General features: G+C 38.5%; 5 protein-coding genes across 5 annotated transcripts; 3 read left to right on the top strand and 2 right to left on the bottom strand.

Annotated features, from left to right (window-relative positions):
- Window positions 1-20,563: 20,563 nt before the first annotated feature.
- LOC121952530 (microfibrillar-associated protein 3-like) lies at window positions 20,564-25,968 on the bottom strand. Its single transcript, XM_042499275.2, has 3 exons — window positions 25,774-25,968; window positions 24,874-25,168; window positions 20,564-23,692 (listed from the first exon to the last, which is right to left on the bottom strand). Exons 2-3 carry the CDS (start codon window positions 25,121-25,123, stop codon window positions 22,953-22,955), a joined length of 990 nt encoding a protein of 329 aa, XP_042355209.1. The 5' UTR covers window positions 25,124-25,168; window positions 25,774-25,968; the 3' UTR covers window positions 20,564-22,952.
- Window positions 25,969-26,940: 972 nt separating this feature from the next.
- Window positions 26,941-36,155, top strand: fam114a2 (family with sequence similarity 114 member A2). The gene is made up of 14 exons (XM_042498967.2): window positions 26,941-27,203; window positions 27,949-28,187; window positions 28,737-28,836; window positions 29,127-29,225; window positions 29,419-29,522; window positions 29,933-30,067; window positions 30,341-30,505; window positions 30,648-30,771; window positions 30,888-30,973; window positions 31,939-32,064; window positions 32,346-32,470; window positions 32,598-32,670; window positions 33,363-33,416; window positions 34,545-36,155. Exons 2-14 carry the CDS (start codon window positions 27,969-27,971, stop codon window positions 34,644-34,646), a joined length of 1,512 nt encoding a protein of 503 aa, XP_042354901.2. The 5' UTR covers window positions 26,941-27,203; window positions 27,949-27,968; the 3' UTR covers window positions 34,647-36,155.
- Window positions 36,156-37,017: 862 nt separating this feature from the next.
- On the top strand, window positions 37,018-43,603 carry cnot8 (CCR4-NOT transcription complex, subunit 8). Its single transcript, XM_042498895.2, has 7 exons — window positions 37,018-37,158; window positions 38,866-39,077; window positions 39,720-39,913; window positions 40,031-40,192; window positions 40,516-40,660; window positions 40,865-40,975; window positions 42,787-43,603. The coding sequence occupies exons 2-7, from the start codon at window positions 38,961-38,963 to the stop codon at window positions 42,913-42,915; spliced, it is 858 nt and encodes a 285-aa protein (XP_042354829.1). The 5' UTR covers window positions 37,018-37,158; window positions 38,866-38,960; the 3' UTR covers window positions 42,916-43,603.
- A 5,762-nt stretch (window positions 43,604-49,365) lies between these two features.
- Window positions 49,366-65,656, bottom strand: gemin5 (gem (nuclear organelle) associated protein 5). Its single transcript, XM_042498894.2, has 28 exons — window positions 65,385-65,656; window positions 64,146-64,300; window positions 63,121-63,302; window positions 62,768-62,919; window positions 62,509-62,607; window positions 61,993-62,125; window positions 61,154-61,319; window positions 60,232-60,444; window positions 59,489-59,574; window positions 59,103-59,185; window positions 57,861-57,997; window positions 57,132-57,205; window positions 56,283-56,464; window positions 55,984-56,123; window positions 55,649-55,820; window positions 55,351-55,563; window positions 55,212-55,268; window positions 54,990-55,115; window positions 54,791-54,886; window positions 54,365-54,502; window positions 53,752-53,899; window positions 53,317-53,436; window positions 52,964-53,174; window positions 52,293-52,559; window positions 51,959-52,121; window positions 50,952-51,435; window positions 49,934-50,021; window positions 49,366-49,609 (listed from the first exon to the last, which is right to left on the bottom strand). The coding sequence occupies exons 1-28, from the start codon at window positions 65,524-65,526 to the stop codon at window positions 49,445-49,447; spliced, it is 4,392 nt and encodes a 1,463-aa protein (XP_042354828.2). The 5' UTR covers window positions 65,527-65,656; the 3' UTR covers window positions 49,366-49,444.
- A 109-nt stretch (window positions 65,657-65,765) lies between these two features.
- mrpl22 (mitochondrial ribosomal protein L22) lies at window positions 65,766-69,365 on the top strand. Its single transcript, XM_042499669.2, has 7 exons — window positions 65,766-65,928; window positions 66,024-66,066; window positions 67,031-67,166; window positions 67,424-67,489; window positions 67,754-67,831; window positions 68,100-68,169; window positions 69,064-69,365. The coding sequence occupies exons 1-7, from the start codon at window positions 65,904-65,906 to the stop codon at window positions 69,270-69,272; spliced, it is 627 nt and encodes a 208-aa protein (XP_042355603.1). The 5' UTR covers window positions 65,766-65,903; the 3' UTR covers window positions 69,273-69,365.
- Window positions 69,366-70,378: the final 1,013 nt, after the last annotated feature.

The raw sequence follows: 70,378 nt of genomic DNA, 5'->3' as shown, positions 1-70,378 counted from the left end.
TTTCAGGACAGAAAGGACAATAATACATACAGAGTAAACTGAAAGTATAAGGTACAACTTTTTTTTTCTACAGCACCAATCCATCAATCAAGTGTATTTGTGCATGTATGTATATGCGTGTTTATTCTACCTTACCAATTACCATTTATTTCTTTCATTTCATTCATTTTCATGAGGCTTGCATTTACAAATGTATCCACACGGTCAGGACTCGTGGGTAAGCTAAATTAAAAATTTTAATGGAAACTGTGACATGCTTAGACAAAGAATGCATATGCACACTTCAGTTTACACCACAGCAGCACAAAAACAATTAGAGAAAGTAGATTATAGACAGAGTCGGGCTCGCTGTTCGCTCCACTAACTGTTTTTGTTAATTTTCTCCTGGCACTGGTTTCATATTTAACAATCAGACATGGGAAGAATTTCAATCCTCTCATCTAACTTACGGCAAAAAAGCAAATAAGTGTATTTCTCAACATGTTCAACCAAACCTTTGAGGAAATGAGTCAACTAAGCTGAAACTTGTAGTCACCAAGTTAAAATTTAGTAATATTTGCCACTAATGGCAGTTTAAGGCTAAAGATTATGCTTTGTTAAAAGGTGTTGTATGTAACCGTAACTGTAACTAAAGACAGATAGCTGATTGTTGAGTTGCAGGTTGTCAAATAACAGTGGTAGCAGGCCTCCAGCGAGGGGGGCAGGCTTTGAAGCCAATTTCTGCAGTGGCCAGAGAGTGGAATGACAACTTTAAATGGCATCATGTGATGCCATGGGGCACAGTTATTATTATTATTTTTTTTTTCATAGACTTTTGAAAGTCTAGAAGAGATTAACCTTTTGAAACTTGAGCAAATTGGCTTCTTTTCTTTTGAAAACAAGAGAAGACAGCAATAAGCAGCGAAAGAAGAAATTACTCAAAAATTAGCAAGAAAAAAAGAACAAATTATCTGAACATTTGAAAAATAAATAAATAGATAAATAAAAGAGTTATGACCTGGGAAAATATAAAAATATATGCTTAAAAATATAATTCTGTAACATTCTGGGATAATTTTGGAGGAATCTGCATCTGTGGTTCATTGATGGTCATGCCTCTAACTGGCTTCTCCTCCATAACATTTGCAGCAGAGGTTCATGGGTGCAGTAGTGTGTGTCCCAGACACAGAACTAGTGAAAAAGTATACATTCTTGGACAAAGTGGGTAAGATTATTGAAAAGATGACTATTCCATAAACCTAAAATATGCATAACCATAAGTTATGCAGGGGATGTGGTTAATGCTGAAAATTCCTTTTAAGAAAACTTCCAAAAGGGAATTTACATCTTACTTCACAACACAGTGTGAAGTTCTCTTGTCATAAACCCAAGTTTTATACGAAATGCTTCACTGCAGCTGGTAATTTACTTTCACTCCTTTCCCCTGCTCTATAGAGGCAGATACTGGCGGTGGCGTGGTGGGAGGTGTCTCTGAGTCTCTCACTGTATTCATGGGTCAGTGAGCATTTATGAGTGAAGGGTATTGGGACTATGTGTGTGTGTGTGTGTGTGTGTGTGTGTGTGTGTGTGTGTGTGTGTGTGTGGTTGGAGATCAATCACAAGCAGTCAAGTAAAACAAAGTGTCCCCCTGTTGCAGTTCGGCTGAGGTGATTGAATCTGACATGTTTTATTATCAAGTCACAGCACTTTGCTCTGCGCTTCACTGCCAATTAGGAGCATTCACCTTTTCAGTCTTGACCTCTACAGGACAAATTTTCTCTCTGTGTGCACACTGATGAGATCTGAATCTGACCCAAACTGACCTGAATCCCCTCACTGGAGCCTCAGGTCTGACACATCAGATTTCTGATACCAACCTGTTAGCCCACATTGACCTTGGCCTCCAGTTTGTTGGCTGTCAGCCTCCAGACCTTCTTTTCTCCAAACTAACAGTCTTCCAGCAGCCTCTACTGTAACCAGGAGCTGGAACACCAGACAGATCCTACTTCACTTAATTCTTATTTTCCCAGTGGAAGGATATAGGTTTGCAAGTAGATTACAAAAGCAATTGGCACTCCAACAAAGGTACATGAAAACAAGATGTAAAATATTCCTAATCATTGGTCAGAAAAAAATGAAAACCCTTGAACAGTGTAAACTTGGTTTGAACAATGAAAAAGTTATTATACTCACACATTTCTGAGACCAAACTACAGGTCATTAAGAGGATTATTTATTTATTCAGAACCTTTTCTTGATTAAGTAATTTATAACATCAAATAACCTTACCTTAAATTACTAATTAGTGTGCAATAATTTTGTTTCCTCAAGTAGTATGTATCCTTGAATAATAATCTTGTCTCTAGGAGTAGGGAGGCCTTAGTTCTCATAGTAATTGATAAATAAACAATATAATAATAATTATTATTATTATGAGGTCTTTTCGGAGGGGGGGGGGGGGGGTTGAAAAAAGGAAAAAACAAAAACAAACTGCCCTCCTGCCTTCTTGAACTAAGGGTTGACAAATCCTCAGAGTACAGTCATCTATGCCAGGGTTTCCCAGACCTCTCCTTAAGTACCACTTGTCCTGCATGTTTTAGACCTCTTCCTGCTTTAACACAGCTGAATCAAATTATGAACTCGTTATGAACTCGTGAAGCTGCTTGATAACCAGCTGATCATTTAAGTCAGCTGTGTTGCAGTGGGGAGAGATCTACAATATGCAGGACTCGTAATACTCAGGGATGTGATCTATGCTATCTCACCTCCTTGCCACCTCTTTCTTTTCAGATGCACTTCTGCTTTACATCTGAATTTCTCCTAGGCCCTTTCATTTGCCAGACCCTGCTATTTCTCATTTGTCCACTAGTCACCCATTTTGAGTGCCCAGCTCTCTGCACACCTGTCCCTTATTGCTTCATTTAGCCCCAGCACATAAATACCGGCCACTCTCCCACTCCCAGTCGCTCATCTGCCATTACTGTTCAAGTTAGTTATTTGTTGCCTGTAAGTAGCTTTAATTTGTCTGGTTCCTTTACCTCATTTGTAACTGTACCTTAACAGTGACATGAACAATTCTGATAACTGTTCAGGGTTTTTATGATGCAAAAATGTCAACTTTTTCACTGAAGTTGTCAACTTTGGTTCTGGATATTTGTCATGGACAGTTGTTCCTTCATTTGGCATTTCATATTCAAAACTATCAAAATATTGAATAATCAATAAAAACAATCATTAGTTATAACCATACATAAAAGTTTCTAGCCTGACTTCTTATAGCTGTCAGTTTTGTGCGGTAGTTACTCCTGCTTCACCACCTCCAGTGTTAATCAATAGCCAGCCTTCAGAGTGCGATACAGCTCTGGGTCCAAATTAACAAGCTCATCGGGTCCAGGTCAAATCCATCTGGCTCTTCAGATGAGGATCGGTTCCAAGGATAATTGTCTTTAGTTGCCAGAAGTTATAGTGGTTATTTTTAACCACCACCAGTGTCTCTGTCCCATGAGGGGTGGAATTCATATCCTGCCTACTGCCTCATTAAGAGAAATTCACAAAGGGATCTAATTGCCAAAGAGTATTGCTGTATTTCTTTAACAATGTCTACCATCCAATCAGTAAAGATGATAGAATGACAGTGGTAGAGATGAACTAATATGTAGTCATCCTGAGATTGTGCATATAATGTGAATAAAGATATTATTCAGTTATTCCATGAAACCAAATCTGTTATTGATGATAAAAACTATTTCCATTGGACACTGATTAACAAGCACATCCCACTTATACACTGAGTTATAAGAGAAACTGAGGCAACAACCAACAAGTGGCCCTTCTAATAACAAGTAAATTCATACTTCAGCCAGTGCAATCTGGATTCAGCATATTTTTCCACCCTACTGATCAGATTGATCATGGCATCGCAGAGAACATTTCTCAAATTAATTTCTACCTCATTTTGCAAAGAAAAAATTGGATAAATGTCATGCTTGTTAGATTATGAATTGGACAAAAAACAGATGACAAACTTTGTGACCCTATAATTGTCGAATACGTTTCCCTAGTTTGTCAGCTCTGTAGGAAATGTATGGATTTATGTCATGCTCCATCCTCAGCCTCTATCCGTAACTTCATCTGAAATATTTCACAGAAATTTGACTTATTTTTGGATGCTTTACAGCTGTACCTGGTTCACTTCCCCGCTTGAGTGACATTATGGCTCTGTGGCTCATCATGAACAATGGCATCTGTCATAAGAAACTTCCAAGATCTCCTGTTGATGTTCAAGAGCTGAGGTGCTTAATGTTTAATTAATGACAAAGGGCCTTTCTGTAAAAGACAGGGGCTGTCTGCCATGCAGCATCGAGAGAAAACAAAGAGTGAAGCAAAAACCTGCAGCCTTATCATCTTCATCTCTGGAGTCTCTTTGCCTCCATCTCATGTGCCACCCTCTGCCATCCATCACCGCTCTGAGCACCATGTGTTCATCTGGCTTTGTTTTCCTCTCCTGTTGATTTGGGCTTTGATGATGAAAACATAACTGTCCTCCTTTTCAAATGTCATAAAATGTGTGAGTTGATGCATATGATTGTGTTTAGGAGTGGGTGTATTTATTTGTGTTTGTGCATTGAGGAAAGGTGACTGTGTGCATCCACGCTGAAGCATATGCGTGTAAATATGAATTCTTCGAGCAGCGTGCACATATGGCGCTGAAGTAAACAAAAGCTAGCAGGCCATATGTCTTCCTGCAGGTGCCGCTCAGTGCTGGAGTGCCTAAAATCCTCCAGATGTCAGTTCAGTTTTCATGATATTTATTCTCAACTTTGCACATCTCGCTTTGATTGGTTTTGAGTTTAACTCTGGGAGATAAAGCAGCAGCACCTAGTGTGGGGTACTTAGATTTAAGGCCAAAACACACACCTGTACTTTAGAGAGTTCATGAGAAATTTCTGCCATAATGCTGCCCTCTGTTTTTCACCTGTCTAGACACATGGCTTTGTCTCTCCTCAAGCACTCCCACACAAAAGCAATTCCTCAGAACACCAAATGTACACACAGATTTTCTTGCAAATACTCACAAGCTGCAAATGAATAAGCCCATATCAAGCAAAGGACTGAAGGTTGGTCTCCCTGCTACCTTTTCTATTTAATGTTCTATTTTTTACCCAAGTCTTGCATAAATTCTACTTTACTGGACATAGCTACAATGACATCATCCATTAGTTTGTGAACCATTTTCTTTAAAGCATCGAGCTAGGCATTTTGGCCATTGCCATCTTGGTTTGTTGAAGCCAGAATAAACCATATTGGTTGAGAGAATGAAGCTGCAAGGGAGTGACTTTCATTTAGCATGTTGCATCTGTCACTCTGTCAACAACATTAAGATGAGATCTTTTCTGACCAGTATGTCAATGTCCTGCTATCATCTTGACTACTGTAATACCCTTTGGCAGAACTGCCAACACGCACAGTAATACCTCTGCACATCTTCTGAAACAAACAATGTGTCTCATCTTAGATTAGCCTTGGTCTTAGTCCTACACCCAATATCAGTCAACTTATCTAGTGTGTGTGCCCTCAGTGGTGGGCAAATTAACTAACCTGATTTCGTCAACAGAATCCCCTTCTGTCCTCAGAAATTACCTGAATTTCCAAAATAAATAAATAAATAAATAAATCAAAATAAATGAATAATTTGTGCAAGTCTGGTTGTGTTTTCTACAGGTCAGTTTTAGTTCATCTGGGTGCATTGTAAGAATCATGTTTCAAGATTGTTCCATAAATGTCCCATTATGCAACCAGCTTTATGACGGTTTTAACAAAATTTCACAAACACTAAATCTTAACAAAAACACACAATACAACAAAAAATCAAATGCTTATTGGACTTTTTTTCCATTGGGTTCCCATTGGACTTCATGGTACAGTAGATGCTGTGAACGTAAGATGACTACAGCTGCCATCCTCCACTTTTCAGGCCTTTAAGAAAGACAGGTAGTTTAAGAAAAGGTAGACTTGTCAGACCGTCGTCAAAAGGAGTTTTGCTCGTTCAAATGTTTGTCATGTCCATGACTGTGGGGAAAAAAAGCAATTGTTACATCAAAAGATTCTGTCCTTGTTCAGAATGCGTCTTTGTTCATTACTGTCCAAATGCTGTTTAAATTATAACATCTGGTACAAATCTAAAAAAAAGAAAAGCCACATGCTCTGATCAAAGGAGAATTCACACCCTTTGATTAAGTTAGAACAAAACAATAAGGTAGACCGACAGTCCTTTCACCAGTGGCTTAATGGCAGCCTTTTGAAACACTCACTTTGTAGGGGACCTTGATTTATTAAGAGCTTCAGTTTACATATCTTGCAATTATGCAAAATCTATGTAGGTCACAGAACTTAATTAGTGCCATTTTTATTAGTGCTGACATCCGAGTGTAAAGGTAAAGGCTCCCGAGGAGCAATGTTATTCTGACGTAACAGTGAATAAATACACTTTCATGAAGAGGGAGGTAATTCAACACAAACCTGGATATGATCTACTAAATAATAAAGAAAACTGCTCTCCACAGTGCTTTCATTGGTAGATTCAGTTTCTGGCTTGTGTACAAATCAAGCTCTCTTTTTAGAGGACCAATCCAAACTGAGGGAGATTCCATATATTTTGCATTGTATGACAGATAAACAGTATGTTTGGTTTTGAAGTTCCTCAGGTCATAAAAACACTGTTGCCCGGTGATTATTATTATACTTATTAATTATAATAACAAGACGTCTTGTTATCAAAATTTATACCAGGAAGCAAACAGAATAATTTTACAAGACAAAGTAAAACTTTCATGGAATGTGACATAAAACAAAGCAATATCAGCATAATGAACATCATTTGTGGAGTTAGGATTTATAAATAAAAAAATAAAAAAAACATCTAAGCCCTTATTTTGTGATCATCATTTGTTATTTATTATTTAACAAACACTCCCTGCTGTATGACTCATGCCGCTGCTGTATCATCTCTATCAGTTGAAATCCCCTGTTCCTTTTGTATGGCAACTCATGGAGATTTCAATGGATTTGTTATGCAAATCATTAAGTTGAAGCTAAGCTACTGATGCCTTTAAGTTGTGTGTTTTTGAGTCTGTTGGAACAATCCACTGATGTGGTATTAACAAACACACTAGTTATTTCAGTTACATTTTGCACCACAAAAGGACAAGATGACTGTGAGGATCTTATACCGTCTAGGCATGCAGGCCTTGCATTTGAGAAGTGCCGGGCTGATATCAGTTGGGTCTGGTATTGGAGGTAGACAAGCCTGGCTTAGCCTGGTGAATCCAGACTACAATCACAAAATCCACAGAGACCAAGGCAAACAAACAGCTTCTGAGTAAATAATCTTGTAAATAAAAATACCTCACCACCACTGTCACCACCTATAGTTGCAAGTGCTCATGCACCTTTGTGGACTCAGTATGCATTTTTAAACCATTTTTTCACTCTTGACCATTTTTTGGTCAAGAGTGCCACTGTTTAAAGAAGGAGAAATACACCATGTCACCTTGTAGCTGTTGCCATGAGTTCTTTGTTGTGATTTGATGGTCCTTTCTCATTGCAGGTGAAAACAGTAAAAAAAAAAAAAATTAACTTTTGAGTATATTAGATAAATGCTGTATTTCAGCAGAGCAAAATGTTACTTTGTATGTGTATACACTCAGTTTTTAAATGATTTGAACAGGGAGGCCCTGGAAATGGCATTCTTTTTAAAGGGCCTCAGCTGTGATGACTATATACTGTACTTGAGTGTTAACAGTCCCTAATCCCTCCGCAGCTTCACCATATCCCTCAAAATTCAACACCTGTACTACTTTTGTAATGTTCCTCCAAGCCTTACTCATCTGCATCCTGCTGGGCTGATTTACAACACAGCATTTTCCATTTTTCGGCTTAGACAGAGGCTTTCACTGAGGGATCATGACTTAGAGAGACATTTATATTTACAATCCGATTTACATTTACATTGCACACATTTAGCTGACGCTCTGACACAGAGTGACTCATGATGAGTGAGAGATGGCATACAGATGTGTTTCTCATGGACATGTGAGAATGGTTGAACATCCTGGGAGATACAGGTCTCAAACCTGTGTATTTTCTGCTTTACTCTTTAATCAAAGGCCAACCTGCCAAACAATAAAGACATGCACATGTTTATATGTAATATTCCCATTAGCCTGGGGTGACCTGTCACATACTGTATATAGCATGGATTAAGTCATATATTAAAATCATATTGCTTGTAAACTTTTTGGAACATACAAACAATCACAAACATGGAAAAAATTATTTCCCAAAAAAATCATGTCATACAGTATATTCCATATTTAATTTTAATTTCCAATTTAATTTTACCATGTAAAATGCAAACCTCTTACATACTTTGGATTTTTAGGCACCTTATAAACAAAAAAAAACTTTAGAAAATCAGTACTTTTAATCATTCTTTTCTTTTAAATTCTGACAACAGAACGTTGTTAAAAATACTTTGAGTAACACTAGTGAGTTGAGTGCTGAATAGAATTTAACATGCCCAAGCCCAGCATCATATTCAACTCCAGACCCCTGTTGCTGTGAGACAACAGTGCTAACCACTGCTCCAAGATGCCACTCTAGCTAGTAACTTGTTTAAAAAAAATCCTGGTAATTCAGTTTCAGGATGGTGCATCCGTGCGACTGACATTTCAACCCAGCAATATCACTGTTGTGGCTAAAAAAGCAGAGGAGGAAAAAGTGATAAAGTGATAAAACTGTGACGCCTGAATTTCACATCAGCATTCAGAGCGCGAGCCTCCCTCAGGCCGCATTCATAAATATGTTATGAGCACGGCCTGCCGTTACTATACAGTCCGGCAGTAATGGATATTCAGGGTGAAGGGGCTCTTGTGAGTGCAGCATGTAAAGGATGACTGGGCTGGAGTTAGTAACGCACCATTAACTGACTCCTCAGGATGCTCGCAGACTGGGAAGGGAAGGAAGCCCGGCCGGTCAAGAAATCAATATAGAGCACATCAGTATGTGAGTCAGTGAGAGAGGGGGAGGATGATGTTTGCCATATCAGGATCACTTTAACACAGAGTGCAATAAACACACAGGAATGATCTTGTAGATGCTTGTACTAAACAAGTTTGACTGTGCATGCTGACACAGGGTGCAAAGAGAACAGGACCTTCCATACTGCAGTCGAACAGACTGGCTGTATTCTTTATGCCTGCAGTTCTATCAGTGCAGATTATACCATCTCAGTCAGTTTTTCTATGATTTAGAGGCTCTGCACTTACATTTTGGATATTGCAAGAACATTTAAATCGATAAATAACAGTAAAATAAAATGACAAATACCTGAAAAGCAAGTATTTGTTAATGTTTGGTTAACAATGTTATAGGCTAGCTATGGGCTTTTTTACAAATTTAGCCTATAGCAATCAAGGAAGCTACAACAATAGATGCGTGTATCATACATGATCAGGTGTGGTTGTGCTTTAAATATATTCTCATTTGCAGTAACGTGCTTCCATTCTTTTACTGACTTTATGAGAGTGACAGCATCACGGGATGCTACAGAGTAGCATCCAAGTAACTTCTATGTCAATGTATTACTGAAACTGCACCTGTGCTATTGCCGTGTTGAAGTTCTTTTATTTACTTTATGGTGGAGAGCGATGATCATGGTGACGGGAGCATTGAAGATGGTTTTGCTCTAACTTTGTCACTGAAAAGGAGACACTTCGCAAATCTTAAACTTCCATAATATTGTTTTCACCAATTTTCACTAACAATCTCCATCAGCATCAGAACCTTGATTGGTTACCACTGGCCGGTTGTCATCTTCATGTGGTATTTCTGTAGCCATTGTAGCCCAGACTTGTGGTTACATTTTTGAGGTGTGCATCAGCTATGGTATAGACTCTTAAGCTAAGCCACAACCCCTTGACACTATAGACTATACACTCCTAACAATGCAAGGAAGACATTTATAGCAGTATCACGATATGCTGATGATACTTTTATATTGATTGCTGTCAGTTTCAGACTACCTTATTCATGTGGAGTCAGACCATATACTTTACATAAATATGGACAATATGTCTCCATGTACTGCCACTGCACAAATAGGAAGCCAAAATATCCCTGATATGGGCACAATAAACCCATCTGACCAATTGCAAGCCGGAGAGAGAAATCAACACTTAATTAAAATGCAGCATCATAAGAAATATCTTAAATGACAGAAACCATATATTGAATCTGCCAAAAAATCTAGATGTAATTTAATTTTTGCATTTAATGATGGCAGATTTCTTTTAAAAAAAATAATTTTAAAAAAAAGCCTTAAGAAATCATGATCTGGATACATGTTTTTGTTGAATTAGCTGAACTCCTCAATCACCAGTCGACAGGCCTCCACAGCTTGAGCCTCCATGTCCCGTCTCTCCATTAGAGAAGCATACTCAGACTCCTAATTGGTTTTACTATCTCAGCAGCTCAGTAGTCTGTTAATGACACCCCAAACCTGCAGTGTGAAGACATCAGAGAGCTCCTGGCATATGAGTGTCTTTATGAAGAGAAGTGCTGTTCTTATAATGCACTGTAGGTGGTGGAGGGCAAAGTAAATGTGTTTGTGTTTTGAGTACATGTGTGTGAGTGCGAGGCTGACTGCTGTTTATGGATGGGTTGTTTTGCTTAAGATTTTGTTTACACAAGCTGTTGCTCCCATGTGGCGTTTCTCCTTGTGTGAGAGCTTTCTGAAAAAACTCAATGTGTTAAAAGTGCTGCCAAATGAGCAAACACACACCGACAGCGTTTGTCTTTAGTGCCATTCAGCTGCAGGACTCAAAACGATAAAACAAAGCTGTTACGGCAGATGAGATGGTCGCCTCATCCTCGTCTAGATCCATTTGAGTTTTGAGGGCGTGATTTTTCTCATTCAGGGAGTCACTGGAGCTCTGAGGCAGATGAAAACCTAGAGTAAAAATAATGAATAAGAAATCCAACATGTAATCTGGGAGAAAAATGGACCGGTGTTTGAGCGAATGGTGTTGTTCTTTTTCATTCAGGCTATTGGCATGTAAATTAATTGACACTAACAGAGAGAGGCCTCCCAGGTTTGCAGTACAGTTTGACATGAATAAGACGTTATATAGATTGTCAATGTCATACAAGAGCAGACACTCAAGGGAGCTTAATGAGAACATCAGAGAAATGAACCCAAGGCTGTAGACGGTGGAGAAATGATGCATTAAAATGTTAGGATGTCTCATGGGTGAGGAGGGGAAAAGACAAGTTTCTTTCAGCTCTCTGAGTAAAACAAGGACACTCTCCTTTAATCTTAAAACCCAGGCTTCGTATCCTTCTTATCTGCAGCCATCATCCCTGCATGAGTCCCCTCGTATAGGCCTGCCATGTTGGAGAGAGCATCCAGCTCCTTTTTTTAATTTATTTATTTATTTATTTTTTTTCTTTAGATCAAACTTTAATAGAATTTGAAGTTGGACTCATGTGTTTCACAGGAGATGAGGGAGTGTTTTAGTCTATTAATTATAAATCACCTAATGGTATAATACACAGCCAATCATTTTCCAAAGCAGAACAGTTTGAATTCAGTTTTCGATGGTGTTTGATGGGTGATTAAACAAAAAAAAACATAGTGTGTTAGTAAGTTGTTGGCCCACCCCAGGCCCTCATACAGCTTTACCGCCTCTTGGCAGAGATATAACAAGAACTCTTCCAAAAAATATATTCCACTATTTGGTATTTTGATCATGGAGAGTGCTGTTCAGTTGTGGTAAAAAAAAATGTATTCAAGTAGAAGTATTGTTACTTTTTAATGATTTAAGTAGGAGTAACTGTGCACATAGAGACAACTTCTTGAGTAACAGTAAAAAGTGGTAGTGACAACTTGCCCTAGAAGTAGTTTACTACATCAATGTATTACGTTAAAACAGGATTTCAAGCTCTGGGGCCAAAAAATGAAGCCAAAGCAAAGTGCCAGAAACTGCAGTTCCTCTAATTGCCATTTGAGGCTGGATTCAAAAGCAAGTCAATCCCCATCGACCTCTGTTATAAAATGTTTTACAGCAGAAAAAAAAACATGTCTACAGAGTGGTAGAAAATATTTTTTTGGTCTCTGATTTCCCCATTCATGACAAGTGTATGGAGGGAAATTTTAATAGAACTCCCCTTTTATAAAAAAAAATGGTCACTTCAAGTCACTCTGGCTCCAAAAATCCAAGATGATGATGTTAAAAATGTCAACTTCAGGCTTTTAAACAGAAGTCCACAAAGCAAAGGGAAACTTCAGGGTGGCCAAAATGTATTGGACAAATTAAAATAAACTTAAATAAAGTTGTCATTTTAAATATATGTTTCAGATCCTTTACAGTCTCACAGACATAAACAGACAATTCCTTGATGTATCTTCCTTGCTTTTGCTCAGTCACGTATATTCTGCAGCCATTCTCACCTCCCATTTGTTTCTGGGTTTTTTGTCTTCAGTCTTGTCGTCAGCAGTGAAACACAATCACTGTTCACTGTTTGCCTTGTCTGTGTGTTTAGGATCATTATCCTGCTGCAATGCCCTACAATCAAGGCACTGTGCATAAAAACAGCCATAAGTTATACACCTTGTATCCAATAAAGATGTGAATAACCTCAACTTAAAGGCAGCACTTTCACCCCGCAGCAATTGTTTAATCTTTAACCTGACTTGCTGCAAAACAGAGACAAAACGATAAAAAAACTATCACAGTCATAAAACTTTACTGACTTCGCTGCACTACAGCTTCCCTAAATCTTGGAACAACGACATAAAAGCAAACAATGATTTGTATATTTCTACAATGCCAACACACACATTCACACATATCAAACTTGTTTGCAGTGTGAAATTGAGCACTGTCTTTATAATTGACTTGCCAGTTGCCATGACCTACATAAGACAGAATGTTATTGCCATGAAGCTTGTATGAAGCCCGTATCGGATGTTGGCAAGTCCTAAAATAATGCTGTGCAGCCTGGGACTACCCGTGACAGCTTGTCTTAGACTAATTCATGTTAATATAACCAGAGCTAAAACCATCTATTTGAATAGTGGCTTGAATAGTAACTTGCAGTCATTACAGTAATGTTATCCAGTAACTTGCAGTCTTATTTCACAGAGGAGCACATCCCACCTGTCTCTGAAAAGATAGAGGAAGAGGCTGGACAATAAATATTTCATGAGTTTCATTACTGCATATTTATAGTGTGTCTGCCACTCAGTAAATCTGTCTGAGTCCGTGCCGTGAAACAATCTTTAACCCAACAGCCACAAAGTCGAGCCGTGCAGTACAGCCGAGACCGAGTCATCTAATTTAACCATCCTGCCAAGTGAAGCCAGCAGAGCTGTTACCGCCGGCGAAATGAAAACAAGGGCAGAATCTTGTTAGCTGATCTAGTGCAGTGTGAAGTTTGTCTTTGAAAGCATTGGGACACATGTGTCCAACCCAAAAATAAAGAGCAGATGAGTGGAATGAACTTGTAAATCCCAATGAGTTTGGGCTTTATCTGTGTAGCTGCTTTAAGTGTCTAAATCATATGGAAATATGAAAGTGTTGATTAAATATTAGTGCAAAGGGCTATTGTGATCTGTTACGATGTACCTGTTAATGGTGGCAGTGTTGTAGACTGCGGTGGTAGTGAGGCCATTAACCCTTTGTAACCTGAGTAAATTGGCTTGATTTTTTTTTAAAAAAACATGGAAAGAAGACAATAAGTAACTTAACAAGATGACCCGAAAGTTAAGAAAGAAAGAGTAAAAAGTTTGCAAGAAAATTAGCTGAAAATTTACAAGCAAAGAAAAGTAAAAAGCAACAATAAACAAGGAAATGACCTGGAAAAAATGCTTAAAAATTTGTTATAGTTTTCTTTTCCTAATTTTATTCAATAATTTTTTTTTCAATTTTGTAATATATATATATTTTCTCTTTTTAAAAACGTATTTTCAAGTTGCTCATGTCACCTTTAACCAATCTGTTGCTCATTTTCATTTTTTTTTCATTTTCAAAAGGTATCAGACAAATTTGCTCAGGTTTCAAGGGTTTAAATGCTAGTAAAAGGCACCTGAACGCAGTGCAAAAACTGATGCTGATCCAGGTTTCAAATTGTTAGATACATCGTGACATATGGATGGGGAATGCTTTTCATCACACTTTTGAATCTTTCCAGTCAGCCATTTTTTAAATGTGTTCATCTTCGCCCACGGTCGTATCTCGCTTGAACTAAACCACACTGCCCCCGTGATCTCCAGTGGTACTGCTGCATTCCATCTATAACCATGAGCTTTCAGAAAACATGCACAAATACGAACAAAATGACCACAGAGTACTGGCAGAGGGCTCTGTCTGTGTCTAACATTGAGCATAAATGAGCCCTTACTCTGAAGATTACAGCAGTGTCTCCATTGGTGGTCTGAGGGTAGAAGCTCATCCTGAGCTTCTCACTGCCGCTCTGGTGTATTTATTAGCCTCTTCCCGACCTCAGCAGGGAGAAAAGGCCATTAGCCAGGTGGAGGGGTCCTCAGTGATTCACCAGGCTTTATCCTTGCAACGCCTGATGTTAATATCCTTTACACAGGGTAAAACAGCAGATATGTTAAGTCTAACAAACCACTTTCATCAGGTCCTGCAATCCTTTCCGGTGCTATTTCTGTGTCATGCAGTAATGTTCCCCGTCAGGACAATCTTGATGGTACAGGAGTAGGAATTTCTCTGTACCTCAGGGGATACCCAGAATTTCCTCAGGCGTGGTGCTACAGTCTTGATTCTCTCCACAGATTCAGTCTGCAGCACCCAGGTTAGGCCCTTGGTGATATGGACACCATGGTACTAGAGAGAAAGGAGAAGAAGAAGATACAAGAAAAAAAAACAAGAAAAAGAAACTAGAAACAATATCCTGGTAACTCTGTTTTGCACATGTGATTCTATTAAATTTTCAGTGGAACAATTTTCTACCAAAGAAATGGCCCCAGTAATAACTTCAGTTTTCTTGAATATCATTCTGTTTTTTTTTTAAATCCCAAATAAGCGTAAAACATGTGGATGAAAAAGTTGACAGAGACTGCTGAAGTCAAATGAAGATAAAATCTGAATAATTTTAACAATAGAATGACTTATAATGTAGGGAGGCTGGAGGTAAGCAGATGTGAAGCCTGTAGCTTTAAAGAAAGAAAATAAAAATAAGGACACTGAACTCTTAATAATCAGAGCTGTTTTAATATGAAAAGAGCCACACAATAAAGGGTGTTGACTAGATGAATGGAAAATAAGAAAATAGCCACATGGCATTACTAACTCAGTTTGAACATTTTAAATTGCGAGCTGGAGCAGAGGACTGACTTCATAGGAACCATTATTGCCTTTGTTGGTTTGAAGAGTGATAATGGAAATGAAGGCACCTCTGTGGCAAATTTCTGCTGAACCCACACCCTTAATCATGGTCTGAATCAGATTCACAGTATGCAACAAATTCTAACTTATAACAGGTTCATTTTGTTCTTTTGTGACGGAAATTGCTGTCAGTGCAAAGAACAAACCTGGACTCTAGAATAGAGGCAATTTCGTACTCCAGATTTGACATTTCTTACCCTTTCTAAAGATGAAGGCAGGGTTATAAATAACATCTGAAAAGTTTTGATTGTGACTTCAAACAAACAAACAAACAAACAAACACCTGCTCAGGAAATAAAGCTATCAGTTTTTCGGGGGGCGGGGTTTCCAAAATGTGATTCTCTAATGTTTCATAAATGTGATTCTCTGATGTTTCAAACTGAATGAAAATTGACCTGAAAGTTTCTTTAGCAGCCATAATAACAACTTCTGCCTCTCTAACCTTGGACTACACAGCACCATCCTTCATAGCAATGCCTTCCCCAAATTCATTGTTTCCACAATAGATCCACAATGTGAGTGTTCCTAACAGGGTTATATGCATGTCATGAAGAGGGCTCATTAGTTTTGTTTTTGTTTAATATTTAAAACACTTCATTTTTTTTTTCTCAGGGAAAAATAAAATCCTATTATAACATATGCAAAATCACTTTGAGAAACTCTGCTGCTTAGTCAGTAGCTCATTTGTATTTTCTCCATATTTTTTTCTTCACTTTCCATTAAATGCAGCATATTCTAAACTCTGTTTTCTACTAACTTCACATGGAGACATAAAAACCTCTTGCTCTTAATAATATATTATTCAGTGAAAAATTGGAAAAATCTGCTGGTTGGATGTTATTGCGGAGCTACTGATGCAAGAATTATGTTTGCGATATCATTAGAAATGTATTTATCTCTCTGGATCAATCAATTCGCTATTATGTTATTATAGCTATTTAACAACAACTATAATTGAATTATTTTCACCGGATGTTGATGACTTAAACATTTCCACATGTCACACTTTATTCTACGTTAGTAGAATACTAACCAGTTACCAGGTAGAAGGTATATTTATTTGTCATTTTTCTTAAACATGGTTTAAGGAGAAATGAAATGAAATGAAATGAAATACAAATATATAATGATATAATTTAAAAAGAACATTTTGTAGTGAGAAGTCAGACAAATGTTCATGACCAATGTCTAGTGTGTGGAAATTCAGCACTTTCTTTAGTGTGATTTCATTTTGCTATGACCCACCAGATATTGTTTTGTACTAATGATAGAGCGAATATAGACCAAGTAATTGGTACACCTTCAGTTCACTGATTCCTATAAAAAGCTAGTATCTTTTTACAGTCAGCTAATGCAAAATGTGTTGACAGGCTAGTGCACAATTCAGAATATATGGAGCATAATGTATGAATAATTACTTGAGTTGAATTGAAGCTTTAATTAAAAAAAAGTCCTTTCATCATATCAGACCTGGAAAATAAAGCATTACAATGTTTCCCTTCACATAAATCAAGAAAGGAAAAATGGTTGGCAAATAAGCACCCAGACCTCCCCAGAAGCTATATGTGCACAATGATGATGATATTTCCCAGTTAAACAATCCCATGGTGCAGTGGTCCAAAGCCCCCCTGGAGACTGACCTACAATGTCTTTTGATGCTTCACACAATCAGCCCCACTGACTTCCTCATAGTCACAGATTTTCCATACAACCTCATTTGGCCGACGTCATTACTAGCCACCTTCCCCCAGATGTTTTCCCTCCATGCAGCATGTAGCAATCTGTCCGAGGATGCAAGGCGCCGTTGGAAGATGTGACCCCAATACCTTCACCCCGGTCCCCAGCGAGCCCAGCCCGCCGCTGCGATGCTGCTGCAACCATTATTTCCCATTAGTGCTTGACAGCGGACCGTTTGTAGCAGCGAGACCCTGCAAAGAATCAGGTCAGCCACAGTGGCCCTGTCCCGTTGTTGGCACATGTGCTGTTCGACCTCGCATGGACCATTCGCAGGTACAGACCTTTGTTGGAGGTTATCTGAAAATAAGGATGAACAAGCTTGATGTAAATAAGTTGCTTTGACTGAATGCCAACTACAGAGTACAGTTGAATCTTAATGTAAAACCAAACATTAAGTAAGAATGTAAACTTCATTTATTTAACACTAAGTGCTATTCATTGGCCTACATTTATCAGTAGGCTACTGTCTGCGCTGAGGGCAGACAGGTCTAGTGTGCTACATGCTCATATGGCTTATGTACCAGCTCTAAAGGTACTATACAAAATCTGGTTGATGGAAAAGGACTTTGAGGTTGATGGCAAGTAATTGATCAAAAATCAAAGTATTGGACAAATTAAAAGTTTATGTTATGATGGAATTGGATGGAAGATCAGGGGGTCACCAAAGTCACTGGGATTCATTATTTGGGTTGAATTTCTGTAATAAATTTTGTATAAGTTCATCTGGTAGTGACATATTTCATTGGATTAGTATAAAAAAAAAAAAAAAAAAAGAAAAAAAAAAAGTTCCACTTCCAGCTACCACAGAATGGAAGACAATACATGACTAAAACTATATGGACTCCCCTGCCCACACAGTTTGGGCCCCTTAGCTCCAGCAATGGGAAATCCTAATGCTACAACATGCAATGATTTTTTTAGACAATAGTGTTCCTCCAACATTGTGTGAGCAGTTTGGCCTTTTCCTGTTTTAACCTGTCAATACCACTGTGTGCAATGCGAGGACCCATAGGCACATTATATGCCACCACCTCACCTACAGAGTAGCAAGACACACAGACTTTGTGGTTTTGCTGTTGTTTGCATCTCAGTCACCATTGATTTCTCTTTGTTTGTTTGTTATTTGTAGGTCATTTTGTGTGTTTTTGGTTGTTATGTGGCTCTGTGAAGTTCCTTTTGCATCTCTTTGGGGTCATTTTGAGAATTTTCCTGGTGTGTGCATGTTAAAGTAAGTTGTCCATTCATCCATACATTTTCTTCCGCTTATCTGGAGTCGGGTCACAGGGACAGCAGCCTAAGCAGGGAAGCCCAGACTTCCCTCTCCCAAGCCACTTCATCCAGCTCTTCCCGGGGGATCCCGAGGCCTTCCCAGGCCAGCTGAGAGACATAGTCTCTCCAGCGTGTCCTGGATCTTGCCCGGGGCCTCCTACCAGTGGGACGTGCCCTGAACACCTCACCAGGGAGGCGTCCAGGAGGCATCCTAATTAGATGCCCAAGCCACCTCATCTGGCTCTTCTCAACGCGGAGGAGCAGTGGCTCTACTCTGAGCTGCTCCTGGATGACCGAGCTTCTCACCCTACCTCTAAGGGAGAGCCCAGCCACCCTCCAGAGGAAGCTCATTTCGGCCGCTTGTACCTGCGATCTTGTTCTTTTGGTCACTACCCAAAGCTTGTGACCATAGGTGAGGGTAGGAACAAAGATCAACCGGTAAATCGAGAGCTTTGCCTTTCAGCTCAGCTCCCTCTTAACCACGATAGATCGGTGCAGAGTCCACATTACTGCAGACGCTGCACCGATCCGCCTGTCAATCTCCTGCTTGCTGCGCCTAGAAATTCTGTCCATAAAAGTTATGAACAGAATTGGTGACAAAGGGCAGCCCTGGCGGAGTCCAACCCTCACTGGAAACGAGTCCGACTTACTGCCAGGATCATTTTTTCTTTTTTTGTTGTCCCAGTTTGATGTGAAAGGACTGGCCTACACAGAGCCCTGACCTCAACCTCTGCCAGCACCTTTGGATGAACTGGAATGCTGATTGGTGTCTGCACACTTTTAGCCTTGTTTGGTATCTATCTGTTAGTGTGAAGTTGGACTTTTTGCAGGATTGCAAAAAGTAGGATTTGGAAGGACAAACTTCATTCAACCTGCTGTAATAACAGTAAAGCAATTCATCTGTTGTCTTTACAGAGAAGAAAAAAAAACCCAAGTGTTTGTTTGTCCTTCAGTGCACAAGGCAATTGAGCTCAAAGCTGAGATGACAGCACTGTGTTTGGGATCATGCCAGTGATTCACGAAAGTAAACATGCACACATTCACACTCACACTCACACACACACACACATACACACAGCCGAAACAGCAGAGCTAATCATGGTTGTTGCATCTGCACCGAGATATCTAATGAACAGATATGACGAGCACTTCTCTCATCTAATTCATCATCTACTGTCCTTTGCTTTTTTTCCTGTCTTGTTGCTTCAGGCTGATTGGAAATAAAATGCAATTAGCAACAGTTTTCTCTGACCTGATTTTATGAGCAATTTAAATTCAAGAGGCCCAAATTTACTGCGCGCACAGGCTTCATTCATTTATAGAAGTATGGATAATCACATCCACACATACACTCCAGCCTGCAGAAGGCTCTGTCTTGCATGTAAAGACACTGCACATACACACATGTACGTATAAATGTGTCCTTTAAGGTCATCAATCTCTGCTTATATTGTATATATTTTCCCTCACACACACATACACACACGCAGTGTTCGTCCTATTTAGCCTGATCAATTTGTTTGGTTTACCTTGATGACACAGAAAACCCACTAGAAATATCCTATCCTTAAAATCTTCCTTCCCCCTCTCCTTAAACGTCTGCTTTGGCTCAGCATGATGAATGATCACTCAGACCAATCAATTCTATTTAGATAAGCTTGCCTCTAGAGAGGACAGGAACGGAAAGAAGGATGGATTTTTTGAGTTATTCAACGCAGAAGCCCAAGGTTATTGTTATTTGGGCTGCTCTCCAACCTGATATTTCTCAGGTAGGGAAGACTGTAACACTTTGGTAGCTGCATTCGAGGAGGTTAACCTCTAGGAAAGCACTGTGAGTTACACAGCAGCTATGTACAGGATGAGTCAGTCGGTGCATTTACTTACAAAGGTGGAAAATGCAATAACTTTTTTACAAAAACAAATATGGTATAAATGGGGGAGTTGGATGTTTGGATGGTGGAAGAGAAGTGTAGGAAGAAAAATAGCCCAAAAGATATGTAATAACATGATGCAATTTATATGTAATTCTCTAATGCATCGCAGTTCTTGTGACGTTGACTCTGCTGGTGGTCAACATCACATACTTATCATGGTGGACACACACACTGTTAAAATCCACAAATGTTTATTGTAAATTCTGTAACATCCCAAAGTCTCCATGTATATTATATTCATCAAGTTGAGCTAAGTGCAATGACATATATTATGTGTTGGAACAAGCTTAAAGAAAATCAATATGGGGTTTTCTTGCTGGATGTTTCTTTTTCATTTTGTATCTATAAACTTGTAATTCCCTTTATATTTTTAATTTCCATTACATTTTGATTTTTTGTGTTTTTCTCTCTGAAAAAAAAACCTGTTGTGTTTAAAATGCAGATAGTGACTAATATGCAACTACAGACAACTTACTGTGCATATTAAGACTTTTGCAGTTCATTTTCTTGATTCACCCACATTATGACGTTCACCTAAAGTTAATGAAAAATGGCACACAAGTACATTATTAAGTACTTAATTAAGTACTTTAACAAAGCAGGACACTAAAATCTGGGCCTTACAGTGAAACTTCAGCTCTTGGTTGTTTCTTTACCAATCACATCAAGAGTTCATGGAAAGCAGTTAATGTGCAAAACAACTCTTCAGGAGTCTTTTAAATGGTGACTGCATCGATACAGAAGTGATGTTTTACCCAACAGCTCCACTTAGTGGTTCATTTACAGTGTTACCTGAGGAGCAGAATTAACCACCTGTAAGTTTTCATTGTATTTATATTATTATTGTCAATAACATGATGTATACTGATTTAGGTACCTGAAAGTGACCCCTTCAGCATCACATTTAAATATCTAAACACCAGATGATGGTGTTGTTCAGCCATAGTAATCATTTTCCATGACTGATTCAGTTTACATGATGCATTTTTTACTACCCCTCTGAAACATAGTAAAGGAGCTGCATATGCAGGTCCCTTAACATTTTTGCCCTTTATGTTGTGAAACACCTTAAAACTGATACAAGTTTTAATGTTATTTTGAGAATGACCCTTTGTCTTTTATGCCAGCAGCTCCAACAAGCTCCGAAAAAAGCAAGATTTTTAAACATCCTTATATTTCATCTAATTTTATTAATTTAAAATGAAATATTGGAATACAACAACAACAAAAAACTCCCTTTTTAAGCTGCGTCACCCCATATAGAGGAACTGTTGTTAGGGAGGACCCACTCCTATTATTGGACACCTTACCCCAGATATGGAAAATCTGTGTGTACATATAAATCTTGACAACAAAAATATTACAGCTTTGCCACAAATGAATTACTATTTACCTTCCACATTCAAATGTCACAGTAAATACAGAAAGAAAACTTTCATTATTAAAGATGAAAGCCTCTGACTTTTCTAAGCATGAACACATAAAAATATGATAGATTACACCTGCATATTTATGAGCACAATTTCAGACTTTTTCCATCACAGCAGACATGTTTCAGAGCTCAAATGTAAAAATAATCATGTTTGTGCCTCAGTGCTGCCTCTGAAAGGTATTTTTTTGAAAAATCCTTCAAACATCATGTATCGCTTTTTTATGTTTACTTCTTTCTTTGAAACAGTCACTCTGAAGCCAACCCTACCCCGTAATTAGCTGCTCGTCTGACTAGCAAAGACCCAAATAAAGAGAAATGGAGATGGCAATCAAGTCTGTGAAGTGACATGCTTTTGAGGCATTATTTCAAAGTCTTTCACTTCTTGCTGTGAATGTAAGATGATTGACAGGAAGCAGTGACATGCAAACAATTGACACAATAAAATAAGGATATTTCATTACAACATTTTGTTCGCTGGAAGCTGACTGTCTGTCAGTGTGAACGGCAGCAAACGGTGCTTTCTGAAGGAGGAAAATGAGCCTCCATATCTGCTGCTACACTAGCTGTGTGCAGAGATGCATGGAGAAGAATGTTAAGGGGATCCCACCTCAAAAATATGAAAAATTAAATAATAATTTAGAGCTCTGCTGACGTAGTTTGGCTCAAAATGTGCAGTACTGTTGCAATTTTATAGACATAAAACAATGCCTTATAGGCAACAATGGGAATTTGTTCCTCCTGAGAGCAAAATATATCCAATTGGACTTCATTCAATATCACCAGTTACGCATATGGCAGTGCACGTGTACAATGCTAATGATGTGGAAAAAAATGCTAACAAATAAGACTGCTGTAAACATAAACAGACAAACAACAACAACAAAAAGCAACATCTAATCACTGCATTGTGATATTTTCAAACAGGAAGGAGGAAGAACATGACTCAGCACGTACGAGAATGCAGTATTATAAGTCAAAATGTCCAAGATCAGCTGAAGCTATGGTGTCCATCTCAAGAAAAGAACAAAACAAAATTGGAAAACTTGTACCTGGAAAGCTAACTGGTTTTGAAGATAGATGTCTTCATTTCAGAAGACTTGTTTCTTCTGATGGGATTCAGTCTGAGATAGCCTACACGTTGCTCTCATAGGACACACTTGTTCGTGAGCCCGGCACATGAAGGCACATCTCAGCCTCATTATCCTCACTGTCCACCTTCTCAGAAACTGTGTGGACTGACACTTTGACATCAATGCTGCCTTCATTGTTCCCACCACTTGACAGAAGCGCCTGACACACCTCTTTTCCTTCCTCCTCTCCATTTTTGTCGGCTTGTCTGTGTGTGGACACTGACCCCTCAACCTTCTGAGGCCCCTGGTTCCCCGTCTTCACAACATCCTCTGCAAACGTGCGGCAGTTTAGGATAAGTGGCGGCAGAGGAACACTCCGGGCCAGATCCTCCATGTGACGAGCAAACTCCATGGTCTTGTACTGCGTGACCTTGGCGAGCTCCAGCGTCTTGGCTGACGTGATGATGGGAATGCGCTTGGCGACCTCAAATGCCTTCTGCAGCTTCTCTGCGCCCTCAGTGCGGAAGAATTCATTGATGGCTCTCTCAGTCTTCTTGAGGTGCTTGCTGACCATGCAGAGCCGCGCCACATTGAGGATCATGGTGATGGTGAAGGCCACCAGGCAAACGATGACGTAGTAAAGGCCCAGGCCACTGTCAGTGTGGGCTACACGGAGAGTGACGGTGTAGTTTTTGGTCACACCAGCACCGCTGGAGGCCACGCAAGTGTAGCGGCCACGGTCCTCGAAGGAGACCACAGTGATGTTCAGGACACCCTCCTCTTGAATCTGCCATTTCCCACCTGAAGTCAGAACACATAAGACAACAAGAAAAGACAGTTTTCCCAAAAACTTTAGAGATGTGAGTTGAGAACGGGGAAAACAGGAAAACCATTAAGAGCAGCTGATAAAACTGTCATTATCTCCTCCGTCAAGCTGTTTCACATCCAGCATCAAAAACATTTACACAGGCCAAAACACCCAATTAGCTCTAATTTCTCTCATTTAATTTCAGTTTTACTTAATGTTAGTTCAATCAAATTAGCACACTAAAAACTATCTCATAGGATAAAATTGGTTTATACATCAGATTCAATAAATGGTAGCACTGACTCACAAACTGCCTCTGCACTGTGGTGTTAAAATTGACTGACACGTGCATAATAGCACAACTCAGAGCGATACAGTATTCAACTGATAATGGTTAAAGACACTGATACCAACAAAATAGTGGGATAATGACAAATATAAAGGATTAGATGCATTTAGAGAAGATAGCAATACCAGCATTTTTGATGCCTGAAAACTGGCTTGAATGTCTGATTGCATTGTTTGATGCAAAGACTATGTTATTGAAATTGCATGACAAATGTTGTCTTTGTGTTTTGCCCTGCACTTTCTAACCTTATTTAATCTATTTTCTGCTGTCTTTTCTATTTGCTTGGAGCATTATTTTAAGTTTCAGCCTAATCTCACTGTACAATCATCAATATGTTGTTTAGGTTAATTTAGGTTTGGTTCACTTGACAGTAAAATAATGGTTATATTAAATCACACACATCCGCAAATTCAGGATGAAACAATTCAGTCCAACTTATTGCCATTGTGATCCTTGGTGCAAAGGGATGTCTGACTAGGCAACAGTAAAAAGACATACACATCAATGTTTAAACTTCACTTAATTACACATGACTTTTGCTTCAACATGATTTGAATAACTGGGTATTTGGACATAGATTACTTCATATGAAAATACAGTCATTTAAAGTTTAAGTTTAACCTTTAGACTAGGATATATTTGACTCGACACTCATTAGACTTATAATTGTTGGGTGTTTGGATGGGTTTTTGACTCTGTCCAGATTTAAATGAGTTTGTTTTAGAAAAATACACTAATCAAGACAAATACTGTCTTGATAACAATGAGACTATGTAGAACCCTCAAAGTTGTACATGGACTTCTTCGAGCACAGCCTCCTCCTACCTGTGTCCTCATCCTGCAAAGGTCCTTTAGAGTTGTACCACTTGACTTTATCGTAAACTCCAGTCACATTACACTTAATCAGCATGCTGGATCCTTCCTTCACCACAATGTCCCTGTTGGAGGGGACACTTGCCAGTCGCACAGAGGACACCGCCTCCGTCTCTGACCCATTCTGAGTTCCTTCTGCTGCCAAGCCACCAAGCAGCAGGACTGTGAGGAGCAGGTGTGACAGTTTCTGAGATGATAACATGTCGAAAGGAGTTACAGCTGCAGCTTACATTTAGACGAGACAAACCTGCAAAACAGGAAGAGTCAACGGTTATGTTTCACGCAGCAACAAAGGATTGTCGGAACATACTTTTTAGTGTCCCCACAATCTAGTGCCTGTCTGGATTTGAAATATCTTCAGTATTTTAACAAACACACATGAATCCTCAAGACATACTATTTTAGGTAATTATTTTTTAAATTAAATGTAGAAATTTAAATGTTTACCACATTCTCAAACTGGAATTTAAAGGCCAAAACTATGTTTAGTATATTTGAGCAGTGGTTTGGCATTCTGTTTATTTTACCTTACTTTCCTCCATCACATATCTTTACTACAATAATATATATATATATATATATATATATATATATATATATATGAAATAATGTGATTTTGAATGGTTCTTTTGACCTTTCAATGCAAAATTACTGGTCAGTGGTCAGTTGTGTCATTTATTTACAACCTGTGTCTGTCTTTTGTTATATAGTGATACTATAGAAGATTTAAAAAATACATCGTGTGTCATTAACTCAGTACTATGTTATAGCCTTTAAATACCAGGTTGACATTTTACCAGAGGACGCGCATAAAACGCCGAATTCACACAAACAACAAACAGTGATTCCTACCTGCTGCTCGGACAGCGACCAAATCAACAAATCCACAAACGACAGGAACGTCAAAACATCTGTAGCTTAATGTATGTCTGAAGATATTCCTTTTAGTCCTATTTAGTCTGTTAGTCCGCTTTCGTGCACAAGTGTTTCAGCAAAACATCAGTCCAATCAGTTAACTTCCTGGTTCAGGTGTGAGTCAATGGGCGTGGTTTGTTCGAAACCCTCCCATACAGACAGATGATTTCACTTATGTAACAGTACAACATGCTTTGTGATCAATGCTGAATTAAACAAAGTTTGTTTTACACTTATAGGTAAATACATTGATGATAATAATAATAATAATAATAATAATAATAATAATAATAATAATAATGATGTTTGACATTTGACATTTTATCAAGCACAAAGCCAGTGTCGAGGCTTGTTTATTTAACAGGCTGTAAAATGGAAAAAAAAAATTTTTTTTTTATTTTGTAGGCCTAAATATTGTTATTAATAATATTCACAAGACAAAAAGGACAACCCTGGACTTGCTAAGCAATGATTGATGGAGAACATGTTGGAAAAGCTGTAAAATATGGTAGTATGGTAGGCCAATGTCATATTTTCATTTATTATTTATTTATTTATTCATTCATTCATCCATTAATTAATTAATAAAGTAATTAATTAAATTTTTACAGGGTTAATTTTGATTAAGTTTAAGTTGCCTATTTACTCACGATACTGACTGAATTAATGATTACCTTTTTTAAACACAGACATGGAGGACAAACAACAAATAAGCATAAATGTCTTTTATGTTGTTAAAGGAGAATGTTTTTTGAGAAAATGTAAATCATTTTATTTTGACGGTTCCGGAAATTGTGACGTAATGAATTCTTGCGTTAAACTCCCTCGCGAGAGCTGCAGAGAGACCGGTAGTATGGCGAGCCTCCCTTTAAAATAAAATTGTAACGCCCGTCAACCACTATAACACATCCATGCCGTCAACCCCGAGGAAGTCAAACTTTTTAGTCGTCGATTATTGTTAAAAAAACAATTAATATATAGATCAGTTGTAATATTTACCGTGATACAGATCAACACTGTGAACGTGCACTTTATTTTACTGAATTTTTAAAATATACATATTCTCCTACTTTTATTTTGAAGATGCTTACCGGAACCTTTATTTCACAGTGTGGCTAACTTGTGGAGCTGACTCGAGCTGACTAGTGAAAACAAAATGTGACGTGGCTAATCCTGTAGACAAAAAGAACAAGAAAACCCGAATCATTAAACTGTTTATTGGAAAACTAAAAGGCGGATAACTTTTAGAAAGATACATGCAAACTGGAACAAAGAAGCTAAACCTTTCGTGTTGTTGAATCTAAGACGGAAACTGTTGGCAGGTTGGGGTAACGTTAACTGCTAGCATCAAGACTGACAGGAGAAAGGTGAGATTGTTGCAGAAGTATAACAGTGTATGTTGTTTTTCCGACTTAGTTATCCTTAGGGAATCATAAAAAAGCGTCACGTTATATCGATAAACAAAAATAACAAAAAAAGCTAATGCTCTTTTACTCACAGTTAAGGCACGTTTAGCAATTTAATACAACAATAATACCAACGCTATGCCAGTTTTTGATACTATATGTGATTTACAGATCTAGTTATAAGGTTTATGTTGTGCCTTTCATAATTTAAAACCCTCTTCCTGCTGCATGTGTTAGGTTTTCGCTTCAGGAATGTGTACTTTCATGCGCAAAAATGGCTGGATATGAATGAACAGTATACACAATATAAGATGTTATTTTTTTTTTTTTTGTAAATCCCCATTGGTAACAGTATAAGTTTAAGAAAACCTATACTGGACTTTAAACTAGCACAGTCTCCAGCTGCACAGATAACCAACAGCTGGATAACTGACTGCTGTTCCCTGGATGTTATTGAAATGCATCCTGGGAACTGTAGGAAACCACTGATTTTACCAAAACAGTGATTTACGTTATATTATTAGAAATTAACTCCTGGGACAAAGGCATTAAATATCACAGTGTGATACTAGCGCTGCACTAACTTTTGCTGTTGTACCCTGCTCAGCCTGTCAGAATTCAATGCTCTCAATATCAAAACAGCACACAGTATGCAGTTGTTTAATTGTATACTTACCTGGCTAATAGTTATATTTTTACTTTGAAGGCATGAACTAAGACATAAAGATGTCAGACAGTGAAGCTACAGCAGCGGAGAATCCAGAGGTGGTACCAGAGATTCAGGATGCCTCTCCTGCAGAAACGCCTGACAGCTCCTCCCCAAGCACACCTGACATATCGACAGATGTGGCTCCCACAAGGAAAGCCAGGAGGAGACCAGATGTCAAACCTGCAGCTGAAGTTGAGGAGAAACCAAAAGTAGAGGAGCAGCCAGCAAAGGCACCGGTGAGATAGTTAGTTCATATTAGACAAAAAACTACAAATAATGGTAAAAAGGAAACATAATTTCAGCTTCACCAGTTGCTTAAATGCATATGACTGTGTCAAGACAAACACTGGATACAATTTACTCAATTTACTCTGGCTGTCAGTTTTCTTCTTGCGTTGGTAAGAATACACGTCACTTTTCCACTTTTGACAAAGGCTTTGTAAAGCTATCATTTAAAGTATGCTCACTTCATTAAGAACAGTCAGGTATGGCCACTCAGGAAGCCACAGACTCCAAAGTTAGCAAAAAATGCTACTGTAATTAAAAAATTATCACTGTGGTCATCTTGTGACCTCTTGGCCTAACACTAAATATTATTGTGTGTGTTTACACAAGTTATTACCCTCGCCTTGCGTCAGTTGAATTCCCTGTTAACCACGGGGACACACCGACTCTGTGTGTACAAAACTAATTAAATTTTTTTTTATCTTTCACTCATTCACAACCTCTGTTTCTTGCTTTCTCTCTTTTTTCCTTTCAATTTTTTATCATGTATTCTCTGTCAGACACCTGTGGAGTCCACTGTGTCTCAGGGTGGTTGGGGATACTGGGGCAGCTGGGGAAAATCCATCTTATCCACAGCAACAGCTACCGTGGCCACTGTTGGTGAGTATAAACCACCTACCTAACCCGTTCTGTATGTTTACAACATTTTTTTAAGTCATCTACTTGGAGAGGTAAATGTAGTTGTGTATATGCATGTGTGTATATGGGTTTATTCGGTTAATTGTACTTGAATTTATGTGATGCCAGAATAGTCCAAGAAGTAGTTAGAAATTACTCCAACCTCTTTATTACTTGTTATAATACTCTGTCCCAGCTCACTGTCTTTCCGCCTATTACTGTTCAGACATCCTCTGTATTATTCATGTTGCATGTCTCTTGTCTCTGTCCAGGCCAAGGGCTCACTCAGGTGATAGAGAAGGCGGAGACATCTCTGGGAATCCCCAGTCCGACTGAACTCTCAACGCAAGTTGAGGAAGAGCAGAAACAAGGTAAGTCATTACTTAATGTTGTGTCTAAAAAATGAATAACAGTGGGTTAACGGTCACAGTCACCATGGATCTTACCTTCTTATACACAGAGATGTATGAATATGAGTGAATTTATCACATGTTGCATATTTTTATCTCAATATTGTTCACGCTTTGTGTAACAGTTTGTATTGCGTTTGTTTCTCTTCTGCAGGTGAATCTAGCAGTGAGACGGACAAGGCGACCGGCGATGCATCGGTGGCGGTGGGAAGTGCAATGGGAATGCTGTCGTCGCTCACCAGCGTCGTCCAAAGCACAGTAAGCAGAAACGTTCTCTGTGTTTTGTTTCTGTTTTTTTAGACGGAGGAAAAAGAAGTTTACATTTATCATTAAGTATATTCAGTTCTCACAATTATGTTGTTCAAAGAGTAGAAGTCATCTTATGTGGAGCACTGATACTAAAAATGTACAGCTCTTGATAAATGGTAGAATTGCAATGGCATGCATTCTAGTAATTCTGTAGTATTTTGCATACTTTCAAGTCAATTCACCTTTTCATTCATCTTTTAAAATCATTCCAAGATATTAAATGTGAGTATGACTTTGTGCTATTATGTCCAGTATTTGTGATTTCTTTGTTTTGCAAAGGATTACATGTTCCTGGGCTGTTTGGTCTATAAAACCCTTTTCAAACCTTTCAGACAATTCATATGTCCTTCTCCTTACAGGGAAAAACGGTGATAACAGGCGGTCTGGATGCTCTGGAGTTCATCGGGAAGAAGACGATGGATGTGATAGCAGAGGGCGATCCCGGCTTTAAGAAGACTAAAGGACTGATGAACAGGAACTCAACTCTCTCTCAGGTTGGCAGACCGTGATCAAATATGTTAACGAGTAGCTCATTTTCATAGTGTTTAACATTTATTTTTAATTAGGGTCTGAAATATTAGAATAAATAAATTTAACCTTCAACATCTCTAAAAGTCAAGATGGAGATAGAGACGAGAAAACACACTCTTTTACTTCTTTATGTCTTTTAATAAAGTAAACTTCAGCTGACTTATACTTGATTTACTCCCGGTTGTCTGATGTTTTGTCGCCTCTCTTACAAATTGTCATCTCTCTCTGTCTCTCAGGTGCTGAGGGAGGCGAAGGAGCGAGAGGAGCTGCAGACGGCAGAAAAAGAGTTTTCAGATTCTGAGAAGAAGGTGGTGGCTCACTACGGGATGCTGTTTGATGAATTTCAAGGTCTGTCACACCTTGAGGCGCTGGAGATTCTGTCTCGAGAGAGTGAGTCTAAGGTATGATGGGAGTTTCATTCCTAAGTACGACACCTACTGTGGCTAAAAACACTGTTTTATGTCTCATGATTCTGGTAAATCTGAAGGAAAGGAATCTGGTAAAAAGCCTCAAATGACTGTTTGTCTTGTGCGTGTGCTGCAGGTGAAGTCAGTGCTGACCACACTATCAGGAGATGAGCTGGTTCAGCTCAGACAAGAACTCGAACTCATTAAGGATTCTTTCTCTCTGGTTGAGTTTGATGATGAGGAAGTGGATGAGAAGAAAGGTAACATATCTGTAAAAGAGTTATTAAAAATCCCAGCACTGCAAAACGAATACGGCAAAATATATACCTGATGTGATTAACACATCAAGTAAATAATTTTACATTGCTATTTCCAGATGAAGACGGCTCAGAGTTCGAGAAGGAGTTAACAGAGGCTTTGGAGGGTCTCAGTGTCAGTGGCACAGTGGACAAACTCAGCAAGGTACAACGACACATTTTTGTGTTTGGATCAGATTCCTGCTCAGCTTTTGTTGAGATAAATACTTTTTAGGCTGTAACTGTGTATCATCCAGAGGTGAAGACAAATTTGATGACTTTAGACTTGACGTGACAAAATTAAAAAAGACTTGCAATTTACTCTAACAACAATGACTTATGACTTCACTTGGACTTCAGTCTTTTGTAGATATAATAAATCTACAAAAAACACAATGGCGTATGCAAAATGTGAAGATTGAAAATAACAGACAACGGAACACAACTTACAACTTTGTTCTACATTTGAAGTTGCACAAAGAACAGTTGAAGCTAATATTAACATCAAGCAGTGAGCTAATATTAAGCAACGGTAGCTTTTTTCAGCCACTTGTTTTAGCAAATAAATGCAAATTTTAAAAAGCATTTATGATTTTTGTAAATGTAATATTGGCATTACTTTTACTTAAGAGGGTATTATGACTTGTTTGGGACTCAAAATTTAAACTTTGGGACTTGTGTGGTGCCCATTAGCTCACCTGGTGGGTGAGAGTGGGTGACCCATGTACGGGTTTGAGTCCAGCCTGTGGCCCTTTGCTGCAGGTTGTCCCCTCTTTCTCCCCTTTCCACACCTAAGCTGTCCTATTCTAATAAAGCCAAAAAAATAAATAAATCTTTTTAAAAAAAAGTTTAGGACTTGGGACTTGACTTGGGTCTTGTTTGCAAAGACTTGCAACTTACTTGTGACTTGTAAAAGAATGATATGGTCCCACCTCTGGTATCATCGTACCTTGCAGCCACAAAAAAATGAATAAAATCAAAATAAATTACATAATCTAGACGAAATTAGATGACATTAGATTGTACATTTCCTGTGGCTCCTGTCGTCAACTGGCAGTTAAAAACTGAGCGATGTGAACAGAGTGGTGGTTACGTCAAAAATATGGTTTATATGTTAATAATCTCTAACAGGCCTGTAAGAGCGCCTGCAGCCAGATCACTGACATGACCAAACCAGGGAAGAAGGCGGACGAAGCGGATGTGAAGACAGAAGAGGAAGAATGTGAGAAGGATGTACAGGAAACACTTTCTGTAGAGGTATGCAGATGTCTTCAGGATTTAACATTGAAAAGAGAGAAATCATTTGAGGTTGCTGTCAGACTTACAGGTTAAGAGCATATCTTTATTGCATGTCTCAGGAGTGTGCTGATTCTGTTTGGAGAGAGTCCAATTGTTTCATGAAACATTAACATTTTGATGTGCACGAGGATGTTTTTATAATATGTTTCAGTCCTCACAGTTTCTCCTGCATGTGACTTCTGGCTCATTCAACAGTATTTTTGTGTATATGTGTGCATGTGCATATCGAATATTTTCAGGAGGTTCATGCTGCAGCCATCAGGAGTCTGGCAGAGCTGACGGCTCGATCCATCGAGCTATTCCACAAACTGGCTGAGATGATCCTCTTCTCCAACGGCAGCGCAGAGGCCAGCGTCCTGTCACAGTAAGATGATGTGGATTTTCAGTTTTGAGACACTGCAGGAGCTATACTGGAGAAAATCACTGTTCCATCTGTACTTTAATTGAATTGAATTGAATTGAATTGTATTTTCCATGTGGTCCATCCTCAGATTAACTGTTGTCCTGTGTAAAGAAATCTCACTGCTTTCCAAGAAGTTCACATCCTGCTTAACAACAGCAGGGGTAAGTGCGAAGATTTTAACTTAAACTAACTCTGTGTATCACAGAGTTTGGGATCATTGAGTGTTTTCATAGTCGTGATGTTGAACAGTTAAAATAATAAATGTTGTTTTTGTTTTTATGGTTAATATGGAGTTACAATCTAGGAAGTGTGGAATTCAGTGGTGTAGGAGTTTGGCCCGTACTGGGGATTAAAGTCTGTTTATCTCAGCCTCTGCAACTTCATTTTTGAAAAATCATTTTCTTTAGTCTGTATCCCACAAATCTCCACACTTTACAGTACACAACTACTGTTTTCTGGCCTGGTGTTACGTTATTATTTAAAACTTCTCAGAATAAACATCCTGTAAACACTCAATAGAGCAGATGTCTGCAGTTGAGTCAGTGAGTGTGAGGCAGTATGACAGTATCGAGTTACAACCACTTACATCATGTAAATTAGTTTGATTTAGAGTTCAAAGAGATGCGTTTTATCATCTTTAACTCACTTCATCCCTCTGTTTTGTTTCCACCCACGTTTGTCTGATCTACTTAAATGTCAAACCCTGAACTGTAAAACTCTATTACGTGCTGCTCTTTGTACCTTCAACATTTCATTTTCTACTCTGCTTTTCTCTGTTTTGACACATTAACACTGCTGCTGTTTGTTCATCAGAGAGCTGGTTATAATTTGATCTAAACGTTCTGTTTTACAGTCAAACGAGAAGGGGGATGTCCTCAACCCGCTGATAACAGGAGTCTTTTTAGAGGTTTGTGTCAAGGCACTAAAGCACTATCAACACACACTGTGTAATTAAGTCACACTATTGCAGTTCTATCTTTATCATCCATTTTATTGCTTGTATAACCCTTAAATCCTTAACCCTCAGGTCCTCCTTTAAAAAAATCACTTTTGTCCTCTTAAGACCCTTTTAGGTCACTGTATCATATTTAAATGTGTAAAAGAAAAAAAATCAAAAAACAAAATTTGATTTGACTTTGAAATGCAAACACACAAGACCACTTTTTTTAGTTGTTTATTTCATGTGTTCCCGTAGGACATGTGAGGATTGCTCCACAGTTGCACAGTGTTTGTGATTTCACCCCTAGTTGATTTGACATGCTATCTTGAATTTCACCAAAGGTTAACTCTTTGACCTTTTATTGTTATATGCTAACAAACACAAGATCAGTTATTGTTGCTCTACAGATTGCACACAGTGCTATATTTCATTGTCATTATCTCCTGGTTAAAAAAGACAAATATCTCAAAACTCACAGTAGGTGAACAAAAAAAAATTACAGCATCGGGTGCAAAGGTCCAGGGTAAGCTAATATGCTACTATTTGGATTCCAAAAACTAAAAACCTTTTGGAGACATAATTGATGCAGAATCAGTCCATTATAAAAAAACATCTAAAAACTCTAATAAAAACTCAGTTAATGTAATCATTTGTAGTCAAGCAATTATTGAGTTATAAAATCTTGTTAAAAACAAAAGGGCTAAGCTTATCCTTCCTGTTTCTAGTACAAATGAACAGATTGAAATCATTTTCCTAAAATGATGTGTCATTTTCATGATACAAGTGCAGCAATCTTTGTTCTGCTGTCTTAATTTTAATACATAATAACACTTTTAATCCTACAAAGGTCCTCGAATAATTAGGGGAAATTGTGCTGGGAACAAGTGAAATTACCTCTTGTCATTGGTTGGGATATTTCCTTAAAGTAGAAATGGTTGTAAAGGCTACAAAAGAGCCAAAAAACATGTTAAAGAAGATGTTTTGCAGTTGGATTGTCTGTATTTGTGTCATGGGGCTTTACAGGCCCAAATATGAACATTTCAGAATTATGTTAAATACAGTATGTCTCATGTTATGAATCCTTTTTCCTCGCAGGCGTCCAACAGTGCGTCTTACATTCAAGATGCTTTCCAGCTGCTGATGCCCATACTGGAAATCTCCCACATTCAGAGGAAAGCTGAATCCACAGAGCAGTGACCAACTGATGTCACCTCTGACCTCCATCGCTGCCATGACGCTGGGACTCTGTCACAGCAGAGAACTGACACATCTTCAGAACTTTTCCTTTAAAAAAATAACCTGTGTCAGCTCTTACGATGTCTGGTTTTCAGCTCAGGACAAAATCAATTTCACACCTGGAGGGAAAAGTGTGTTTTTGTGAAACAGTGTTAACTTTCTTTTGATTTGCTGGTTTAATTGTTAAACGCAGTAGATGGACTCATTGAAGTACAGTGTTGATGAGGTCTGGCTGTACCAACTAAGGGAAACAAATACATTTGTGTTAAACAGAAAGCAACTCATTATTTTTTCTTTTACACTAACAAGTACACTATTTTTTTCTGACAGCACTTGTCCTCTTGCCTCTAAATTCTGCCTCAGAGAACACTTAAAAAAATGACATACAGAATGGAAACACCCATGATACTTTTTTAAAAAAAACAAAAAAGGTGATTTATTCAGAATGTATTTTTTCTCTGTACTGCACAGAGAATAGCTGGGAAATTCTTTTCTGTGCATATCTCTCTAAAACACTGGTTCAATGAGCAGTTGGGCCAAGTGTTTTTGGACACTGACAAGTTTTTAACCAAAAGTGATGGGACTTAAACGTGTCACTTTTGCCAGTCTCTGTAGCTAGCATGCCACTGTTAATCTGGCAATATGACTCAAGAGGCCTTGTATTACCTCTTTAAATCTCCAACGTACAGATTGTTTTCTTAGTTATTGGTAACCTTGGTATCATGTTCAAATCATCATCAGATTTGCTGTAATTTGTTTACGTAACTCTAAATCTAATGATGCCTGTTTGTAGAGGGACATAAGTTTATTATCATGCTTGCAATTTGACCCTGGTGCTTTGTTTTACCTCCAACTGGGTGTAAAACAATGTCAGCTTTAAATGACTATTTTTTTCTCTTATGCCAGCCACAGTGTTGAATGAAAGGCTTGGATTCGAGTTGGTCTTGAGTCAAAAAACTAAATTACTGTTTTTAATGCTGAGACTCAACTTTAAAGTTTTGACCTTGTGTAATCTGAGAACACAAAAAATAACCAATTTCTATTTTTTAATTATTTTCTTTTTTCAATATCTAGGCCTAAATGATTTTCAGCATTCTCATAATCCCTGATGTATCTGACAAAACGTACAGCTCTGTTTTTTCTCTATTGACCACTCTCGGAAATCTTCAATGTCCAGTTAGAGAAATATGCAAAAACACCATTTTAAGCCCCCTCTTTATTGTCACCAATTTCAATATTCATGAAACTTCATTGTAACTTCAGGTGTTCATTAATCAACAAAGGAGCTTCTATCTGCCATTAAAGTTGTGATTGTCTTCTTTGAGCCAATGACCTTTAGTTTTATGATGTTGAACTGCTAACAGCTGTGTGTTGTGGGCATGTAAAGTGATATTTTTTGAGAAATATACTGTATTGTTTATCAGATATTTGAGATGGTTTTCAAATAAATGCGCTTTCATATAGGTCCAATCTGTGATTTGTGTATGTGAGTTTTTATTTAATATCTAGTAGACAAGTTTTAGTGTATATTAATAATAGACATGTCAGTCAATTTGGAAGTTAGGGCATGAAAATTCTGTTTTGATTTGTGAAGGTTATGGGGACAGATATATTTTTATACTTTTGGTCTAAGTGTGGTTTTGCTGGTTTGGACCCATATAGGTTCCAATGAAGGGAGATAATTTAATAATAATAATAATAATTCCATAATAATTTAAGGAAATAAATACTTGGTATTGCAAATAAAACATTGAAATATCGCAATGTGAAAACACTCCATTATAATAAAAAGCGGTGTATTAAAAAGCTTTATTAAAATACTAAAGTATTATTTGCGAATTGCACTAAAATTAAAAGTAATAGTACTAAGTATGATGAAAAATAACACTGAGATGATTATACATTTATAATATTAAATTATTATTACAATGATACATCAGATTTACCAGTTGTAGTTGGTCAAAGTGGAGAAAATATATAGGCCTACTGTTGGATAGTTAAATCTGAAAAAAAAATGCATTATGTTTTATTGTCATCATATGTTTTGAATATATATATATATATCCATAATTCTCAAAATAAATGTATTAGAATGAAATGAAAAAAAAAACACAATACTTATTCTATTGTATTTCAAGTGGAAGTATCACGATGTAAGAAATTCAATAGTTAAGTTCAAATAACTTACTTGAGTAGATGTCCATTTATTTCGTATATATGTTTGTGTTTTGTTTTGGATTTTATATGCAATACTGCTGAGTTTTCATTTGTATTTTTCTATGTGTTGAGCAGTTTATCTCACGTCTTTACACATTCAGGACAGTACGTGGCGGTGTAGAGCTCTACCGTGTAATTACGATCCGGCAATATACACAAAGAAGAAGAAGAAAGAGGGAAGGAGAAACCGAAAAAGAAGAAGAACAACAGCGGCGCTAACAACTAGCTTGTCAGGCTACGTCGAGGAAATTCAGAGGTAAACCTAATATTTACACTTTTTATACTTTCCACAGTTACACACTGAGATGTCTACAGTGTGCATAGCTGTTCTGGCATACAATTAAGTGAAAAAGCAAAGCCGTTTCATTTATCCTTTGCTCTGGTGTTGTTAGCTTTTTTGGTAACGCGAGGATTAGCTTGTAAACGTTAGCCGCTCATGCTTAGCACCCAGCTCGTCCCTGCGCTGTAACATCGTCAGTCAGTGTCACTGTTACTCCAAACGGTGCTGTTAATAATGCCTCTCGAGTTGTTCAACACACTTATCACTTTCCATAGACTATTAGTTCACAGGGATGTCAGACTTGGTGTTATTGTGTTAGATATCTGTTAGCTTACTTAGCCCGACAATATAAACAACTAGCTAACTTCAGCTTGATGTCATGGTAACGCAAAGGCAGTATTCATCTTTTACGCCTATTTTCAAGAAGTTGTATCCTCATCATATTGTTTTTGCAGTTCAGTAAGAAGGAGAATGTCACTTAAATCAAATAACTTTAGTTGCTAACCCTCTTAGTACAACTTAATACACCTCGCACGTACTCCAGTCTTCACAATCACTAAAAGGTTGAATCAACACATTTCTAGTGCAGTTTCAACAAAAAAAAGTAAAATTTTAGCCTTCATCAAGGAGACGTTAGGTTGTATTACAGTGTTTTGAACATGCATTTTAACAAGGTAGCCAAAGTGTAGAGCGACAGTAAAAACAATGCAGCCATGCAACTGGCAGTACATGCAGGGTCTGCTAGTGTCTGCTAGATTTGCTTCGCTCACCAGCCACAAAACAATTGTAATTCACTGAGTGGCTGGTTGATTTTGGAGTCCACCTGCCACCGTGGCTGACCCAATAATTTAATCAGAAATACTTTATTGATATTCGGTTTAGTTTAGTGTAGTTCGTTGGCTCGGATGCCAATAAAAGAGAATTATAGAAAGAAAAAATAAATACAAGCACCAAGTATGTAAAAATATAAAATAAAATACTAACACAGTCAATAAAAACAATTAGCTATAGTATGTGAATATTTGAACATATAAATATGTATAATGTGCTGAGTCTGTAATAGGGGTCGACCAATATTGTTTTTTCAGGGCCGATACTGATTGTTAGTAGTCAATGAGAGCGATAATTGATATGTGGAACCAGTATGTATTTACAATAAAACTGAAAATCTTTGTCAGTATTAAGAATGTATAACAAACTACAAAAATAAACTTGGTTAAAATGCATTTAGCAAATTAAATGTTAAATTAAAATAGAAACTTTCAACATCTTATACAGCAAGTACTTAGTAACTTTAAAAAAGTATTAGATAGAAATAGCTCCTTTAGGTTTTACAAAGTATAAGTTTTCACCCACAAACCCTGCATAATCTTCACAAGTGTGGTTTTACGTATGTACAATAAAAAAAATGCATTTTGCATAATAGAGCTTTAATAAAAGAGCTTTCAATAAAGGTCTGAGTCTTTTAAAACACTATCAATTTTAAAGGATGTAAACTGTGTGGACTTGCATCTTTTGTCACGTGCTTCAATCCATAGTTTGTGTGTGCATTACTCTTAGTGATAACTGATGTAGTGGTACTAACATTCATCTTTGTTCTTGTTTAGCTGAAGTTATCCTTGTACCAGTGCTGCAGAGAGATTTAAATGCATTCACCAACCCCTTCTTTTTGTCCTCTTTCAGAGTTGTCTTTCTTCTGCACACCGTCTCCCCTTCACCCCCCTCACAAGCGCTGCTGCAGGATTGTTGGGTTTTAGCTCTCTTCCCCACCTGCCAACATGCCAGCTGCACTTACAGATTCCAGTCAGATAATCTGTGAAGTCTGGGCGAGCAATGTGGAGGAAGAAATGAGGAAGATCCGACAGATTATTCAAAGCTACAATTATATTGCCATGGTAAGAGAGGAGTTTTTGATGCATAGTCGCTGGAAAAAAATGCTTTTTTTAAAAAAATAATTCTGTATAACGTTGAGTAAAATATGAGAGGAAAAAGGAGTAGCATTTTTTTCTGACTCAGAGACATAGAATAAGAAACCTTTAGGGTTCATTTTGCACAAGTGATACATGACTGGGTAGAGATAAACCCTGGCACATTTGAACACAATCTGGGAAACATGTTGTTTGTAGGTTGCATCTTTTATTCATTAATTTTATTTTTTTATATCCTAGAAATTCTTGTCAATTTATTTTGAATAGTGACCGGGTAGAAGCTCAGTAGCAATTTAAAAGAAATGACATTTTGAAGTAGAAACAGCTGCATTTGAGGGACTTTGGTTCTAAATCAGCAGCTCATTTGTTTGTATTTTTTGATTACAGCAAGACTTTTTTTCTGCAAACTGGCTAAACATTTGTTTTTAAACCTCAGGGTATGTTTCAGATAAACTGTATCTACCAAAATATAACATTGGTCAGGCCTGTTAAGCCAAAGTGGGAACAAAAAAATTCACGTTGCCAAACTGCAATCGACTCCAGTGGAATAAGAGTGCAGAAATATTGAAGGGTGAAGTTTTCTGTTAATTAATTTATTTTTTTCATTAGGACACAGAATTCCCTGGAGTGGTTGTTCGACCAATCGGAGAGTTTCGAAGCACAGTAGACTACCAGTACCAGCTGCTGAGGTGTAACGTTGACCTCCTGAAAATCATCCAGCTCGGCCTCACATTCATGAACGAGGATGGGGACTATCCTCCTGGCACAACGACGTGGCAGTTCAACTTCAAATTCAACCTCACGTAGGCACATTGTCTTCCTGCCCTTTCTAATTTAATTTGTCCTTACTTGAATGATTTCTCTGTCAGTGGTTAGTTTGGTTATCACCTTAGGAATATCTTTTTTTTTTCTTTTCACAGAGAAGACATGTACTCACAGGACTCCATAGACCTCCTCCAGAACTCCGGCCTCCAGTTTAAAAAACACGAAGAAGAGGGAATCGACACACTCTACTTTGCAGAGCTCCTCATGACGTCTGGTCTGGTGCTGTGTGAAAACGTCAAGTGGCTCTCCTTCCACAGGTCTGTTGTTTATTCTGATCCAGCTTTTGTATTTGCAGATCCAGTTTAGTTTAGTCCAGTTTGACTGTCAGTCTTACAGTTTCTTGAATGTTATAAAAGTAAGATTTGGGTTTTATTTACAGCATGAGTTCTTCCCTTTCTAGTAACAAATTTAGTTTGGTTTGGTAAAAAGAAATATCACTCCTGTCTGTATTTATCAACCGATGGTTTCAAATTCAAATCCATTCTCTTACTCTGAAGACTACAGTTATGGTAAGAATATCAGAACATCAGTGTAATCCAGTGTTATCCTGACCCGGATCCCACTGTTCTGTATTTCTCAGTGGCTACGACTTTGGCTACCTGGTGAAACTGCTGACAGACGCGCGGCTCCCTGAGGAGGAACATGACTTCTTCCAGATCCTCAACCTTTTCTTTCCCGCCATTTATGACGTCAAGTACTTGATGAAGAGCTGCAAGAACTTAAAGGTATTCTAGACTGAATATCTATATACAGTACACAGGGTGGACAAAGTCATTTCATAGAAACTGTATCAGAGGTGTTGATTCAGCTCAACAGTTGGCGACTGTAGCTGGTGATGGGGCTCATGGTCTTATGTCCAACAGGTCTACATAGGACACTAACTGTCAGATAATGTCAGAACAAGTCTTGACCTATGTGCGTTTGTGCAGGGAGGGCTACAGGAAGTGGCAGACCAGCTGGAGCTGAAGAGGATCGGGCGGCAGCATCAGGCGGGATCAGACTCGCTTCTCACAGGCATGGCTTTCTTCAGGATGAAAGAGGTACAGTTTCTTTTAATTATTAGCCTCGCTGATCTGCAGGATGAGCCACTTCTGTGTGTTTTAGGACTTCTCACAAAACTGTTGATTACCAAAAATATATTAGGTGCCCTTACTAGCAAAAAACTTTGTTTACTGTAGGTGGTGTGTTGACAGATAACCTGTGGAAGTATTTATATACGTTCCTGTTTTAAAAAAAAAAAAAATTGGGACAACGTATGAAATGTAAATAAAAACAGAATGCAATGATTTGTGTTTTTGACACAGGTTGATGCCTGCAATATGTGTCAAAAAAGTTTGGACAGGGGCATTTTTTCCACTGTGCGACTTCCCCTTTTCTTTTCTACCCTGTTCTTGCTTGATATTGCTCAACAGTTGAGGGTCTCTGTTAAAGGGGGGGTTGCAGATCCATGAATGTAGCAGGCAGAGTTCTTTTTATCTCCTTCGTGGATTAATGTCATTAGTGGGATGGATAATTGATCTGTGGATATGTTCATACAGTCATGTCAGTTTCTAATGTATTGTCACATGTCTGATTGAAGGTCGCATTCAGTGTTGGTTTTTGACCTTGCCCCTTGCATGCAACGATTTTTCAGAATCCTCAAAATCTTCTGATGATATTGTGGATTGTTAGATGGTGAAATCCTTAAAATTTTGCAGTTGTAGGTTAACAAATGTTGTTTCACTGTTGGACTATTTGCCCATATTTTCTTTCCACAAAGAAGCAAACCATGCACTGTCCTTGCTTGTGAATAAGTAAAGCCTCCTGAAGACATTTTTGCAATCTTATAACTTTAATGCAAGCGACACTGTGCGACATGGATCTGAATAAACTTCGGTACAATATCAAGTTTGATGTATGCAGATTGTACAGTGACATCATCAACTGAATTGTAGGCTACGACATACATCCATCGACATCAGTGCGCATGAACAAAACGTAATCAGCAAGCGTCATCCATCTACGCTGCCCTAGTGGTATGAAAAAAATGTAAACAAACAAACAAACAGAGCCCTCACTATAGTTGCATTATGTGTGTCGGAAAAAGTCTGAGGAGGAGGAGAATGTGGATGCGGTCGTGGCTGGTGAAAAGAGGCCAATGTGACATGGCAATTTTGCAATAAGAACTCGGAGTAAGTATTAGCATCTACTAGCATTTAGCATGCACTAGCAGAGTCATGCTAATGAGTGCATCATTTCATGCTGCATTTCTATTGGTTGCTCAGTAGACGTAGGTTGTAACAGCAAGTCGCAGTACGATTGTCATCCCAAATTTTTGACACCATCAGAATTTTGTCCCAGGCTGTCTTTGATCGTATGACAGAGACAACAGCCATCCTTGAACCTCTCTCACTGTGCAACATGGGACCACCGTTTTAGAGCCACGACTAAAGATATTGCCACGTTTCTATTACGATGGTCATCTTTCATCTAAGACAGCCCAAAATTGCAGTGTTTACCAGGCTTAAGCCTTTTGAGATTCTCCTTTTCATACTCCATAATGATACTAACAACTTTCACCATTTAACCTCTTCGCTCTGTGGGTGTTTTCAGGTATTTTGTTTGGTTTTTTTTTGAGCATACCACAACTGTCCCAGTCTTTTGTTGCCCCTGTCTCAACTTTTTTAAAACATTTTGCAGGCATCAAATTCATAATGAGTATATATTAACAAACAAAACTAAACAAAACTACAAACAAATCATTTAATTCCGCTCATAGGACTTGTACATATCCAGCATGTAAGAATATAAGGTGTGTTTTAGCAATGGGTTTCAGGTTTCATGTAATTGAAATGTGTTTTGTCTTGTTTAGCTTTTCTTCGAAGACAATATTGATGATGCAAAGTATTGTGGGAGATTGTATGGCCTGGGCTCAGGCTCCACCCAACCCCAGAATGGCATCTCCAGCTCAGGCCAGGAGGAGACGAACAACAAGCACTGACTCAGCGCTCAAAATATTCAAGTGGAACACGCACTTGTTTTAAAACCCGACCAGCAGTTTTCTTCCCTGATCTCCCTCAACACATGCTCCCTGAATGAGACAAACTAAAAGTTTCTTTAAATTTTCTTCCTGAGTGACTGCAAAATGGACTCACAGTGACATTGGATCACTCACTGGCTCATTTGTTTCCTTTAAGTCACTTTTACTGAGTATATGGCCATACATTCAAAACTGTTTTTTTACAGCACTATAGTGACCCCCTTCTTTAACAGCATGGGACCAGCTCCTGTATGATACCATGATTTCAGACCAAACTTTGCCAAAAACAGCCAGATTCTTTAGTTCAGTCAATCCTTCTCATCAGTGGGACTCATCTCTTGTTGCAGGGATTTCATTTTTTAAGTTAATGTTGGAAGGGCCTGTAAATTAAAATGTATAATTTTGATGAAAATAAAAATGTTTTAGCTCTTTTCCACTTTCACAAACTTTTAACAGTGGGCGTCAAAGTGTATAACTGTGCTTGGTTATGCATGTGTTTCAATGGGCAAACTACTGTCGTTCTGTACATTCACCCACCAAACCAAACTGTCCACCGTCAGGTTTACAGATGTTGTGGTCACTGTTGTTTTTACATTCTACATTGTTTTAAACAGTTGTATATTAAATTGTTTTGTATTTTGAATGTAAATGTTAAGTATTTCATCTTTTTTTTTTTTTTTTACCATAATCAGCCATACACTGACACAGCTTGCTCAAAATTTACATTTAAAAGGGTTCATTTCAGGTCATTGGAAACTCTTGCCTAGAATCTGTGACTTAAAGACTTGACCCAAACTTTTTTTCCAATCTGGAATATTGTCTACAATTTTTTTATGTAAAAAAACTAAACTAAAATAAAAAATAATCAAATGTAGGGCTGCAACTTGAGCAGCATTGATTAGAGTAATATATAAGTCAGTTAATTGACATAATTACATATCTATCAAACAAACATGCAAAATAGTCTGCATCCAGCTTTTCAGATGTTAGGGTTTTCGATTGTCTTTCTTTTAACATTTTGATGTCAATCTATTGTGAAATGTTGGCCTGACAAACCAAAATATTTTAAGACATAACCTTGGATTCTGGAAAATCTGAATGCTATGTCATTTTTGTCCGACCAACCCAAAGATATTCTAATTGAAATTATCTAAAAACTGAAAAGTGGCAAGACTTCACATGTGAGATGCTGAAAGCAGAGAATATTTTGCATTTTTTTGCTTGATAAATGATGAATTAAACTTTTTTTATTCTATAATTCTTTTATGCTATTTTGAAGAAATACTATACTATAAAGTTTTTTAATGCCATCTTGGATGACATACTGCTACGATGCTTTATGCCATTTTGGACGACATACCATAATATGACATTATTTCTGCCATTTTGGACAACAAACTACTCTATGATGTTCTCTATGCTATTTTGATGACATACTATACTATGACTTTTCCTGCCATCTCTAAAGACACTGTACTAGGACATTTTTATGGCATTTTGGACAACACGTGCAATGAATTTTTTATACCATTTTGGACGACATTTTCATACTCTAAGATGACATGTGTTGACGTATTGAAGCCATTTTGAACGACACATTATACCATGATGTTTTTATGTTATTTTGACGACATACTACACTTTGACATTTTCATGCCATCTCTGACGACATACCATGCTTTAATGATTTAGTGCCATTTTGGACCACATACTAGACTATGACTGTTTTCTATTTAATTTTGGACAACATGTTACACTGTGACGTTTTTCTGTCGTTTTGGATTGTTCTATGACTTTCTTATGCCATTTTGGATGACATACTGTTCTATGACTTTTTTATGCTATTTTGGACGACATAGTATACTAAAATCTTTTTATGCCATTTTGGACGACAAACTTCACTGTGACATTTTCATGCCCTTTAAGACGGCATACTATGACGTATTGATGCCATTTTGAATGACACATTATACCATGTTGTTTTTATGCTACTTTGACGACATACTATACTATGATGATTTTTTGCTATTTTGGACCACATGATGTTCTATGACTTTGTTATGCTATTTTGGACAACATACTATGGTAAAATGTTTTCATGCCATTTAGAACGACAAACTTCACTGTGACATTTTTTATGCCCTTTAAGACGACTTACTATGAGGAATTGATGTCATTTTGAACAACACACTATAGCATGATGTTTTTATGCTACTTTGATGATATCCTACACTATGACATATTCATGCCACTTTTTGAGCACTTACTATATGATGATGTTTTTATGCCATTTTAGACAACATACTATAGCATGATGCTTTTTTATGCCATTTTGGACAACATGCTATACTATGACGTTTTTATGCCATTTTGGAGCCACACTGATGATTTTGATGATTTATGAGTGACACACTATACTGTAGTAAAAATGTCATATTATAATATGTCGCTCAAACACATAGTAAAGCATGTTGATCAAAAACATCATAGTATAGTATGTCGCTCAAAAATCATCAAAAATTTCAGTGTATTGTGTCGCTCAAAAATCATCAAAAACGTCACACTAAGGTATGCCGCTCGAAAATCATCAAAAACATCATGCTATAGTATGTCGCTAAAAACCATCAAAAACGTCATAGTGTAGTAAATCCCTCAAAAATCATCAAAGACGTCATAGTATAGTATGTCGCCAAAAAATCATGGGATGTTTGAGACTGATACCAATTAAAAAATTCACATTATGTTGACCGATTTAGTGATTTTTTGAGCTGGAATGAAAATAGATCATTTCTATGCTGATTGTGCACTGATTTTGCACCGATATGATAAAGCAGTCAGAAGGCAGCTTTCTTAAACAAACAACTTTTATTTTTACTTATTGAACATTACACACAAAGAAAAATAAAAATAAACATCTGTACTGTATGTGTTCAGCACCAGTCTTTGCTGACCATTCAAATGAAGAATATGAAAATAAAATACACATCAGTGCTGTATGGTCTTTGCTGACCATTTAAATATCGAATAAATAAAATAAAATAAGGAGTTAAATAAACATCAGCACTGTTCAGTATCAGTCAATTGCTGACTGTTTTAATACTGCCAGTCAATTAGGGGCAGGTTTTAGAACAAGAAGCATAGCTTCTCTGCATTTATACCTGCCAGGGAGCTCCTCTTGTCCTTATAAATGTTCCCCAATGTGCTAAAAACCCTCTCAGTGGGGACAAAGGAGGGTGGAGGAGTATTCTGTTTGAACATTCCCCAAAATGTCAGGAATCACCACAGGTACAGAATAGTCCTTAAGTAGGCCTAATGGCTCCGTTGTGATCTCTGCATATTTACGTATTGTTCTACTTGTTGGGAGTTGGAAGGAATCAAACATCAGATATCAGTTTAATCTTTCTCATAACTTGAGCTTGCAAAAATGGCCAAACACACCATTATATACCATGATGAAAAAATGACCAAACGTAAGGCTATAGTATGGCAAAAATGACATGTCCCAAAAAGAGCTTTAAAGACCTTAAAACAACATAAAATAGCATACTGAGAAACGCCATGACAATAAAACTTGCAAAAATGTCAAAAACACCATAATATAGCATGTTAAATAAATGACCAAACAAGCAAGGCTTTAGTATGGCAAAAATGTCAAAAGATGTCGTCCCAAAAAAACTTCAAACACTTGAAAACGACAACACATTGCATGCTGAAACAGGCTATAAAATAGAATGCTGCAAAAATGGACAAAAACACTGTAATATGGCATGTGGAAAAAAAGGCAAGGCTATAATATGGCAAAAAAGTCATACTAAAAACAGTATTAAACAACTAAAAACCACAAGTCATAAAAATGACCACAAATGCCATACTATAGTATGGCAAAAAATGTCAAAATATGACATGTCCAAAAAACAGCTGAAAACACATGACACAACAAAAAATAGCATGCCAAGACACGTCCAAAAACACCATTATATGGCATGTCGAAAAAACGACCCAAAAAGCAAGGATATAGTATGGCAAAAATGTCAAAAAATGAGATGTCCCAAAAACAGCTTTAAACAACTAAAAACTACATTACACCGCATGCTGAAACATGCCAAAGCATAGAATGTTGCAAAAAAGGCCAAAAACACCATAATATGGGATTTAAAAAAAACATACATTTCCCAGCTGAAAAACAAGTCAGGACAGCATGAAATATGGTGCTGAGAAAAATCATAGAAATAAAACTTGCAAAAATGGCCAAAAACACCATAATACAGCATGTCAAAAAAATGACCAAAAAAGGCAAGGCTATAGTATGCCAAAAATTTTCCAAAAAATGACATGTCCCAAAATCAGCTGAAAACACCTCAGAACAATATAAAATAGCGTACTCGGAAACGCCATAGCAATAAAACTTGCAAAAATGTCCAAAAACATCATAATGTAGCATGTTGTAAAAATGACCAAAAAGGCAAGACTATAGTATGGCAAAAATGTCACAAAATGACAGCTGAAAACAACCCAAAACATCATAAAATATCCTGCTGGGACACGCCATAGCATTAAAACGTGACAAAACGGCCAGAACCACCATAATATAGCATTTTTTTAAAAATGACCAAAAAAAAAAAAAATCAATGCTATGGTATGTGTCACGTCTGCTCCACTGCTGCTTCACCTCTCTCACCTCTCCCCTAATCATGTTGATTTCCTCCACCTGCGGTGTTTCCCTCTCTCCCCCTCCGCCTGGCTGCACCCTCATCAGCGGTAACCACATCCACCTGTTGCTCATCCCTGCTCCTGCATATAACCTGTCCTGTGTCTCATCCTTACTTCCAGTTTGTTCTTTGCCATGCGAGACTTTCCAGCATTCTGTTCCTGTCTGTCTGTTTGTCTGCCTGTTGCCGAATTGCTCGTCTCTGACCAACCCGCTCTGTCTCCGTCCCGGTGATCCGACCTGCCTTCTGTATCTTGACTCTGAGTTCGACCTGCGCTTTCCTCATCCCTGTTCCCCGAGAGGAGGTGGCACTCAGCGAGCCTGCTCATCTGAGAGACCCGCAATCGCTGGAGTGAGATCGGCTGGTCTCCTCGACTCACCTGCTCTGCTCTCCCGGTGGGTTCCCTGTCAGAGCCTCGTCGTCGGTTCGACTCGTTCCGGGGGTCGACCCGATGGATCACCGAATTGGACATTCTTCTCCTTGGACTTTGTTGAGATTGTGATTAATCCTGCTTTTGTAAATAAAGCCTCTGAAAGACTGAGATCGGTTCGTGTTTTGCATTTGGGTCCAGTAACCAGCCGTGACAGTATGGCAAAAATGTCAAAAAATTACGTCCCAAAACCAGCTGAAAACACATCAAACAGCATATAATAGCGTGCTGGGACAGGCCATAGCAATAAAAGTTGCAAAAATGGCCAAAACACAAAAATATAACATGGTGAAAAAAATGATCAAAAAAGCAAGGCTATTAGCATGCCAAAAATGTCAAAAAATGACGTTTCCCAAAAACAGCTGAAAACAACTCAAAACAGCATAAAATATGGTGCTGAGAAACACCATAGAAATAAAACTTGCAAAAATGGCCAAACACACCATTATATACCATGACGAAAAAATGACCAAACGCAAGGCTATAGTATGGCAAAAATGACATGTCCCAAAAAGAGCTTTAAAGACCTTAAAACAACATAAAATATCATACTGAGAAACGCCATGACAATAAAACTTGCAAAAATGTCAAAAACACCATAATATAGCATGTTAAATAAATGACCAAACAAGCAAGGCTTTAGTATGACAAAAATGTCAAAAGATGTCGTCCCAAAAAAACTTCAAACACTTGAAAACGACAACACATCGCATGCTGAAACAGGCTATAAAATAGAATGCTGCAAAAATGGCCAAAAACACTGTAATATGGCATGTGGAAAAAAAGGCAAGGCTATACTATGGCAAAAAAGTCATACTAAAAACAGTATTAAACAACTAAAAACTACAAAACATTGCATGCTGAAACATGCCATAGCATATAATGTTACAAAAATGGCCCAAAAAACATAATAGTTAGTATTTTTGAGCAAAACACTAAACTATGATGGTTTTGATGATTTTTGAGCGACATACTATACTATGACATTTTCTATCATTTTTGGACAGCATACTATACTATGATGTTTTTGATGATTTTTTGACAACATACTATACTATGACGTTTTTGATGATGTTTGTATTTGCTTTATATACGATCAGTTAAACCTTTTTGAATGGAATGGATGGAAAATGTCCTTTGAAGTAACACAAAAACTGCAAAATACTGTCAAATTTCAAGTCTTCCAGCCCCAAGGCACACAGCACTGACAAATATCTTTCCTTAAGACTTTCTGAAAATAGAGTCAAACAAAACCATGATGTTTGAACATCATTTTGTTTTTAAAGATCATTTTTTATTCAACAAAATGCTGTACAGTAGAAGTGCTTCTGTCAGTATATTAATGAAACATTTAGGTGAGGAATCGCTGAGAGGCTTTGAGGAGAGAGGGAGTTGTGCCATATTGTTGGAGCAGATCTTTGGCCTTTTGTTGGAGGGATTCACTGACAGACTGTGAAGAATTTCTCAGGTGCAGGAGAACCAGGCAGCATTCAAGAACGTCTGGATGAGGATATATCTGACAGGGAACACAGAAAAACATGTTCACCAGCAGTGATTTGGTGAAATCTGAAACATGTGAATGGCACATCTTCATCAAAGATTTACTTCACAGAGGCTTTAATGCTTCAGGAGTTAATTTTCAGCCCAAATCTAACCCCTGCTTGAGTATTCAAGTATTCTCTGTATTACACCACTGTTACACCACAATTTTCAGGTACATCTAACAGGGAGACTTTCGTTTCCAGAGAAGCCAAAGTAGTAGCCAAAAGTAGCCAAAGGTTAAATACAGAGGATGCTGGCCCTTTCTAACCTCATACTAGGTTTGTGAAGGAAGTTGTACCTTGATTGTATCTGGCAGATCAGCCAGCTGTTTCTGGTGTTCAGACATCTTGGTAGACAAATAGAGTAGAGTGTCCTGGTCCTCAGGCCTGAGTGAAAGAAAATGCAGATGGTTGATATGACAATCATGAAATTCTACAACATACTATCCTATGACTATTTTATGTGCTATTTTGGACAACATGCAATACTATAACTTTTTTTGTCATTTTGGACGACATGCTATACTACGACTTTTTCATGCTATTTTGCAAAAAGAAAAAACAAATACAGAAGCAAAAAAGATAATTCAAAATAATGAAAAATGCTTCCATGAACAGAACAGATACAAGAACAGAATATCAAAGCAAAATTGAGAGGATATGAACGTTCAGATTTGGGGACGCAGTAGGAGACAGGCAATGTAGGCTTTTTTGAAAAGGTGGATCATGAGTTCATTTTTAAACGAGGAGAGTGAGTCTGAGTTGCAAATGTTCATGTACTTTGAATAACATACTGCACTGTGACCTTTTCATGCTATCTTGAAAGTCATATTACACTATGACTTTTGAATGCCATTGTGCATGCTGTTCTATGACTTTTTATACAATTTTAAATAACATACTATACTAATGACATGCTATTTTGGACAACATACTACACTATGACTTTCCCTTTGCAATTTTGGATGGCATATTATACTACGTTTTTTATGCTATTTTTGACAGCATACTATAAAGTGTTTTTTATGCTATTTTGGATGACATACTAGCCATGGATAGCAGTTGTACACATTGACAGCTCTTGCGGTGCTGTTAGAAAACCTTTATAATGCGACACAGCTTGTGAAATGCATTTGTTAGTTGCTGTTCTTTTCACTGACTAGTCTAATGAGTGTTGGGGTGGGCACAGCTATTGATATGGAAATTGTCTTCTTAACCTTTAAGACACATTAGACTCAGGTGACAATCTTACAAACATTTCAAACTGAAAAAGAAAACAAATGAGCCTATCATTGTAACCTACAACAGAGCCCTTACCACTGGCCTGCATCAGTGGACCCCTGGCTGTCTGATGACCTTCTGGTATTGGACATCTGTGTGGGCCGATCTGCCTCTTTCTCCCCAGATTCAATCTGCCCTGCCTGGGCTCTGCCATGTTTCAGCACCATGGCTGCCAGCCGCTCCTGAATCTCTCTCATTGACCTCTGAATGGCCTGAAAGGCAGCGTGAGGCTCAGACAGGAGGAGAGATGCATCAAAGTCCAGTTTATCAAACCTCCTGGTCGCTGAGCAGACACCTCCTTCACATGCTGCTACTCCATTCACGACTAAATCCTTCACCTCATCTCCATCAGCTGTGGAGAGGGAAGATCTGCTCTTCGTCTGGACAGAGTTGCTCCACCATTGTTGGTAGAGACGATAGTAACAGACAAAAGCCTGTAGACTGTTGGAAGCAGCTTTGGGTTCCTCTTCTGTGTGATGAAGTATTTTGGGATGTATCCTGGAACAAACACTAACTTCACCTAATAAGAGAGAAAGAGAAAAAAACATTGGTGTTAGATTGACAGCTCTAGTTTCAGATTAGAAATCAAATTAATGCATTATGGCTGCAACTAATACACATTTCTGTTAATCTACTAACTGATCAAATAATTGCTTTGTCTTAAAAATGGCAAAAATAGTGAAGAGTCCCCTCACAATTTCCCAGAGCTTAAATGTGACATTTTCAAATGCCCTGTTTAATCTGATAAATACTCAAAAAGCATTTTTTTCTGATTTCTATTTTGACATTTGGATCTAAATCATGTTGTGACTAGTCACCACAGGGTCTCTCCAAATCAACCAAAACAGAAATCTTTCAGATTAAAGCTTAAGGCTTGATGACTCTAAATACACTGTTTAATTTACACTTTAATAATTTACATTTAAATGACATTGCTGATATGTTATGATATGATATGATAAGCCAATATCTGATTTAAATATTGAAACATTTGTGTTGCACCAAGTTCAGAAATTATTGTTTCATTAGACAGACAGATGTACCATCAGGGAACAGCAGCCTGCAGAGCTTTGCAGAGACAGAGAAGTGTCCGGCATCCCTGAGCCAAGCCACCGCCTGCCACAACTCCTTTATCAGTTGTCCATCATCGTCTAATAACCAGTTCAACAGAGCACGGGTCAGATGGAGGGATGCATACAGCTGAACCTGAAGATGATTGAAACACAAGCACCAAACGAGCACATAAAGAAAGTCAGATAAAAAAAAAACAGTTAGAACTGTGATGAGGTCAATTTATTTGGTTGATTGCCCTTTTTAACTAATGTACATCTGAAAAATGCTGCATAAAATCAATTAAGCAGTTTGAGTACTCTGTACCTGTCTGAGTGGAATGTTGGAGGTGGGTGATGGACTCTCCACAGACTTCAGCTCCTGCAGGAGAGCTGCAACGCTGCAGTGTCCTACTGACTTTTGCGAAACACCAAAATGCTCCTCCCACACATCTCTAACTTGGTCCAAGATGCTGATGTGATGCTCACTCGGAGAGGCCCACGGGTGACCGGAGACGCAGGGCTGTGTTACAATTTGAGAGTCTGCCAATGTCGCAGCCAGCAGCTCAGCGACACAGAGATGCAGCCGGTAGGCCTGCAGAGTATTGAAACAATTCTTTGTGTCAACGATGATTACATTTTCACAAATATAAAAAAGATGTTCAGACTTTCAATCAAAAAAAGGGAAACAAACTGCCTTTTTTATTTATTTATTTTAATGTTATTATTTTCTGTTCTTTTTATCGCAATTTGGGAAGAAAACTGATTTGTGTGCCATATTATGAAGTCAAGGCTAATAAATGTAATATTTCAAAGGAATAGTGCAGTGGTTCCAACTCTTTTTGGTTTGTCTTTGTTTGCATTGGTTTATGAATTCTGAGGATTTCAAACAAAGACTGTTTTTTCCTTCTCAAATTGACAAAATGCACTAAAAATCCAAATGATTTTCTGCTGCAGAAATGTTTTTTTTTTCTGTTTCATGCAGTTTTTGCCACTGACCAGCAGGCTCTCCTGTGAGCTCAGGACCTCTTGGGCTCCAATCCAGTCTTGACCATCAGCAAGGTCTTTAGCGCACCGCAGTGCCAGTGACTGAGCCAGAGCGACCTCTCCTGAGACTCGCGCAAGACTAGCCGCTGTACTTAGCGAAGAGATGTCATTCTTTCTGGCAATGACTTTTGCAGCATCGAAACTGGCCCCTGCAGCCAGGTAACTATCAGACAAAGTAAAACAAATATAAAAGATAAGTTTAAATAATGTATTTGAATATCATTTGATATAATTATTTTACAATGCCTATTTAACCATAAAAAAGGATAAGAGGACATAATTCCACAAATCCCTCAAGTTCTCACCATTTAGCAGCTGCAGAGAAATGTCCATCCTTTTCCAGCACAGCGGCCCAGCAGGTGTACAGCTCCTTCAGGACAGGCTCATCTGCTGGCAGCCTGGCTTTGACCAGAGCTATGGCCTCCCTGACAGAAAACACACACAGATCTGTTTTGTTCGCATATAAACAAACACCACCTGCAGACAGCACTGAAAACAAGAGGCCTGCCAAGATCAGCATGACAAAAACCAAAAGCATCGTCTTATCAATTCATTGGAATCACAACAAAGTTGAAATAGAAAAGTAATTTCATTTTCCAATCGTTTTTGCAACATAACCAATGGTGAGAAGCAAATAGACTTTGCAGAATAGGGTGTAGGTATACGAGTAAAAGTAAATGACAGCGGGAAGCAAATATTTAAAAATGCTCATTAAAAATTAAAAGATGAAAAAAGTGAACCTGTAGAGCCTGTGAGAACGGAGCAGGTCGACGGCCTCATACACCTTGTTGACTGACAGCAAGTGGGACGCTGCCTTCAGATACTGCTCCTGCAGACACAGCTGCTTGACGAAGGCCTCTACTGTCCTGCTCCACACCTCATAACCAGCTGGAGGAGAAAACACACATTAATTTTCTGCAATATCTGAAAGGCTTCTCCTTGATTTCAGATTATGTTCCTGCTGGAACTTGTCAGATTGCACTGATTTTTAACAGGGGTACTTTATCCCTGATTTAGGATCACATTCCTGCTCAAACATGTCTGTTTGTGTTTTGAAGCTTTCATTAGTGATTTTACACAGTAGAAAGTGCTTATATTCTGTTACACTAATTTCCTGGTTGCAGTGATGGTGTAGAGATATGGTAGACCCAAAAACACTGACCAATAAGAGCAGACTGGACTTTTTTTGGGAGCAAGTGAATACAAGTGTTTAAACACAGACAGTATGAGGAAAATAAATTGTTTTTTTGAAGAATAAAGCAAGTAAACATGTTCTAGCAGAAACCCAAAATACAAGTATGAACCTAAAAATGAGCATAACATCCCCTTTAAATCAACATGACAGGTCTTTACCCATAGGAGCGATGGAGAGCAGGTGGTCATTCAGTTCTCCTTTCTCTGTTGCAAGCTGCAGTGCCCCGTCCAGGTCTCCACTCCACAGCCGCAGGTACACTACTGAGTCGTAGTGACCCGCCTCCAAATGACCCTCCTCTGAAGAACAAGACATTAGACCCAATGACTTCACTGATACATCTGAAAACTGAAGTGGATATTAATATTCCTGACATGATTTAATACTATGAACTCTATCAGGAGCACACAAAGCGTTTTGATTTAGCACTGACTGTGTGCATTATGCTCATGTTCACGGTACCTAAAAGGTGTCAGGTGTGATTATTAAACTCAGGAAAGTATAAATGGACAGATTAAAAAAAGTTAATGAATCCCTGAAGGACATGAAGATGGAAGCCTTACACCAGGATAAGAAAAATAACATACCTTCTGCCTCAAACATGCGGTACAGAGCCTGTCTGTCAGAGAACAAGCCCAGATGGATGTGCTCTCCCTGACCTGGGACACAGCCTGCAGGGGGCACTGGAAACCACAAAAACATCGGTAAATTGCTGTTCTAAACTGTCTTATAATCACTCGACAACCCAATAAACTGCGCCAAACTCCAAAGCAGACTCAGTCTCACCACTGCTGTGTTTGACAGAAGCAAGAGTGATGCAGTCTTGCAGCAGATCCTCTTTGGGCCGATGGTCCATGGAGGTACTGATGGGTAGCATGGAACGAGGCTTCTTCTTCTTTAGCAAGTTTAAGTCTGGAGACAAACACATGCATACATTTACATACAAACCCATATATACACCAAAACATAAATTACACTCAGTTGAAGCTGTTTTATAGAAGTACAGACCTGTTTTTTCTTTGCCCTTTACGGCAGTCGAGGATTTTCTTTGCATCTCAAAAGCGGCTGAAACAAAATTTCATTTTTTTAGTTGGCTATACACTAAAGGCCAAACGATCTCAATTCTCAAATCTGCAACTGCTCTTACCTGATGGAGGTACAGAACTGTTTGTTGAGCTGACTTCATCTTCCTCATCTTCACCAGACAGCTCCTTTCCTGTCGCTGCCTTCTCTCCTCCTGTAAGGGACTCTCCGTTCATCTCCGGTGTCGCAGCTCCTCCGGTCCCTGATGCCTTCTTGTTCTTCCTTTTCTGCTTGGGATTAACCTTCATCTTCTCCTTCAGTTCGACCATCTTTTTCCCTGAGAGGATAAGCATGTTAATGAGACAGTGTGCTGGTTACACTACAAGTCAGCAAGAGAGACATAACTTTAAGCAATTGTTCACCTTTAGGTGGCTTTGTGAATTCTTGTTTAGAGACTCTCCACTCCTGCAGGGTAAAGTCCTTCCCTCCAGTCCAGATCACATCCGGATCGACAGGCGACCAGTCAACGCACAGAAGATAACCAACGTGACCCCTGTAGTTAGATACAGCCGCCTCCTGCAGCACATCCCACACCTGAACAGAACAAATACATTCAACATCAAAAATCAGAAAAAGAGAAAGATCCATTGATTAGAGGGAAAGTAACCCCAAATCCAAATTCCTCAAAAAGGAGAGTGGTGCATCTGACAGGAACATTATTATGGGTGTATACGCATCCCACTGGCCTGATACTGACCTGGGCTGTGCCATCATATGAGACGGTGACCAGTCGGGCTTCATGGTGTGGACTCCAGGCCATGCCGGTGATTTTACCAGTGTGACCACACAGCCTGCGATACGGTTCTGTCAACACCACAGGGCTTTCTGGAGAATTCTCTGTGCAACAGGAAAACATGTCAATATCTGCCGAGCTTTTAAAATGTTACAAATCCAAGATTTGATGTTAATTAATACTCGGCTTTGTAGAAAAATGGAAGCTCTCAGAAAATAACGTAGGGCGAACTGATAAATACAATGTCTGAGGTGTCCTCCCACCTATGATGGAGCGGAGATCGTGCACGTAGACGATGGCATTGCTGGAGCCCGATGCCAGGAGGCAGTGCAGCTCTGATGGGGAGCTGTGGTCGTGATGCCACCGTAACGTGTTGATGATCTTGTGGTGCTGCTGGATGCTGCACAGCAGCTTCAGATTGGGAGCCTCATACACATCAATACACCTGTAGCAGAGAGCATGTGGTCAGATGTAGAAAAAATGAAACAAAAGAAATTCAAATTGGAATCAAATGTAATTGTATTTCCAAGACAAAATATGATTATTTGACAAACTTGAAAATTGGTTTATAAGGGACAGCAGCATAAACACAAAGGCAAAAACAGCTTAACAAACTTGACATATTATGAGGGACTTGATTGGTCTCGTTCGACTGATTTTCTCCTCATTACAAAATTGGCATTGTGAATTTAATACCAATTAAATTAGCTGTATTTTCGGAAACAGAATCAGAAAAAAACATGTAAGGTGCTGAGTCAGTAAAAGAAGAAATTCAAACTATAACACTTGATGATATCCTCCAGCGCTCATAGATCAAAAATCACACACTAATGGTATTGTGTCCATTTAATCACTGTAACAGTCAGCTGTGTCCTTCAGTATTTACTAAGAATCTCTCTGGTTTGGGATATTCAAGTGTTAAAATGAGTCATTGTGTCATCCAGTAGTAACTCAGTGTGACCTAGTTAGCTAAGTACAACAGTTCACACACAAACAAATCCATTATTCTGTAGCCTAAAGACTACACGCTGTCAGTAGACAGTTGGTCCCTCGCAGGACCCCAAAGGCTGATGGTCTATTATGAGATGGGTCAGGCCCAGCCGTTCACTCACCCGTCCTCGTTACCAATGGCAACCACTTTCCCATCTGGCTTCCAGCTGAGGTCAGTATGTGGAGACAGCTTGTGCTGTTGGGAAACAGAGTTCACCTTCATAACATATTCAAATCACCTCCATTTACAATCTGCAGAAAACATGGAACAAACTGTCTCAGCCCGGAGCACCGGACATGGTATCTGCTCGATTAATGTTTTGACACTGAGAACATGAAATATGTGAATGTATTATGTGAAGTTCCCTGAGTTTGTAAGTTATGTCAGTTTTCACTGATAAGTGCTTCTGGTTCAATTAAGGGTTTATGAAGTCTGTGCATGGACATAAAAGGACATTAAAAGAAGTAAAAGATACCCAAGGAAAGGATAGCAGGAACACTGACGTCAATTAATTTCTCTGAATCTGTAATAATCATTGTATTGCTCATCATAGTGTGTGCATGAAGTCTTACCAATTTAACCTACTTAAGAACTAAACCATTCAGGATTTTGAACAAACCTGGAACAATCAATCAACAACTGGCCCAATGGCTGCATACAGGTAAAACTGACTTTGCTGTTGCATGACGTTATCAGATGAGAGCATCTAATATGTTATCTTATTCAGTGAGCAGATTATGGCAATAACGATTTAAAAGCCCATTCTTAAAAACGTAACCACATGACAACAGATTGCAGGTTAAATGGCCCCCCGAGAATAATATCATCATCACATCAGCCTCCCTCCTACCTTGATGTTGTTGGTGTCTCTGATCAGCTTGTCAATGTCCGTCGCCTCTCCACTCAGCTTAGACGGATCGTGCTGCAGGATGATTCCTTCGCCGGCGCAGCTGTACAGACTGTAGGGCGTCTTTCCTCCTGCTGCACCTGAACATCATACACAAAAACAAAGACAGAACTAAAGATGGTTTCGGGGCTACAGGTTAATTATCTACTACAGAATACAGACAATGTGTTTTAAAAACCTTTTGGTTCAGTAACTGAGTTGAGCATTTTGTTAATTAAACTAATTAAACATTGTGAAGGTCAAACTGTTTTTAAGTGCTGCTAACTCAGTAAGAAGTTCATTACACTGCATTTCACTTTCAGCTGGTGTCCCGCTATAGCATAAAAGCTTTTTCAAATGTTATTGCAACCTTTTTAACCTCCAGCATCACTACAGAAACACAGGGCTGTGCTGTTACTATTCATTTTACTGCAGAACTAAATCCTGGTTCAGCTTTGTGTTTGTGCAGTTTTGCATTACAGCGGCCAATTACAGAATACTGGAAACTACCCGCATTGTTAACACTTTCAAACACAGTAAATGGTTTATTTAAAAAAAAAGAAAAAAGTTTCATCTAGTTTTAACCATGCTGTTCAATGTGTTTTAGCCTGGTTCTTGTATAAGTTGACAACAAACTTATTACAAGAAGCACTTACTATTTAAATGTAAAGAACAAAAAGGAGTGAGACAGTCTCTAGGTATCCAGAGATGAAGGAAGTAGCTAAAAGTTTCTTCTGCACACTAAAAGTAAGAAAGTCAACCTGACAGTCTGATCCAAAGAGATCATGGAACTCCACCAGAAACATGAAGCGAGCTGAGCTGGTGTCAGGGCTGCGGGTGAACAAAAGAAGCGCCTGCTTTTGTTCGTTTAAGAGCTATCAGCAGAATGTTGGCACAGCAACAATCACGTTTATGGCTTCGAAGCCGTGCAACTGATACGCTAATCAAAATGTCATCTGCCGACAGCTGGTAAAATTGACTTCCTACGTCTTGATTTCCCAAGGAGCGGCTGAAGAGGGGGGAGGTGAGCAGTAAGTGTTTTCTCAGCTCATTCAATTACAGAGTCGATTACAGAAGGGCGTGCAGAGATGTTTGGGCTTTTTCGCTGACTCGATGCTTTTTGGCGTCCCACCGCCAAGTGTTTTTGCTGGGTCAGAGCGTTCAGAGGAAACAGCAGCAGTTGCTAAAAGTTCATTAGGAACTTACCAAATGACATTGGGGGTAGTGGGGGTCCCCAGGCCAGCGTGTACACTGTTTTTTTGTGATAGGAACTCGATATCTGAGGAGGCCTGGGAGGAGATGAAGCAGAACAAATGCCCAGTCAGGAATACATGACATAGATAGCAGCAAGGAAATGGGAGTCATGGGCCTTGAGGGGTTCTGGGAAGAATCCAAAAGGCCCTCTTTGTTTTTGCTGGGGGTCCATGTGTGGTTAAACTTCGCAACTTTCAGGAAAGTCCTTTAATCACAACACTTATTTCTTTTTAAAGTTAAAAATGATGCCCATAATCAGTTTTAAAGATGTCCTGTTTAGTTTGATGGTAAACAACCATATAAAAAAGAAAAAACATATCTAAAATACTGAATCTTACTTGTTTGAGAAGACATCGTAGATACCAACTTTACCATCGTCTGTTCCAAAAGACAAAGATCCTTCTTTTTTGGGGTGCCACGCCAGCTGCAGTGAATAAAAAAAATTGTTAATATACTTAATCTTATATTTGAGCCATCTAAGTTTCTAAAATGAGTAACGGCTGTTGATAATGGAAGGCACTTCATGCAAAACAAAATATTGAAATCTAACATAATCATATTAATCCTCTCAACAAAGTCGTCATAGACGCTCTGTATGCTCTAAGCGACAAAGTGAAATAGGTGTGTCAGGTTGATATTAGCTTTTCATTAGATGCCCAATATCATTCAGCCACTGTCATCAACCTCAGATGTGATGAGGGTTTAAAGATTCCTGTGAAAAATTAAAGGATGTTCAAAATGATAACTTAAAGTCTAAATCACAGCAAGTTTACAAATGTCCTTTTGAATTTTACAGCTGCGGGCAGCTGATAAGAGTGAGTGTGGTCTTATCAGCAGCTCAGTGAAGCATTTTATTCAAAAGAAGACATTTAGATAGAAGAAAAATTTCACTGTTTTCTTTGTGTGTTTTTCTCGCTGCTCTGACATCTCCTAATAAATTACAGCATACAGATAGAAATACAACTATTCTGTCAACTTTTTTAGGGCTGCTACGTACAGGAGATTATTCTTCTGTATATTTCATACATATAAAAGATAAAACAATGAGATTAAATGCTTTGTTCAACAAAAAACATCTTACCGCTGTGACCTTGGACTTGATGCCCTGCCAGAAGGACCTGGTGTCGTACTGGTTCTGGGTGGTCAGTGTGTTCCACACCCGGATCATGCTGTCACCGACACCCAGTGCCAGACACCCTGCACCCACAGGGGAGAAGGTCAGGGCGTAGACAAAACCTCCCAGGGTGGGCAGAGTCCAGCAGCAGTCCAGAGAGGTCAGGTCCCAACATTTAATCTGGAAAATAAAAAGTCAAGTCAAGTCAAGGCTCTTTGCAATACACCACTCCTCTGATACGTCAGTTAGCTAAAAGCATCCCTGCAACACCATGAACCAGCTTTCAATCAAATTTTGGAGACAATAATTTAGAGGTAAACTTTACATGAACACTTTCCACTCCAGAGTATTATTTTTAAGTTTCCAGCTAGCACCAGCAGATATGAGCATATTCACAAATCTTTCGCAGAATAATGTGTTCTTTGAATATGTAAATGAATACATGAAATTAAAGAAAAAGACAAATCTTCTGTTTTCATACACAAGAACATTTTATCCTAGCTTCTTACATTCCTTTTTTTTTTTTTATCAAAACCTGACTTTGAAATTTAATATCTTCCCTACTTTCTAAAATCGTAGACTTTCTTTGTCAAGGCCTGACTTGTGATTTAGTATCAGTCCCAAAAAAGATTTGTGTTGATGATGTTTATTGTTTTGTGTCATAGTTTGTGCTTTAAATTGTGTCAAATCATGTCTGTACAGTATTTTATGTAGTTGTTAAGTCATGTATTTATTTTTAAAGGCCCATCTAGGGACGGGCATTGCAAATTAGCTACTAATGCTGTAGTGTGTGACATCAGTTTTAAGTCTAACTTTTCCCTATACAAATAAACATGAAATACAAAAGTTAACTTTTCCGTTATGTGCAAGACCACAACGGGCAACCTACCTCTCTGTCCATTGAGGTGCTGAAGAGCAGCTCTCTGTCGTCCTGCAGGTGAACTGAACTCACGTTGAAGATGATCCTGCTGTGGTTTTGACCCTCTGAGGATGTCCCAAACAGAGTCCATCTCTGCTTCCCTGTCCTGGTCAAGTCCCACATCACCAACTCACCACTGAAAACGCGCGCGCGCGCACACACACACACACACACACAATATATACAAGTAAGTCAAGTTTGCTTATGACTACTTGAAGCGTTTTAAGATAACTAGTGTCTCTGTACAGTATGGATGTTTTTGTTTCTCACATGGCCCCTTTTTACTGAACTGTTACTGAGTTTATTGCCCCTTGTGAGAAATTATATCTGAAAATCCCAGTGCACAGCAAATGAAAAAGCCAATTAAAAAATTATGAATCATCCGCTGTTTATTGCTGTCATGTTAGTCAGTGTACTCTGCAAAGAGGCATTGTGATTGTAGCAGACGTCCCAGCTAACACAAAGGTTAAATTAACACGCAGTAAAAAGGTTCTTAAACCAAACTTGCTGGCAAGTTGGCTGACAAACTACAACTTGAGAATAATTGATGAGCCCTTGCTTGCAACTGCAGAATATCATGACTCATGAAGACAAAATACTGTGAGAAATTAAAAAACTGACTTCCCAGTTTCAAAGTCGCTGTAATGGATTTTTTGTACCCTACTGATAAAAACTAAAACCAGAGGCTGCTGTTGAGCAGAAAATGGTTTATGAATTCAAAACAGTAGATCATATATATGTGTCAAATCCAACACTGTTAAAGACACTACTGACTGATTACTGAGCTCTGCTGTTGCTGTGCTGTGTACCTAAAGCAGCTGGACACAAGATGTGTTGGTCGTCCCTTCGGCCAGTGGACGTGGAGCCAAAGTCTCTCTTTGACCCCGGGGTCGACTGCAAAGCCTCTTTTCTTCAGATAAGGCAGCTTCAGAGTCATCACACCTGCCAGAGGTGAGAGGATTACACAAGAAAATGGAGTAAATGAATTGGGAAAAATAAAGCTACATTTAGCTTTTTTCATATCAATCTTATGCAATAAAATTCAGGTTTAAGCCTAAAATATATTCAGACTTTCTGCACTTTTTTCCTGAACATGGTCATGGTGAAAATTATTTCTTTCTTTTTTATAAACAATTAAATACTGTAACAATATACTTGGGGTTTGTTAACAACCTACAGATACACTGTCATGGCCTTTTCACTTAAAGATGAAGAGTCGTTGGGACACAATAATGAATAACACAACATTTTAGCTGTTTGCAGCTGCAGCCCCAACATCTGCATTAAGACAAGGATGCTGGTCAAACTTCAGCTGAAACTTTTACCTTTTCCTCTCGCTGTACTCCATATCCTTATTGTCTGGTCTTTGCTTCCAGATGCAAGATAGCAGCCCTTTGTGTCTCCTATACACACGCTGCTGATTGCTAGAGGATGAAAAAATTCATGTGTACACTTTTTACATGAAAAGTTTGTATAGCATTTTTCAACCAAAATGTAGTTATTATTGTAGAATTGAAAAAAAATACAATACTGCATTCAAATAACTGCTGCTTGGACCAAATCAATGTAGGAGCATACTGCTACCTTCACTGTCTTCAGGTCTGCTGTAGAGGGCATCCTCACTGGCCACCGGCGACCACGCCAGCGAGTGTATCTCATCATCGTGTCCACGGAGACGGTGCATCACCTCGCCTTTCTTACTCACATCAATCAGCACGATCATCCCATCTTTGTACCTTAGACAGAATGATGACAGTACTGTCTCAGCCACTTTAGGTAGAATTTGGTAGACTTTTTGAGAGTAAGTAAATATTTCTATCTAGGTTGATAACCAAACTGAGCTCCACTATTTTTGGGCCAGTTTCGAATTTCTTCAATAAACCATTTGGAGAGCTGAGATCCAACAGAGTGAATTGTGCTCTGTCTGGTCTTCTTACCCCACAGCCACGGAGCTCCAGGTGTGGGGAGAGCAGGTGAGACAGAAGATTGTCCTAGGCTCTGGGAAAAAGCTGGCGGTGTCTCCTGTGTTGTTCCAGTGACAGACCACAATGCCCTTCTCATCTCCCGACACCACCAGGTTTTTATCCACTGGAGACCAGTGCACTGCTGCGACAGGGCTCTGTGTGTATGGAAGAACAGCTGTAGTGACATCCTATTGATTCATGGCTTTTATACTGTCAGTTTTTTTTAAATCTTTTCCATTTTTGGCATGAAAATTGTAACATTTATAAATGCCTTAATATTATTCTTAAAACTAATATTAGAAACAGCGGGACAATTTTGTTATCAGTTCTAGCTGAACATTAACTGAAAGAGGACATGATAAATTTACACAAAAAAACAAACAAACAATCTACTTACATTGTTGGGTTTATTTATGATCATAAATTCAGACCTATTGCGGGCCTGGATCCGTTCTCAAAGATTGAAGCCTAACTGTCCTTTCAGCCTGTGACTTTTATTTTTTGGATCAAACCACAGACAAATTATCCCTTAAGGGCATAATTTGAAGCAAATAATGGTAACTAAATCAGCAATACCCTACCTAACCTTGACAACTGTTGCAAAAATACCCTCGAGAGAGTCATTGTATTGCTACAGAGGAGACGTTTGGAAGGCAACTGTAGGAATTGTTGCCATTTGTCCTCCCGCAGAGTAAAAACTGTCCTCCACATTCTGTCGAGCTCAGATGGTTAGTTTTCCATCTTCAGACCAGCTCAGGAGTACACTCTCACCATGACAACACAGAAATGTGAAACCAAAATGTGTGATGGCATAACTGACGGGATCATCTATCTGCTTCAACAGTTCTAAAAACCTCAGCATCAGAACTGGGAACTCTGACTCCTGGTTATTTCTGCTGCGGCAGAGCTGACTGCAGCCAGCAGGGGGCACCAGCATGTCATGAAAACGCAACGTTTCTGTTGCAAAGACACAACAGAACAGAAATGTCGACACTCACCTGATGAGCTGCATGCTCTCTTATGAGAACCTTGTTGTCTGAATCCCAGAAGCGAACACTCCCATCAGTGGAGGAGCTGACACAGATGTGGCTCTGCCCCGCATGCTGACAGAATGAAAAGCCCGACACCAAGTCTTTATGGCCGACAAGCTCACCTGCAAAACACAGGGCTGGACATCAGCTTGTTATCATGAAGCAAAGACAGACAAGGCCATACAATGCCAAAACCGAGGAACAAGACTGTGATGTCTCTGCTTGATTAAATGGCAAAAAGACGTTTGGAGTGATGGTCTGAATGTTTGGTTTGAATTTGATTCACACAGCAGAACTAAAAACATTTTAGGTGCTGCAACAGTTACATGACTGATCAATATGTTGACAAATGATAGATAGATAAATAGATAATCAATCATGAAAGTAACCAGCGGCTTTAGCTGCAAATTAAGATTATTTCCACTATCAATTAACCTGTGATTTTTCAATAAAAGAGCATTACACTAATTGTGCCCACAAATTACATGGAAAACTGCTCAGCTCTTTGGCTCTGAAAGAGCTTTTCTAAGTCTAAAGCCTGAGATGTCATTGTGATGTCATCAGGGTTACGTGGGTCTGACATTGTGAACTCAAATTTATAACAAAAAGCCTATATTTCAAACTGGAGTTGTGTGGAACTGGGTGATTCTAAGAAAATATGCTATTGAGCTGCATTATGGGATGTTTTAGAGTATGTTTTTAGCTTGTACTTGTATGAACTGTAGAAAGACTTACTTCATACATAATAACATCTTGATTATTATGCAAAATCTTTATTTGTGAACAACTAGTAACTAAAGTTGTCAGATAAATGTAGAAGTAAAAAGTTTGTTTTGTTTTTTTCACCAGGATATAGTAGTAAAGTAGAAGTAACGACTAACACAAAGTACAAATACCTGAGAATACAATACTGGTACACTACAATACTGGTTAAACATCCTCAATTACAAAATGGTCATACCAATAATCGTCTGATAATTTCAGCAAATGCTCAATAAATCAGTTCAAAGGTGATACTTTAACTTAACCTTTAACTATACATTTCAGTCAAATCATGCTGCAATCATCACACCTGAGGTGATCTGATCACCTTGATTTTGACAAAAAAACGTGCATGTGATATAACTTTTGGCCCTACAGAGGCTGAAGGGTAAGTGCCTGAGTGTCCCCTGTGTTGGTGATGTCCAGTGGTGACAGCAGACTCACCTACGACCCTGCACGAGGATGCAGACACGTCAATCAAATAGATGATGTTTTTGGCTCCGACTCCCAGTAAACCGCTGCTGTTGACGTCACTGCAGCGGGAGCAGTACCAGTTGGGAGAGGCGGGGAGCGACCTCTCGTGCATGATGCCTCGCACACTTTAAAACTAACTGATTCTCTAATAAAGTCTGATAAAGCAAAGGCAAACTAATCACGTTACCTGCACTGTCGTAGCGACTACACTACCGGCCGTACGGCTAGCGTGGTGTCGTAAAGACTGCCGGTGCCGAGTACGGCAACCTATCTAGGTCAAATCATGTTGACTTTGCTTTATCAAAGGTCAGCTTTTTTCAACACTTCTTTTTTGGAAATGACTGCTTAGACAATTTAAAATGATCACAATTAAGCAAATTTTATGGGTACCATATGCAGTGAAGACGTCAATAGCAAAACAAGCTTCGCTGTCAACACTGTAAACATTACTACCGTAAAGCGGACACAGTAGCGTCGTGAAAATGCAACATGGCGACTGCAATGACAGGACGTGGTAAGAGAATTGCAGATAAACTGTCAACAGATTTCATGTTCTGGCATTTATTGTGTCTGCTGACGACGTTGTAACCGAATCATGCTTGTTTTCAGGTATGGCTTTTATCAGGAATATATCTGGGGTGCTACAATCAAGGTAAGAACATCGACATTAGCAGAGCATCATGGCTAACGTCGCTTAGCTGCGACTGTCAATGCAGAAGGACAAATGTTTCAATAGTTAATCTGTCACCGTGAAAACCGCCCACGTCAATTTATGAATACGCTGAAATAACATATTTTTTGGCAAGTGACGTTATGAGAGTCACTTTCGGAGTGTTGTGTTTTGAACATGAAAGTGATGACTATTTTATTTTACTCATGTAGCTCTCAGTAATGTAATAATTGTCTGAAAATGCGATAACACCCAAAAAGCAATTAAACTAGCACTTAAGACGATCAAAAATGTAATAAACCCAAACCCAACTTCACTTATTATGTAATACATTTTGCTGTCTGGTAATGTAACAAGTAACGATGATGCAATGATATCTTCCAGGTGGGTCTTTTTTAACTGATTATTTCATAAATTGTAATAATATATATACATATATATGTTTGTGTGTGTGGGTGTGTTGTTAATTTTAAGTGTGCATACACACTATTTTAAGTTGAATTTGAAATTCACAAAAAGTGGCAAGTGATATGCTGTTATTGGGCAAATATGTAATACAATAAAAGCCTTATCAATGGGGAATTAATGATAGATTTCGTATTTTAGCTGAATGTTCACTGCATGATGCATAAATGCGGATGTATATTGTAAACCAGGAGGCAGAGTTCAGAGCCCTTATTTCAAAGGGGGATTATGTTCTTAAAGCAGAATGTTTTAGTAGACAAAAACCTGTAGCATCACCCCACAGGGCAGAAATTAGAACGGATAATGAGCGAGGAGAGATGGGTCCAGTATTGTACCTGCTGATCATATGATGGAAGGGAATGTCTATTTTGGATGATCTGTCGACAGTAAGCCTAGTTTTTTTGTTTGAGTGTGTGTGTCGTTTCTGCAGCACACACATGCAATTAAGAATGATTTTCCCCTTTTCTAATTGTCTCCCAAGGTTACAGGTTTTGGGTGGCGGTCCTCAGCAGCTCTCATGTCTCCACACCAGCAGTGCACTGGAAGCACAGGACTGGGAGAGAAGGAACAAGAGGATGTTTCCACCTCAGCTCCCAGATGAGCCTCGCAGACCAGCAGTAAGTCTTTATGTCAATGAAGTGCAGACTAAGGGGATTTCCCAGTCAGTTGTCACCTGCAGGAAGCCGAGTCTATAAAATAAATGAACAGTTATGGAGTTTCTTTAGATTGCTGTTCTCAGAGTTATATATATATATATATGTTTGAGTAAACTGAGCGATCATTTCCATATCCCTTAAAGAGTACAAAAGTTCGCTCTTGTCTCTACTAATATCCAAATACTTTGTTGTGTTTTTTTTGTTTGTTTTTTCTTCAGGAGATCCACCACAGCAGAAGGCAGATTAAATACAGCAAAGACAAGATGTGGTACCTGGCCAAAATGGTGAGACCCATAGCAAGAAATATTGCAATATTGCATCTTCAAGTAAAGTAAATATTAACTTTCCTTTTTTTGTTATTGTGCACCAGTTGACCAGTCGTTTCAAACAGGCATTGACAGAGGTGCCTGTTGATGACAGTCAACTGAGAGAAAATTTCAAGATTAGTGCAGCAGCACTGCAACACACTCCTGTCCTGCTGCTCTTCCACTGCCGTAGAAGAAACGTTGATTGTGTTGTTTCATCTCACTGTTTGTTTTTCTTCATAGATCCGAGGGATGAGCATTGATCAGGCCATTGCACAGCTGGAGTTCAGTGACAAGAAAGGGGCGAAGATCATGAAAGAGGTTTGAAGCTGCATGTTCACCCATCCTTACTGTTGGCCTGTGTGTGTGTGTCTCTATGTGTCTGTGTGTGTGTGTTTAATTAATTAGACACAGCAGTCACAAATAAATGTTATTAAATTCCTGTGTAATTTAAATGTTTTCATCACTGTTTATGTTTTGTTCACTGAGTTGTTGTATATTCATGCATTGTTTTGACATCACACATGTGCACTAGAAGTGCATTTATTGATGGATATGGTTACATCTCTTTGTTTGTTTGTTTGTTCAGGTTCTAGAGGAAGCTCAGGATATGGCGGTCAAAATTTACAATGTAGAGTACAAATCCAACTTGTATGTAGGTAAGTGTGTGCAGCACTGATGGGTTTCACCGTGTGCACTATCTCACGTTATTAACAAAACATAACCTCAGGTAGCTGAATGGCTAACGGCCGGACCACAATGACTGTGTGTCTCAGAACCTCTTGCTTTTCATTTCAGCTATCGTGTTAGCAGCCACACAGCTTGCATTTTTTTTCAGCAGGACGCATGCAACAGAGACAGTGAAAATGATGATCTGTTGATAGTCATACTGACATCAAATGAGCAATTAGCAGTATTATACCTTTCATGACAGTTTTACAACAGTCAATATCTTGTAAAATATATACGTATTTATTCACAACTCAATATTTGTATTTTGTTTCAAATTCAAAGCCCTCTTTGGTTTCTGTGGACAAAATCCCTTTAACACAAGGATTTTAATGTAAACATTGATGGCCATTATTAAAGGAAAACTCAGTGTAGAAAGATAAGACTGGCCGGCAGCAACGCCACTCTAGTGCAGGCCAAAGATTTAGCCTTGCAAATTAAATGCTTTTGCTTCCCAAACTTCCCAAAAATCTCATTAGTTGTCACATGCTGTCATCGCATGCTGCCAAAAGCAATTTTCAAAAAAAAACATTAATCCAAGAGTGGGGAAAATGACCTTCAGTAGGAGGGGGAACCAGTAATGAATACTTTAAAAAAGCAGTGGATTTGTTTTGAGGTCAAATGCAGAGTGAGTAAATTATGTGGAGTTACAGACGTTATTACAGATAAGCCTAAACTCAGGACAATTGCTGTTATTTTGACCTGTTTTCACTCAAAGGCACCTCTACAAATTGAATGAGTTACTATGTACCTTATCTTTCTCTCTCTGTTTATCTCACCCGCTCTTTAATCACACACCGTCCCCTCCTGCTTCCCTCCTGCAGCTGAGTCCTACTCGGGCAAAGGGAAGTACTTGAAGCGGATCCGTTACCATGGCCGAGGGATGTTTGGCATCATGGACAAAGTCTACTGTCACTACTTTGTCAAGCTGGTTGAGGGCTCGCCGCCCAAAACAGAGGAGAAGACGAGCTTTGATCAGGCCAAAGAGTATGTCCAGAGCCTCAAGAACCGAACTATCATCCACAGTCTGTAGACCATCTGATAGGACAATGTTTCACATGTACCTTCTACTATTTGTCTCTGTGTATTGACATTTGTAAATAAAAAAAAGACAACTTGCCAATGAGATAGGGTAATGTCATTGTCAATTATTTTATTTTGAAATAACATTGAATCAAAATTAACCTCCGCTGGTTTTTCACAAGTAAAATCTATGCTCCACATTCAGTAACACAGTTGGCTTTAGCCTCATGTCCACAATGTGTTCAGCACAGTCATTGGAAGATTTTCAAATTTTCAAATTTAATAAAATGCTAATAAAATATGCAGCTTCAATTCTTTAGTTTTTCAAGACCTGGGAAACATTTAACAGAATCTTGTCTAATCAGGTTAATAGGTTTTTTTTCCTTGTCTTGGTCAGCAACAGAAGGATAGGTCTGTCTGTGCTGGTTCTCTGAAGTTGAATGGATTCTGAAATATGGTATTTAAATATTAAAGAATGTAAAGAAAAATAACCTGAAGGCTAAATTAAAAAAGGAGAACAATTATAAATTCATCCAAACACAGTTTTATTTATCTTTGATCAACTAGATCAGAAAAAACTTTATTTATCCTGAGGGAAATTGCTTTGCAGCAGTCACAAAATGAAATGAGAAGAGTGCAAATGTAAAAGTAAAAAGGCTTAGCAGTAATGTGCAAATCCAAAATATATCAATGCTAAAATCTGGTCACCAGTATCAATCTGAAGAGTATAAATAGGCTAATGGGGGTTTGGCCCAGGGGCCAAAAAGTGTCAATGTATTAAGCAAAGGCATGCATTACTTAATATGACTTTTATAAAGTAATAACTGTAAATATCGCATAGCAATTAATTATTCAATTATATATTCAAATATATAAAGATTGGGGGCAAAATATGAGAAAATTGGCTGAAACAAAATGAAAACCATGCAAGCTAGAGCAGGGAGGAAAGCCTGCTGCTGGTAGATAGGTACAGTACATGACAGAAAATGGATAATAAGGGGAGTTTAATACCACATCGATGAGTGCAGACAATCGATGCCAACTTTATTCTTTTTTTTTGCACCACTGCCAATCTGCATTTGGAGATAACAGTTTAGAATAAAGCTGTGAATGGTG

Source organism: Plectropomus leopardus, chromosome 15 (assembly GCF_026936395.1).
Source record: "Plectropomus leopardus strain MGB_pleo_1.0 chromosome 15, ASM2693639v1, whole genome shotgun sequence".
In the NCBI taxonomy this organism is placed as follows: domain Eukaryota; kingdom Metazoa; phylum Chordata; class Actinopteri; order Perciformes; family Serranidae; genus Plectropomus; species Plectropomus leopardus.
Note: the sequence above shows the minus strand (reverse complement) of the source record. Positions and strands in the feature narration are given on the sequence as shown.

Coding starts and splice junctions, on each gene's coding strand:
- LOC121952530 (XM_042499275.2), bottom strand. CDS start 25,123: ATGTTATCATCTCAGAAACTGTCACACCTGCTCCTCACAGTCCTGCTG. Junction 23,693..24,873: donor TTTGCAGGATGAGGACACAG/GTAGGAGGAGGC, acceptor TTCTGACTTCAG/GTGGGAAATGGCAGATTCAA.
- fam114a2 (XM_042498967.2), top strand. CDS start 27,969: ATGTCAGACAGTGAAGCTACAGCAGCGGAGAATCCAGAGGTGGTACCA. Junction 32,671..33,362: donor CCTGCTTAACAACAGCAGGG/GTAAGTGCGAAG, acceptor TCTGTTTTACAG/TCAAACGAGAAGGGGGATGT. Junction 33,417..34,544: donor TAACAGGAGTCTTTTTAGAG/GTTTGTGTCAAG, acceptor TTTTCCTCGCAG/GCGTCCAACAGTGCGTCTTA.
- cnot8 (XM_042498895.2), top strand. CDS start 38,961: ATGCCAGCTGCACTTACAGATTCCAGTCAGATAATCTGTGAAGTCTGG. Junction 39,078..39,719: donor GCTACAATTATATTGCCATG/GTAAGAGAGGAG, acceptor TTTTTTCATTAG/GACACAGAATTCCCTGGAGT. Junction 40,976..42,786: donor CTTTCTTCAGGATGAAAGAG/GTACAGTTTCTT, acceptor TGTCTTGTTTAG/CTTTTCTTCGAAGACAATAT.
- gemin5 (XM_042498894.2), bottom strand. CDS start 65,526: ATGCACGAGAGGTCGCTCCCCGCCTCTCCCAACTGGTACTGCTCCCGC. Junction 56,465..57,131: donor GCCATTGGTAACGAGGACGG/GTGAGTGAACGG, acceptor TCTCTGCTACAG/GTGTATTGATGTGTATGAGG. Junction 54,503..54,790: donor CCGCATGTTTGAGGCAGAAG/GTATGTTATTTT, acceptor CTTGTTCTTCAG/AGGAGGGTCATTTGGAGGCG.
- mrpl22 (XM_042499669.2), top strand. CDS start 65,904: ATGGCGACTGCAATGACAGGACGTG. Junction 67,832..68,099: donor GGGCGAAGATCATGAAAGAG/GTTTGAAGCTGC, acceptor TTGTTTGTTCAG/GTTCTAGAGGAAGCTCAGGA. Junction 68,170..69,063: donor CAAATCCAACTTGTATGTAG/GTAAGTGTGTGC, acceptor TCCCTCCTGCAG/CTGAGTCCTACTCGGGCAAA.